This window comes from Pinus tabuliformis, chromosome Q, assembly GCF_031772625.1.
Source record: "Pinus tabuliformis cultivar Carrire ecotype Pingquan chromosome Q, CPIR1, whole genome shotgun sequence".
Lineage (NCBI taxonomy): Eukaryota > Viridiplantae > Streptophyta > Pinopsida > Pinales > Pinaceae > Pinus > Pinus tabuliformis.
The window spans coordinates 1,133,716,152-1,133,788,240 of NC_142296.1; the positions used below are offsets into that span (position 1 = coordinate 1,133,716,152).

Here is a 72,089-nt window from a genome sequence, read left to right on the forward strand (position 1 = left end):
CTCAATAAAATTGTAGATTTTTCCTTCTTATTTATTTCAAAGTAGCTTAAGGACATGGTTACCCATTTTCTTTTTTAAACAACACGTGAACACATTGTGGATTTTCCCTCGTTATTTATTTCAAAGTAGCCTAATAACATGGTTAAGCATTTTCCCGGATGCGGGTGCTTAAAAGGCATGGCAGCTCACAGGTGGTGCGTCACATGGGCATGTGTCAGCCCTTGCGTGCCACGCAGTACCCTACAGAATGTTTCAAATGGGCGCATGTAGGAACTTCAATGCGGGTATTATTACTGGTCTTGTCCTCCTTAATTGGCCTCCTGGTAACCTGTGCAATGGCGCTTCATATTCTGGGAGCCTCTGTTACATTTACGCATTCATTTGAAGTTGTTGGGCACTCCACTACAACGCTGGAGCACTCCTCGGTGATGTGGGGGATTGCACAGGGACATTCTTGCTCTGTGCCCAACTCAGGTATTGTCCCAAGCTTGAGAGTGGTTTACAAGCATTGTAAGCCAAATTCTGCGGCCCCCGTCTTGGTTAATTTCTCCTCTCCGGGTTTCTGCAAGCTGGTTCATCCTCTGAATATAGCAATGAGGAGAGAGCATCTCAGAATGAGCAGTCGACGAGGAGGCTCTCGCGGTCGGGCTACCGCTCAGAGGACTGGCCCCATTTCTCCTTCTTCCTCCATTGAAGTTACATCTGAGCAGCATCGCCTCCATGGCATAACAGCGAGACGTGGCAGAGGGCCTGGGAGCGGAAGCATAACAGAATGTGGACATGAAGCGCACCCCACAGTCAGGCATCGAATACCCTGCACACTCGCCAACTCCACTTTCATTGTATCTGTTAGCGTCGAGCACTGTGATAATCTCAGAGGTCAGGCGGAAGTAAATCAGGAAAACCCACCACCAGCTCAAGGGACAATGCCCACAATTGATCTGCAACGCCCTGCTATGGAAAGTTCCACCCCAGCTACTCAAGCAGGCCTTGTGGGTCCAAGAGACCCTGCTCAGGGGGTCCCTACTTGCTCGATGGTCCCTCTGTCTGACTCGGATGACTCCCGACAATTTGGGTGCAGGGTGGAGGAAGAGCCCTACACCACGGACGATGATTAATCCAATCAACTAGTTCGCTCTCGGCAGCCTGGAAGTGGGAGCATTACTCTATCTTCGAATCTTGTTTTCTGTATGTGTTTGGCTTTAGTCTGGATTTTAAAATCTATGTGCCGGCAATATGGATCCATATGTCTGTTAGTCCATGTTTAAGTAGTGTTCAGTGTCGATATGTTCGTTTGTCTCAGCATGTCCATGTTCAGCATCCAATTTTTGAATATGTTCAACTTTGGGTATGTATAAATTTGGGCAAACTGTCAATCTCTCGGTAGGATTGACAAGGCCATGGCCTTGTTGTAACACTGATGTAACTTTTTGACTTTTTGTACCATAATAGAAATAACCTGATTCAAAAAAAAAGAAAACAAAAAAAAACATGGTTAAGCATTTTCTTTTTTAAATCACATGAAAGACATCATGGATTTTTCCTTGGACCCATTTTGCGTACTTATACCTTAAATTCATTCGCATGCATCCCGCAAAGCATTTATTAATTACCTCACTTTGCCCATGCATTTTTGGGCAATCAGAGGTACTAATTGAAGGTAATAACTGCAAGTTTAACAAGTTCTACCAACAGTGGCTGATGCTTTTGAAGAATACGTTGGCAATCTCTAAAGAAGCAAATTCAATGTCTAGTGGGGTAAAATGCACTTGGTTAAAAGATTAGCAATACCTGCAAGTTTAACGAGTTCTACCAACAGTGGCTGATGCTTTTGAAGAATACGTTGGCAATCTCTAAAGGAGCAAATTCAATGTTTAGTGGGATAAAATGCACTTAATTAAAATATTAGCAAACACAAAAGCAGCATCCTTCCCTTCAAAGAAATGAAAACCAACAATGAAATACACGGATATTTGTTCACATTTTTTATTGCCACTAAACATTAAGGTTAAATGAGCCCTAGTCTACTACACTAGGGCTCGTTTTTTTTTTCCTACACTATCATATTGCTTTTAACAACCAACTTTTCAACTCCTGACTTAAATTTGGGGTCTGCCTTAATTTTGGGCCAACCGAAATGAGAAGAAAACAAATTGTTGTCACCAATAGTGTTGTATGTTGGATTGCACCACAGAAATTAAGCCACAAGATGGCAAAAGCCCATACAAGATTATATGATATTAAAAATTATCATGGCAAAACTCTCTAAAACCATAATAAAGGGTTCTTGTACAAGAGTTTTATACGAGAACGAATGACAATTGAATCAAAATATTATCGTTTACTCTCTAAATACACTATTTTTTTAAATTAAAGAAATGCAGTAATTTAAAATGTAGAACCAGAAATCAATATATTTATGTGAAATTACCCTAAACAATCATATCAACATGAGATGAGGGATAGCCCCTGGCCACATTATAATCCAGCCTTGTAAATAATACAGCATTGATTGATAATTCATGATTATAGTCTAGAACCATTTGCTGACATTGAATTCTTTGAGATACATGTTGTCATTGAACTGCTAGGGAAACTCTTATATGAATATCAACATGCTTAAAAATTCCATACAAAGTTGTTCTCGCACCTAACAGTGCTTCAATCTGCGTTGTTACAAAGGACCTTTCATCAGAAGAGAAAAGAAGAATGGAATCATACAAAGATACTCAGAAGTAATATCTCCTCTAATTCCATATTGGAATAGTAGAAGTCAGAAGTAACATCTCTAATTTCATATAGGAATAGTAAAAGTCACAAGTAATATATCCACTAATTTCATATTGGAATAGTAAAAGTGAATCATTTTATTGCATGATACCATATATAGTAGTGCTACTAGATGTAGCTTATCAACACCGCTTTTTATTTTTTTATTTTTTGCAGAAGAAAAAAAAGACTGAATTGGTATTAAAGATGAAATTCTAGTACATAATGACAGTGATGATAAACCTCCCATATTTAATGCCAGAGCAAGGGCTCGCATCTCTGCGGCCAGATACAATCAACAAAAAATTGGCAAAGGTTGGACATCTCATCTATAATGATTGTAGAATGCTCCCGTGCAATTGTAAGGCCTATTTTTCATCAATCTGTTAGTTGAAAGGTCCATAGTAATAGATTCTTTGTAGAGAGTATGATCAGATTGTGATAAATAATTTGCTTTTACGTTGATCATGTTGTTCTAATGACTGCAAATAAGTGATGCATTTAGGAAAAGTTCTGAAAGAAAATTTATTAGTTCACTAAATTATTTCTTCAATGGTGACAAAGGCAATCAAGTTATTTGTTAGACTGCAATCATATATGGAAACTAAGGGCAATGTTCACTGCAAATAGAAATGACTATATACATGAACCTAATTCCAGATTCACTACATAATGTCTAATTGCCCTTTTCCTTTTTTCCTACTAAACGCACAGCATGTAAGGACCATATACTGGAACCTACAAGATTCAGGACCGAGTATATACATGAACCTAATTTCAGATACATTAAATAGTGTTCAATTTCCCTTTGACCCTACCTACTAAATGCAGCTTCTAAGGACCATATGCTGGTTCTTCCATCAAACCCTGGAGTTGCACTGGATCCTACCAGACTTAGGACTATTAACATATGAAGTTGCAACATCTATTTCATCCAAGAACGTAGATCTGATGTTGCAATAGGTTAACTGAACTCAAGCATTGCTAATGACAAAAAATGGATGGGCCAGTTTAATCTTCTTTGGTCCTTCAGAGTCTCAGACACACAGCCCTAAGAGGAAATCCATTTCACATTGCAGGATTATTGACAGGTGAGAAATATTAAAATACAGACATCTAAAATATCACAAGGATATTATGCTCACCACAATTTATTTTCCTAAATCAAAGCAGCCATACAAAGAGAAAAGGGCATCGAAATTGTGCAGCTTTAATACATCATGATACTCAACACGTTGTCTAAAGATGGTGGAATATATTATTATCAATTTCCAGACAATGCAACTTTGATGATTGACAAATGCAAGTAATGTTCAAAAGCACAAGAAAAGGATAATCACATCAGAAAACTTAGATATTCAACTCTGACGTACATTGTAAACTTCACTTCCTTTTGATCTTAATATATGTACCAAAGCTTGACTCCTTAAAAGATAACCATACTTGCAATTGAAAGCATTAAACCTGGATCTCATTCACCATAATAAGTTATCCAATCATAACCAAGGGTAAAGAAAAGAGCCCCATAAACCCACGGAAGGTTTAGTCTAGAAATAGAGACAATATCTTCGAGGCTTTTGGTATATGTAATTGGACTAGATAATCAACATCCCTTCAAGCACATACCATGAAAAAGCAAGTACTTCTCAACTATATCAAAGACTACACAGCAGTACAAGATAACCAAAATTAACAAACAAGATATATCAAGAGAGAGTGCATAAAGCTCAAAACGTATCAAGAAACATTTCGGGACTAAAACCAACGAATTAATGTAAATGTATAGTCCCCTATATCCTGAAACCCCATTTACCTAAATCCTAGCATGCCATACATGGCTCATGTAATCATGTGGCATTCCTTCATTGAAGACATTCAATTAAACAAGACTTAAGGTATGGCTTTCTAAAAACTCCCTGACAACCTCAATAAACAAAAATACAATAGCTAATCTACACAAATCAGGAATGATACAAAACACAATACATAGTTGTGACCATAGGGAACAGATCAGAATAAAAAGCCCTCTTCCTTAGCATGACAGATCTAGAATCACAATAAATATGCCTCCATCCTCATTGCCTCATTTTGCGTTTTCCTGGGTGTAACGAGTCCACTTACTATCTCAGTTAGTCTTCAAATGCAGAACATCTCAAGGGTGTATTTCAAAGAGTTCATTTTCCGTGGCTTCTAGTCCCTCAAATTGATTAGCCATTACTAGATTTAACTTCCACTTGAGTTCTTAATTTTTACTTGTAAAACCTTCATTCTTAAGTGTGTTAGAATTTCTTCCTGCAGCAAAACTTCTACAGCTGTTTGGAGCATCATTGAATTGCATACATGGCTCTACCAGCTCAAAATAATTGGAAAAATAAGATCAAAAATCTACAGTTTCCAAAGTTGCATCTAACCATGCTGGGTAGCAACGAAGTCATATCACTAAAGAGTAAGAAAATTCATCTTGAGAACCTACCACATGGTAAACATATTCATTCTGAATCTGACAAAGAGCTCCCTCCTTTTGATTCCAGTGAATATATATATATGAGGTTCTTCCACGGAGTCATGTTTTCGCCTGAGGACTTTTCCAGAGTGCAGGTGCTCAACAAACTAAATGGCGAAAAGCTGTCTAAGTTTTCTGATCCCATCCACACTTTCTCGTTCTGTGGGGCTCCCAGCTTTCTTTGATCCACATGCAACTCATAGTCTCAATTGGGATAGGACCCAAGAAGTGACCAACTGAATTGTGGCTATAAAGCCTATCTACAGCCTCAGCACAATATATATTTTTGGGATTAGGTAATTCATAGTACTAATGAACATTGAAAACCTATTCAGGGAGATGAGATGGACGGAGGGAAAAGGGTACAGGAGACCAAAAGGAGTCAATGAGTCCAGAAACTTGCTATTAAGGGAAGTAATATAAAATTATAGGTTATGGAAGAAAACTGGAGTTCCCGCAGTGTGAAATCATAATTGTTACAAGGCATAAATGGCTCGATTAGCTAGCTCCCTCTTACACTCTTCCCTCTCACCTAAATAGGGAATACTTATCAGGTGGTGCCAAGGCTACTCTATAGCCACAATTTAGTTGGTCACTTCTTGGGTCCCATCCCACCTGAGACTATGAGTTGCAGGTGGATCAAAGAAAGTTGGGAGCCCCACATAACTCAAAAGTGGATGGGATCAGAAAACTTTGACAGTTTTTACCGTTTTAGTTTGTTAAGCACCTGCACTCTGCAAAAGTCCTCAGTCAAAAACATGATTGTATGGAAGAACCTGGACCATCTTCTTCCACTAGAATGAGATAATTTTATCCAATGAGTTGGCACAAGTTCAATGCCCTGTCTAGGTTGAGTTTCCAAGTCTCCCTTTGCAATTATGGTAATTTTGGGACTGTTACCCACCAAAAGTGGGTGACCCTATAGGAGAAATTTTTCTCCCATCATCTCTTCCAGCCAGCGAGCCATCAGCCACTACTTGCCAATGACTATTTGACATTCATATCTCTTGCCACCTGCATCAGTGATATGATTCCTCGCCCATTTAGCAAGCGCACATGTTGGAAGGTGGACTTCCAATCAAAAAGTACTTTATTGATTTTGAAATCGGGTGCTTATGCTTGTTTGTATTTGGGTATTTGACATGGATTATGGGGTAACCTAGAAGAAAGAGGAGTCTTGATTGTGAATGTGTTTCCTCACCTTAAATGGGGGTTTAACCTTTCATCCTAGTCTAGTGGGACCTCCCCTAATGGCCCAATGGGTATAGGAGGGGCACTACTTGGGAAACCCCAATTGAGATACCATAGTCTCAACTCTCCCTATTCCATACTTACCACTTTCCACCTTATATTATAAACCCTATATTCCACCCCCCTTCTTCAGGGTCAACTAACCATTGGTTCTCTGGGATTTGGCACCATACATCCTCATACCTGGGTAGGGCCCAAAACTTTGCCCTGGCAGCTATAAGAACAAGAAAAACCATATCATGGCCACAAGCAAAAACAAAGAAGATCAGATTCAAAATGCAAAAGATGGTTGGGACATACACATTAGCACGTTGGAAAAATCTTGGCATGAGCTCTACCTCACTCTTTATGGCCATCACTTGGTTCCTGAGCACATGTTTTCCTTCATATTATGAGAAGGAACCCCTACATGTCCCAACCCCTGATGGACAATGAGTTGCCTCATCATTAAGGGGGTAATAATTGTTATACATCATACAAAGCAAGCTCTAACCCTTTGAGTTATAAGCAATAATACAAAGAAAAATAGAAAATAAAGTAGATGGTGCACAAGAGGGGTGGAAAAACAAAGGCCGAGTTGATAACTCATGCATCTATGATTGCTCCCACTCCACATTAGGACACTCAGGATGAGGAGCCCATCGTTGTTGGTCCCTTTAACCATGGCTTTTGGCCATGAAGTCTTCTCCCCTTTGTTCCATCATTATCACATGACACCTATCAATTAAGAGTGGTCCGAGGACATGCCACTTCCCCTTGGGGGCTAGAAACACCTAATAGGGTGGTCTATTAACCACTCCTACCTAGAGATGTAACACCATTACGAGTTCAAAACCTTAATTGTGGAAGGGAAGCCTTACTTGAAATGTCAAATTGCCCATTACTTTGTAGCTTGGTCCACTTAGATGCAAAAATGATTAAATGTACCTATTGATGTCGCTGCTAGCACTAGATATTGTGTGTAATTATCAGGTGGTTCCGTACCATGCCTTAGGCAACTTAACTAGGGAAGGGCTTTCCAAAGGAGCATATTGACACCCACGGGTGAGGCATTGAGAGTCATGGAACTCCAAGCAACAGTAGAGCATCATACATGTCTGTGGGCACCTCCAGCACCCACAGCATTCTCACTTTTACGGGATGATGCACTTGGACCTGCATGCCCCCAGTCGACTTAGCACCATTAGAAGTACGGCAATTGATTCAAGGCCTAGAGGAGGATGGCCTCACACATTGAGACATGGGAAGGCTAGCACCACCTTGAAGGCCCCCAATGTTGGAGTAGAGACATGCATTTTAGCCACCTAGAGACACATGAAACCACATTTTAACCCCAAGATGTAATTTGGGGACCCGTAGAGAAAGATTGACAAAAATGTGAAGGCCAACCTGCACATCCAGAATTTAAAGGGCTTCTACACTTCACCAGGCACCCTTAGCCCTCAACACATGCCCTAAAAGGGCCTATGCATGGATGATGTCAACACATTCTTCCCCATGACTCATACGTGTGGGTAACCATTTGTGTTTTGTCATTGGCTAGTATGCCTGCTTGTTTTAGGGAGCATTAGGTTAAAATTAAATTTGTAACTCCTCATATAAGTAGAGGAGAGACCATTTGTTGTAAATGATCATCAAAACTTGGAGATTTTGACCTCTTTAAAGAATTTTGGCCTTCTTTTCTTGTGGTAGAGATGTGACCTATGAATGAACTTTGATATTTGGAGCAAATTGTTTGTCTTTTGAGCTATTGTCTTGGATCAATTAATGGAAATCTTGTATGTGAGCTTATTGTTGAATAATTATTTTGTTTATGTCTAATGTATGGATTCTGGAATATATTGAATCTAGGGTTTGCTATTATGTCCTAATTTGTTGAAAATATATTTGATAGAATCTAGATATCATTATTGCATGCATTACTCATTAAATAACATGTGAATGATAATCCTAGTGGTGAACTTTGATTCGCCCTCCCATGAAACTTTTTGATCCATTGCATTAGATAATTGCTAGGGTTTTTGAAAATTTGATGCTAGGGCATCCTTTATCCTTCCTCCTCAACAACTTTTTGGTCATTTAATCAACTCATAAACTCCATCCACGCAAGGATAAGGCACTGGCCCTCCTTTGTTGACAATCACTAAACTTTAAAACACATTTTTTCTCTCTCCTCTCCTTGCCCTAATTCAGCCCCTTTGAGGCCAAGTGGCCAAGCTAGAGCTTGGTGTGAATTCCTTAGGAAGAGGAATTTCTAGAATTGGAAAGTCTCGAAGAGTGGTTGCCACAAAATCCCTTGTTTTGGCAGGAATTCACTTCACTTTCATCCTTAAATTTCTTTTTAGCTCCAACTTAGGGGCTTGTTTGAAGGTTTCATGTGCCTTGATCTTGCTAATATACATTGTTAGAAATCCTTTCTCCTTACCTTGATCTTTGGCCATCCCAACACTCAACCTACTAATCAAGCCCTTGGTCTTGTGCCCCATCGAAAATTCGTTAAGAGTAGGGGGTTTTGGTTGTGGTGACAATGGGCCACCACCCCATTGTTCTCACTTCGTCTAGTGTTAGCCTTGTAGGGAGCCCCTCTCTAAGGCCTGCTAAATTTTGTGGCAATAAGGCCCACCTCTTGTTGACCCATTTTAGCAAGTTTAGTTCTTTGATTGTATATTTGTTTGATAAGTATCGATTATTTGTTCTTAGGCCTTCCAAGCAGGTATGAATTGACGTTGAGGTCAACAATGACCTATAAAGTCCATCACTAAAAAGTGAAGCTATCTATTTGCATAGTTGTTATTTCCTATACCATAGCCCTAACCATATAGTCATAAATTACCCTTGTATGCCCTCCAAGTTTTCTAGACTCATAGGCATTACTCAAAAGTGAACTTACCCATTTGCATAGTTGTTATTTCCAATACCAAATCCCTCACCATATGGTCATAAATTACCCGTGTATGGCCCCACAAATCCTTTGAACCCATAGACATGCTCAACCAACAAAAGATCAAACCCCCACAAGAAATAACCCAAAGGAAAATTAGGGTTGGAGCAAGATCATTAAAAACATCTGCAACATGTTCCTCTAGTATTCCTTCTTAACCACGTAAGTCAAAAGAAAGGCCTCTCCCACGGGCCACAACTAAGTCACACCAATGAGCCATGACCTCCCTTGAAGGAGGATAAAACCAAGGAGACTATGTAAAGTCCTAGTGAGATCTTCAATTGTCATCTCCATATCCTCCAACCTTTTGACACAAAATACATGTTAGGATTCGAGGGTTCTAAGGCTTGCACTCTCTTTTTCCAAAATCCCCACAAGTTACTTGCCGTCTTGGTTTTTTGCTATTCAAAGCCCCTTGCCCAAGACAAGTAAGCAAAACACTCTTTGTATGAGCCTTGAATATGTCAAATGAGTCTAGCTAGCTCAAGCAGTTTAAACTTAAAGCAATGTTACCCTCCCTACTAAGGGTCAATTCCCACAAGAAACATATTTAGATCATAAACATAAAAAAAACTCTGCAACATTATCCTTTAGTATTCCTTTTGAGCCTCGTAATGATTTGAAAAGAAAGGTTGCTCCTCAACTGAATCAAGCCAAACAACCAAGACCTCCCTTGAATGATGATAAAGCCAAGGAGATTATGTAAATACCTAAGTGAGATCTTCAACTATCATCTCCATACCCTCCAACCTTTTGGCACAAAATACTATTTAGGCCTCAAGGGGTCTAATGCTTGGATTCTCTTATTCCAACAACCCCAAGAGTTACTTACCATGTTGGATTTTTTTCCATTTAAGGCCCCATACCCAATACAAGCAAAACACTCTTTTTTTATAAGCATTGAATATGTCAATTGGATCTGGCTTGGGCAGTTGAGAGGAGTGTTATCCTCCCTACCCAAGTTCAATCCCTATAAGTGACATGTTGAGCTCTTAATGAGCATATCATTGACAAAGCTTTGAGCTTCTACAAAATCTAGTTTACCATGGGTACCATTCTCAGAGTGAGGTGTGTCCCTGGTGGGTTTCCATGGAGATGCATTTCATGGAAATTTATTTAGAACAAAAAAACAAAAATAGAGAACCTTGAATAGCAAAAATCCCAAGATGGAATGTAGATTTTGAGGTTTTTTGCAATAAGGGAATGAAAGCCTTAGACCCGTTGAATCCTTGCTAGTATTATGTGCCAAAAGGTTGGAGGATATGGTGATGACAGTAAAGACCTCACTATTCATTTTAAGTATTGGATTTTTATCAATGTTGCAAAAAGTCTGACTCGGGAATAACTTGATGGGGTCAAAAAAAACATACTTGGAGAGAAACTAGAGAAAAAACCAAAATAGCAAAATTGGAAAGCATTAATAAATACAAAATATTTCAAACTTTTTTTATTAAATTTAAATATAACTAATAGTGACATAAGATAATTTAACACCAAAATTTCCTTCTCAAGCTATTACTAGAACACTTTCCCTCCCAAACAATCAAACAACAAGTTGAAATGAGCAAAAAGAGTGACTTTCTCAGGCTTTATTGATGTTTTCTAGGGACACTGGAAAAAAAATCAATTTCATAAAAAACCTCAATTCTTACTCATTATTTATTATTTCATCATTCAGTGGGTCAAAATTCATAAAATCGTTAACACCAATTTGTACACTATAATGTGTATTAGCTTGTATAGTATAATGTGTGTGGTCTTCTTGACCCTCACAAAAAAGCACAATAAGAAGTCCAAAAAATATGAAGGTTGAAATTCTTATGTTTGCAAGAAGCTAAACTAAAATAATTTAAATTGTTAAATCCCCTAATCTCGGTTTTAAAAAACAGCCTGGTCGAAACCGAAACGGCTGAGCCAGACCGAGCCAGGGCCTGGCGAGATCGGCTCGATGGCCAAATCGGTTCGGCCAGCCGTGTTGTTACCAAGTCGGCCGAGTCAGACTCTGTGGGTGTGACCAAAAAGCACTGCTTTTTTTTTGTGTCGATTTCAGGACCCCAATGCCCATTATTTTCTTCCTTTGGGTTCTTTGGGTCCATTTCCCTCTCCCAAACCCTATAAAAGCTACCCAACCCCTCTCATTTTCTCACAACTATCTCATTGCATTTGAGTGAGAATTTGTGAGGAGTTTGTGAAGAGTTGTGGAGTTTGTTTTTGGAGCAACAGTGAGGAGTCTTGGGCAAGCATTGGAGCAGGGGTGAAGAGTTTCTTGGGCAACCATCAGAGCAGCATTAAGGAGTTGGTTTGTTGGAGCAACTTTGAGGAGGCAGTTTGTGCCTAGAGGTATTTTTTTTCACTTCTAAAATCTGTTTTTCTTTTTTTTTGTGAAAATCTTGAAATTGAAAAGAGTGTTTTTTGTAAAAGAAATGAACATTAAAGCAATGAAAAAAAAAATCATTTTCAGAATTTTTCCTTTCATTTCCAAGTCAAAAAATGGTTCCTAGAGTGAAAGATGCTACTTGGGCATATGCTGAAATGGTTGATAATCAAATGCATTGCAAATTTTTCCATAGAAAAATTGAGGGTCTTGATGGCATTAATAGGCTGAAACAACACTTGCCAAGGATTAGAGGCCAAATTACTCCATGTGAATCCCCACAAATTGGGGAGATTAGGAAGGAGTTGTTAAATAGCTTTGAGAAGTTTCAAGAAGAAAAAGTTAGGCAAAAAGAAATAGATGCTGAAATTGGAAGGAAGAGGAGTATACAAAAAATGATGGCTACCAACCCCCATTTTGACTTTGAGGGTTCTTCTTCTATCCCTTGTACTGATGCATCCAACCCCTTCCAATTTGTTCCTCCCTCTTTGGAGTCTATTCAAGAAAAGGGTAAGGGTAAAATGAAAAAGAAGGGTGATATGAATATCAAAAGTTAATTCACTGTCACACCCTCCTCTCCATCAGATGCACATGGTCCTGAAGCTAGTAGAACTTTGCAACCCACTTTAGATGCCCATTGGAAGAAAGAATTAAGGGAGGCTTCTTGTGATTACATATCTAGATGGTGGTATGATGCTAATATCCCCTTCAATGCTTCCCATTCACCATATTATGAGCCTATGTTTGATGCCATATTTGTTGCTGGAAAGGGCTTCAAAGGCCCTCCTATGCATGAGTTAAGGGGGTATCGTTTGCAGAAAGAAATTTCCTCCATTAATGAGCATTTGAAATATTTCAAAAACTCATGGGCAAAAACAGGATATACCATCATGTCAGATGGATGGACTGATCAAAGGAACTGTACCATCATAAACTTTCTTATCTTTTGCCCACAGGGAACCATATTTCTAAAATCAATTGATGCATATGATAAGGTGCATCTGATAGGGTGAAAGATGGACAATTGTTGTTTTAGCTATTGGATGAGGTTGTTAAGGAGGTGGGGGTGGCTAATGTTGTTAAAGTCATCACAGATAATGCCTCTAACTATGTTCTTGTTGGTAAACTGTTAAGAGGAAAAACACAAAACCATCTTTTGGACCCCATGTGTTGGACATTGCATAGACCTCATGCTCGAGGATATTGGAAAATTAAATTGGGTCAAGAACATTGTAGATCATGCCAAAAGCATAACAAAATTTATCTACAACCATTCATGGATTTTGAGGGGACACGCAGGGGGCAGAGATATTATTAGGCCTACCATCACTAGATTTGCAACTCATTTTTTGACATTGCAATCTATGCTTTCACAACATAGAAACTTGCAAAAGATGTTTTCCAGTGATGATTGAAATCAAAGCCAGTTGTCTCTCAAACATGAAGGCAAAGAATTGAAAAAGAAAGTTAATGAAGAGATATTTTGGAGAAAGGCAGCAGAGATTGTGAAGGTTGCTAGGCCACTGGTTAAGGTGTTGCGGTTGGTGGATGGGGAAAGATTGGCTATGGGCTTCATTTATGAGGCTATGGATTAAGCAAAAGGAGCAAATAAAGAGGGCATACAAGGATAGAGTGGCTAAGTATGGGCCCATTTGGGCAATCATTGGTGAAAGATGGAACAATCAACTCCATCGCCCTATACATGCAACTGGGTATTTTTTGAACCCACGGTATCATTATAAAGCTCTGGCAACAGGAGCTTTGAGTGGGGAGGTTAGAGATGGATTGATTGCCTGCATTGATTGCATGACCCCATTACAGTGTGATCAGCTGGAGATACAGTCACAACCTTCAACAAAGCCACAGGTACCTTTGGGAAGAACCTAGCAAAGATTGCAAGGGAAGCAAATGAGCCAGGTAAACAAAAAATTCAATTTTCAAATTCTTAATACTTATTTTGTTAAATTGTTTATAATTTGAAAGTTGGATATAATTTGTTGAAACTTGAGCTAACTCATTACACTACTATGTTTTTTGCAGCACAATGGTGGGAGGCTTTTGGTAGCCATTGTCCTCAATTGCAAAAGTTTGCAATTCGTATTTTGAGTCAAACTTGCAGTGCTACTGGGTGTGAGTGCAATTGGTTTGTCTTTGAGAGGATTCACATGAAGAAGAGAAACCGTTTGGATCAAAAACAGTTAAATGATCTGGTATATTTCCAATACAACCTCTGGCTGAAACGCAACCAATTGTTGAACAAAAGACCTAATTCAGATCCCATTGTGTTGGAAGATATTGATCCAACGTCAGATTGGGTAGTGGAGAGTCATCCAGCAGAGTTTGATTCTGATGAGGATCTTGATTTGGATTTACAGGTGGAAGCATTAGTTGAACATAATGTTCAATTGAATTCAAATCCACTTGTACTAGCCTCGGGCCTAGCCCCAAGTCCTCCAGTTGCAGGCGCTTCCTCTGCTCAGCCATGACAAAAGCGCATATCTCGTCTATCTCAGCGTGCAATTGTTGCACATCCTGCTAGTGCTACCACTACTATAGTTGCAGTTGGAGATGATGTTGAAGAGGAGCCATGGGTTTCCCCCTCTGACTCTGATTCAGAGGTTGAGCCAAATGATGTTGTCTCCTCTAGCAGTAGCCAGTAGTACTGGTCAATGGTGACTAGTGATGTTTCACAGTTTACTTTTGTTGTAGGGGCCATTTAGAGGCTCCTTGGTTATGTGTTTTTGTTTTGATCTCTATATCATCATCATGTATGTATTGGGCAGTGCACTGGATTCCATTTTGATATAATGGATATATTCATGAGCCTACTTTGATCATATGTTGTCTTCTCTCGATATTCTAAAGCTTTGTGTTTGGAAACATGAATGAAAATCTTTAAAATTATGTTTTTTTATAAAAAAAATAAATATTTAATGTATTTTTTATCCTTAAAAATTAACTTAGTAGTCCACAATAATTAATTGACTTTAAATATTGAATATTTTCAAACTTGGGAAAGAAGAAATACATCACTTAATCCATAAAGCAAGCACCTAAAGTGGGAATAAATCATCTTCTACATGCTACAACACCAGGTCTATGCAGAAGACCTTTCGAATCTACCACAAGTTTCAACATAAGTTCCAAACCAAACCATTAGCAACTTGGCCTATGGCTTATTGTTTATTTTCCCAACACAAAGAAGAAAAACGTGAGGTCATTATCTATATTACCATCGACTTCAATGATGAAATTAGAGATTGGGGTTCAGCCCCTACCCAAAATTTGTTACAAGTTGTCATTGTCTTAATGGGAAATCACTAGAGGTGGCTAACATCAATGTTCCAAGTTTCCAGAACACCAAAACCTGAGAATAGCGATATACATCTATGTCTTAAGATAACTGATCTAAGAAAAGGTCTAATGACAGATGAGTATCACTACTCAATGCAGTACCCCACTAGTGCCTGAATCCAACTACTGCGCAAAGGAATGAAGACCAACCATAGCAATATCACTATCTGATTTAGAATTACTTGAATTCTCTAGAATACTCAATGGCACGCTAACCAAACCAAGTTGCGCCTTATTAGGTTCCTCCTACTCATTTACCTATGCATTAGGTTTGCATTCATTTTGCTTTTTGCTTTTTCTTTACTTTATTTTTGCCACAAAATTACAGCCTATGATTGAAAGGGAACATGGGCGCATCTTCAAAGGTGGTGTTCCCTACTGCATTTTCCCCAAAAGTGGGCATGGGAAAACATCCCATTGGAGTACCCCAGTTCCAAAGAACAAGGAGTACCTACCGTCCACTTGGGAACATGTCCCCATGTAACACTGGTTAACATTTATGCATCCGAATTTGACATAGAAAGAACCCATGCTAGATGGCCAACAAACAGCTTAAAGTATATTCACTTCTGCAAGGACTTCACAATAATTAAGAGTCCAAAAGTAAAACAATTTCTTCCCATGCAATGGTGTGTTGGAAATGATGACGGGTACAACCTTAAGGGCCTGTAATGATTATCTAGTATATATTCATTCTGCTAAGGATATTATAACTCGAAAGACTGAAGGCTTCATTCGCCTTGAATGATCATTTGCTTCAAATATAAGGAATACAAAGTTTTTGCCTCTACAATATACTATTGACAGAGACAATACAGAAGACCTTGCCATTATAATTTCATACTTAAGTGAACAAACAGAAGAACACACATTCATGGGCATGCCGTCACATTTCAGACTTGGAAAGAAACATTTTTTGAATCCAAAAACTGCAATTATCATCCATTTAAAATGACATAAAATATTACCTTAAACAACAAATTATGAAAGTAAAACAAAAGTTTTAGATCTGGTTCCTATAGATGATGCAACAAACTTGATTCCCTCTCCTCAAATAATCCTGGCAACCATCTAGTGCCCACAGTGCGTAAAACATGTCTAACCTGAAAATCGACAGCCAAAAAGTAAAACAAAAGTTTTAGATCTGGTTCCTATAGATGATGCAACAAACTTGATTCTGTCTCCTCAAATAATCCTGGCAACCATCTAGTACCCACAGTGCGTAAAACATGTCTAACCTGAAAATCGACAGCCAAATAGGCCAGAAAACTGAAATATTCAGAGACGAATTCGAATACCAATTTGAAAACTGCGTTATCTCTTTAAAAAGAAAATAACTTAAAAAATACATGGCAAGCACCGACTTAATCTTGTTTAGCAGCATCAAAAGAAATATTACTTGCAGTTAGGTGGGCACTACATACTTCACAACGTTTCCATTTCTTAAAAGAACACACAAAACATGACGGTGGATTTATATATGACTGCAATTCAATAGGCTCCTCATATCTGGAAAACCAGAGACTAAAAACCATTGATCGATCAAAGTCAGCCACCAACCGTGCAGCTGATCTTTTTAATCCGAGCGCTTGAGCTTCTGGATTTGTTCGTTCATGCGTTCGATTCGCAAGACCATGCCTGTGACGCAGAACAGAAGCCAGTAGAGCAGGAGAGCCGAGGCAATAAGCATGAAGTTACGCTGGCTCTTCATGACGGATTTCTGATGGCGAATATGCTCGCTCGGGCTACACAGATTCCCTTCACAACTGGGCCTTGTCTCGTATTTCCAGTAGATATCCATTAGCAGAAACAGACAGAATGGCACTACAGAGAGCATCGGCTTCAATGCGTTGCGAGTAACGACTACCAGTCCCTTCCTGAGGCGATCCAGGCCGGGCATTGTGAGCAACAACAGCATGACGGCCTCTGCACCTGCCGCATATCCCAAGACTACCCATTCCAATGCCATTCTTTCCCAAATAGAGACACTGGGCACTCCTGAATGCTTAAGGCCTTCAGTGGCTGGATCTGAAGAAGATGGTCAGGACCCAATTCAGATGGGAGAAAATCGAGAAGCCCCAAATCGATATTTCCGGTGATCCGTGTCCAAAAAGATTGAAAATCCACCAGAAAATTGTTGTGAAATGCCCAGAGGGGCAAAGGAAGATTATATGGGCAGATTTAAGAGGAGTGAAAGCGTCCAAACCCTTCGAGGAAGAAAAGTATCTTTGAAAAGGAAGCACCGACTCCCCTTGAAAAGGAAGCACCGACTCCCCTCTCGTTCGTGATGAAGTTGCAACCCTCACGTTTGTGATAAAGTTGCAAATAATAATTATTTGCAAGGCTTTTAATCAAGGGAGAAGGTCTCCCTTTAATAAATTTAAGCATCAATGCTACCTGGTGGTAGGAAAAGTATCATTAAAATTATCAACAAGGTATTTAATATTATTACAAGAGTCCTAAGGTCTCTTTTTAAAACGTTATTCGGTGAGATTGGGGGTTGATTTAGCATCAATGTTCCCCTTGGTAATAGGCGGGGTATAAATAAAAAAGTTAACAAGGTAATTAATCTTATTAGTCCGTGCCTCGCAATGCATGGATTAGTTAAAGAAGGGAAGATCTTTTTGAAAAGGTTAACTTAGTGAGATGAGATCAGAAGGGGACTACTTTTGAGAGGGATTGTTTTTACAGTGGTATGTTTTGTTTATAATTTTGGGGAAATTTTATTTATTTGTATATGATTTTTTTATTAGTTTATTATAATTATAAAAATAAAATAGATATTTAAAATAGAGATGAAAAAGTTGATTTTGGTAGTATTATTTACGTTAATTATTTTTTATATAAAATAAAGATTTGATTGAGGCGAGTTTAAATTAAGTAAATATAATAAGTAGGTCAAAAATGTATTACAAATAAAGAGCACTTTTTAGGTAATAAAAATAATGAAGGATTCTTACAAGGCATGGTGTTTCTGAGTTGGGCCGCCGTTTCAGGAATGAAATTGACTATACTCGTACACGTCTTACCCGGAACAGGTAATATTGAGCCAAAAGCAATACTGAGCCGTAAGAGACTTTGGGTGCAAAAATTAGTACGTCACACCTTTAAAAAGGGCCTCAACACCCTTATGTCTTGTCCTTTAATCACTAAGGCACTGAGTCGATGTGCGGCCTGTAAGGATGAACTCTCACATAGCTCATGTGAATTGGGCTATGTGTTCTTTGGCCGAAACAGAGCTTTGTGACTTAGCCGATTCGAGGTGTGTTTACATAATTGTATAAATGTGTCTGGTGTCTGGTGTTCGCATAATTGTATAAATGTGTCTGGTGTCTGGTGTTCGTCGCCCTGCTGGTTTCAACTATATGAAGGAGTAAGGTTTTGTTCGAGGTGTGTTTACATAATTGTATAAATGTGTCTTGTGTCTGGTGTTCGCATAATTGTATAAATGTCTCTGGTGTCTGGTGTTCGCCGCCCTGCTGGTTTCAACTATATGAAGGAGTAAGGTTTTGTTGGTCAAGAGTCAGTGTTTTTTTGGTCGGGAGTTTTTGTCCATTTATATATATCATGCCTAATCTTTAGGAGGCACTGTCAGATTAGGTTGTGCTAAAGTCTACATCTCTAGAAACATCCCTCAGCCCTCCAACTAGATTTAGGAGTTTAGTGTGTTGCACTTTATAGTTTAATATAGGGGTAATGTGTAGATGTAATGTAAGAAAGTTTGTAAACATTGAATTTATATTAATATATCTAATTTATAATGCATAAATTGCTAAATATTTACATGTCACTTAAAATTAATATAGAACCCAAGAAAAATGTTATAGTGTCCATAAAAAATAATAAAAATAATAAAATTTAAATTTGTTACATTGTAATTTTTTTTATTAATAAAATTACGAACAATAGTTTAAATTAAAAAAAATCATAATATACATATTACATTATTAATGTAATATATTTAATAGAATTACCAAATAACTTAAAAAAATACATGGCAAGCACCGAATTAATCTGGTTTGGCAGCATCAAAAGAAATGCTACTTGCAGTTCGGTGGGCACTACATGCTTCACAACGTTTCCATTTCTTAAAAGAACACACAAAAGATGGCGGTGGCTTTATATATGACTGCAATTCAATAGGCTCATCATATCTGGAAAACCAGAGACTAACAACCATTGATATATCAAAGTCAGCCACCAACCGTGCAGCTGATCTTTTTAATCCGAGCGCTTGAGCTTCTGGATTTGTTCGTTCCTGCGTTCGATTCGCAAGACCATGCCTGTGACGCAGAACAGAAGCCAGTAGAGCAGGAGAGCCGAGGCAATAAGCATAAAGTTACGCTGGCTCTTCATGACGGATTTCTGATGGCGCATACGCTCGCTTTGACTACACAGATGCCCTTCACAACTGGAACTTGTCTCATATTTCCAGTAGATATCCATTAGCAGAATGGCACTACAGAGAGCATCGGCTTCAATGCGTTGCGAGTAACGACTACCAATCCCTTCCTGAGGCGATCCAGGTCGGGCATTGTGAGCAACAACAACATGATGGCCTCTGCACCTGCCGCATATCCCAAGACTACCCATTCCAATGCCATTCTTTCCCAAATAGAGACACTGGGCACTCCTGAATGCTTAAGGCCTTGAGTGGCTGGATCTGAAGAAGATCGTCAGGACCCAATTCAGATGGGAGAAAATCCAGAAGACCCAAATCGATATGTCCGGTGATCCGTGTCGAAAATGCTTGAAACTCCATCACAGAATTGTTGTGAAATGCCCGTGCAGAGTCAAGAGGAGTGGAAGCGTCCAAACCTTTCGAAGAAGAAAAGTATCTTTTGAAAAGGATGCACCGACTCCCCTCTTGTAGGAAAGGTATCATTAAAATTATCAGCAAGGTATTTAATATTATTACAAGAGTTGTAAGGTCTCTTTTAAAAGGTTATTTGGTGAGATTGGGGGTTGATTTAGCATCAATGTTCCCCTTGGTAATAGGGGAGGTATAAATAAAAAAGTTAACAAGGTCATTAATCTTATTAAAGAAGGGAAGATCTTTTTCAAAAGGCTAACTTGGTGAGATGAGATCAGAGGGGGGACTACTTTTGAGAGGGATTGTTTTTACAATGGTATGTTTTGGTTATAATTTTCGGGAAATTTTATTTATTTGTATATGGTTTTTTTATTAGTTTATTATAATTATAAAAATAAAACGAATTTAAAATAAAGATGAAAAGTTGATTTTGGTAGTATTATTTATGTTAATTATTTTAGCATATAAAACAGAGATGGATAGTTCTTATCTTTATGTGCATGCACTAGACCAAGACTATCAGCCATAAGTCTTAGTGAAGGCCATAAGGAAAGAATGAAGTCTAAAGGATTGGATAAGCATCTGAGTTGGAACTTCTTATGGATTATAGAATCCAAGAAAGAAGTTGTAGACCAATACTATTTGAGATGAGGTAGGGCATCCAAGATAAAAGTAGTCGAAGAGGACTGATATTCTTTGTGGATACAAGATTGGAAATCCAAGATAAGAATAGTCTTAAAAGGACATACTTGGTGAACATCCGGATAGGGTATGTGCCTTAGAGGTAGTGTGGCAGCTCACGTAAAGCCTCCCAACATCATGCTCTCTAATGAAGATAAGCTTGTCAAGTTAAGCCCTTCAATGACAATGTTGGTTGTGATATAGATGCTTGACAAAGATGGCTTATCAATCTGACTCTTCTTATGTGAATGCTTCAAAAATGAGATTCCTTGTACTTCATGATGGGATTATGAATACCTTCCTAGTTAAGAGGGAGTGTTGGAAATTGTAACTAGGTTCGGTCTTCATAATGACCTAATCGTAAACATGACATTGTATACTTTCTATAAAGAAAGAAAAAGAAAGAAAACAAAATATTATTTTATGTAAAGCATGGGTTTCATACTCAAGTTTGGGTCAAAAGCATGGTCTTCATGCTTATAGGTCTTCATAGGACAAAGAAGAAATTATGACATGTATTATAGTCCCATTTGGACTCCAGTCAAGGTGAAGTCGGCCTAAAGAAGGGTTATTCGACCCCTCAAGAAGGCTATAAATAAAAGGAGCTCGACGCATTTAAGACGCACATCTAAGACAAGTTCAATCTGCAATAGCGAAGGAAGAGAAAGAGTTGGAAGGACAAAGGAAGGAAGAATTGGTTTATCTATTTTTTTGTCCACATGTGTGAAGCTGCTAGGGTTTCTGTGTAGTTGCCAATTCCAGGAGGTTGAAATTGCAAGGTCAAAATTCTGAGAAGAAGTTGTAGGGCCGATATTCTATAGCAAAGTTGTCGTAGGTGAAAGTTTGGAAGTTGCCTTGGAGAAAATATTGTTGGGGAACTGACTTGGTGGTTTGGAGGGTTTTGGGCTTTGCTCTTTAGGCCTTGGAAGTCTCTTTGTGAATAGATTCTATAAGAAGATAAGCATTTTTCTAGGTTTTCCCCTTGGAGGGGTTTTGCCTTGGCTCCTATATCTTGTGTAATTTGTCTTGTTGTGATCTTCATTGTTTTGGTAATTGCTTGATGAACAAGATCTAATAATGTAATAAAAGGTCAACACATATCACAAGTAATTATCAAGTTAAGGAAAATCTCTATAATCTCTAAGTCTTTTGATTTTCCAACATTTACCAAGACAGATTCTTCTCCCAAATACTCGCCTCTTGCTAGGATCAATTCCTTTTGGCGCAGCAACCACTTCACCGCCCATGAAGTTGACCTCTAGTCCTCTCTCTTCCATGGCCAAAATTGATAGGAGATTTGTCTCCATGTCCATGATACCTCCTAAGTCCATCAACAACTTAATGCTATGACTGCCCTCTACTGCACACTTGGTATTGTCATCAAGGTCTACATATATAATGTATATCTCTAGGCTCCTTGGTCATGTTGGTGAAGATGTCTTAAGATCCAATCATGTAATGAGATGATCCATTGTCCACAAACCAAACACCTCTCATGACAATTCAAGAAAGGCATGACACTAAGGCAGATTTCTCAACTTTTTAGCCAACTCGTCCATTTGTACATTGGTTGTCATGGTTGTCTTTCCCTTTCCCTTCTTCTTGTTTAGACACTCACTAAAAAAATACTCTAACGTGTGACATGCAAAGCACCTGACTTTGCTCATGTCCTCCTTTTTACCCTATGAAGGACCACCTCCACTCTAGTTCTACTTGGCCTTCCCTTTGTCCTTTTTCACTTGCACAGCAAGAGAAAGCTCCTCTTTCTCCTCACCACTGTGTTGTCCTCTGGTTAATGGATTCTCCCATATCTCCTAATACCAACCCAAATTTATTTTCTCACAACAATTATTTATTCCCAACAATTTATTTTATTGACCAAATAAATTTTGAATTGTTGAAAAATAAAATCATTGGTATTTTAACTTCCAGAAATTTGCATGTTGTAGAAATAAAATCAAAGAGAGATCAATCACACATTACAATAGATAAACAACCACAACAATTTTCCTTCATTGATTAGTCTCAGGAAAACCAAGATTTTAACCCACAAAGAAAATACTAAAGAATATGCATTGACTAGAACCTGTAACTCAGCCCCACTAGAAGAATTTGACCCTAGGTATTTTGGCCCCCTTGGAAATTATCCTCAGAAGAAATCTGACCTAGAGAATTTCTACCCACCTCTTACTAAAAACTTGGCCCTCACAAACCAACCTCTCTTACAATTTGATATCCTTATTTCAGCAATTTAGCCCTACAATCCCCGACAATTTGGGGCCTCCTAGAAATGCTCTCGAATCCACCTGAACTCTTCCTCCTTTGTGCTAGTGTAGTTGAGCCTCTCGCTCTAGAGAAAATCACTTTCTCCCTAACCCTAATCTCTCTTCTACAATATCTAGGAGATCAACAGTTGAAATCATTCCTAAGTCACTTAAATAATTTCATTATTTATCCTTAAAAATTGACTTAGTAGTCCACAATAATTAATTGACTTTAATTATTGAATATTTTTAAACTTGGGAAAGAAGAAATACATCACTTAATCCATAAAGCAAGCACCTAAAGTGGGAATAAATCATCTTCTACATGCTACAACACCAAGTCTATGCAGAAGACCTTCCGAATCTACCACAAGTTTCAACATAAGTTCCAAACCAGACCATTAGCAACTTGGCCTATGGCTTATTGTTTATTTTCCCAACACAAAGAAGAGAAACGTGAGGTCATTATCTGTATTACCACCGACTTCAAAGATGAAATTAGAGATTGGGGTCCAGACCCTACCCAAAATTTGTTACAGGTTGTCATTGTCTTAATGGAAAATCACTAGAGGTGGCTAACATCAATGTTCCAAGTTTCCAGAACACCAAAAAGTGAGAATAGTGATATACATCTGTCTTAAGATAACTGATCTAAGAAAAGGTCTAATGACAAATGAGTATCACTACTCAATGGACCAACCATGGCAATGTCACTATCTGATTTAGAATTACTTGAATTCTCTAGAATACTCTGTGGCACGCTAACCAAACCAAGTTGCGCCTTATCAGGTTTCCTCCTACTCATTTACCTATGCATTAGGTTTGCATTCATTTTACTTTTTGCTTTTTCTTTACTTTATTTTTGCCACAAAATTACAGCCTATGATTGAAAGGGAACATGGGCGCGTCTTCAAAGGTTGTGTTCCCTACTGCATTTTCCCCAAAAGAGGGCATGGGAAAACATCCCATTGGAGTACCCCAGTTCCAAAGAACAAGGAGTACATACCGTTGGGAACATGACCCCATGTAACACTGGTTAACATTTATGCATCCGAATTTGACATAGAAAGAACCCATGCTAGATGGCCAACAAACAGCTTAAAGTATATTCACTTCTGCAAGGACTTCACAATAATTAAGAGTTAAAACAATTTCTTCCCATGCAATGGTGTGTTGGAAATGATGATGGGTACAACCTTAAGGGCCTGTAATGATTATCTAGTATATATTCGTTCTGCTAAGGATATTATAACTCGAAAGACTGAAGGCTTCATTCGCCTTGAATGATCATTTGCTTCAAATATAAGGGCTACAAAGTTTTTGCCTCTACAATATACTATCCACAGAGACAATACAGAAGACCTTGCCATTATAATTTCATACTTAAGTGAACAAACAGAAGAACACACATTCATGGGCATACCGTCACATTTCAGACTTGGAAAGAAACATTTTTTGAATCCAAAAACTGCAATTATCATCCATTTCAAATGACATAAAATATTACCTTAAACAACAAATTATGAAAGTAAAACAAAAGTTTTAGATCTGGTTCCTATAGATGATGCAACAAACTTGATTCCCTCTCCTCAAATAATCCTGGCAACCATCTAGTGCCCAAAGTGCGTAAAACATGTCTAACCTGAAAATCGACAGCCAAAAAGTAATACAAAAGTTTTAGATCTGGTTCCTATAGATGATGGAACAAACTTGATTCTGTCTCCTCAAATAATCCTGGCAACCATCTAGTGCCCACAGTGCGTAAAACATGTCTAACCTGAAAATCGACAGCCAAATAGGCCAGAAAACTGAAATATTCAGAGACGAATTCGAATACCAATTTGAAAACTGCGTTATCTCTTTAAAAAGAAAATAACTTCAAAAATACATGGCAAGCACCGACTTAATCTTGTTTAGCAGCATCAAAAGAAATACTACTTGCAGTTAGGTGGGCACTACATGCTTCACAACGTTTCCATTTCCTAAAAGAACACACAAAACATGACGGTGGCTTTATATATGACTGCAATTCAATAGGCTCCTCATATCTGGAAAACCAGAGACTAAAAACCATTGATAGATCAAAGTCAGCCACCAACCGTGCAGCTGATCTTTTTAATCCGAGCGCTTGAGCTTCTGGATTTGTTCGTTCATGCGTTCGATTCGCAAGACCATGCCTGTGACGCAGAACAGAAGCCAGTAGAGCAGGAGAGCCGAGGCAATAAGCATGAAGTTACGCTGGCTCTTCATGACGGATTTCTGATGGCGCATATGCTCGCTCGGGCTACACAGATGCCCTTCGCAACTGGGACTTGTCTCATATTTCCAGTAGATATCCATTAGCAGAAACAGACAGAATGGCACTACAGAGAGCATCGGCTTCAATGCGTTGCGAGTAACGACTACCAGTCCCTTCCTGAGGCGATCCAGGCCCGGCATTGTCAGCAACAACAGCATGATGGCCTCTGCACCTGCCGCATATCCCAAGACTACCCATTCCAATGCCATTCTTTCCCAAATAGAGACACTGGGCACTCCTGAATGCTTAAGGCCTTGAGTGGCTGGATCTGAAGAAGATCGTCAGCACCCAATTCAGATGGGAGAAAATCCAGAAGACCCAAATCGATATTTCCGGTGATCCGTGTCGAAAATGCTTGAAAATCCACCAGAGAATTGTTGTGAAATGCCCAGAGGGGCAAAGGAAGATTATATGGGCAGAGTCAAGAGGAGTGAAAGCGTCCAAACCCTTCGAAGAAGAAAAGTATCTTTGAAAAGGAAGCACCGACTCCCCTCTCGTTCGTGATAAAGTTGCAAATAATAAATATTTGCAAGGCCTTTAATCAAGGGAGAAGGTCTCCTTTTAATAAATTTAAGCATCAATGCTATCCTGGTGGTAGGAAAAGTATAATTAAAATTATCAGCAAGGTATTTAATATTATTACAAGAGTTGTAAGGTCTCTTTTTTAAAAGGTTACTTGGTGAGATTGGGGGTAGATTTAGCATCAATGTTCCCCTTGGTAATAGGGGAGGTATAAATAAAAAAGTTAATCATAATTTTCGGGAAATTGTATTTATTTGTATATGGGTTTTTTATTAGTTTATTATAATTATAAAAATAAAATGGATTTAAAATAGAGATGAAAAGTTGATTTTGGTAGTATTATTTATGTTAATTATTTTAGTATATAAAACAAAGCCTTATTGAGATGAGGTCAAATTCAGTAAATATAATAAGTCGTCAAATTAAGGAAAAAAAATGTTTAGATTAAAAATATTCATAATATACCTATTATATTAAAAAGAATTACGAAATAACCTAAAAAAAATACATTAAAAAGAATTACGAAATAACCTGAAAAAAAAAATACATGGCAAGCACAGAATGAATTTTGTTTAGCAGCATCAAAAGAAACACTGCTTAATAGAATTAAGAAATAAGCTTAATACATCGCAAGCCCCAAATACGGCTTGCAATTCGGTGGGCACTACAAACTTTACAACGTTTCCAAGAGGGGCTGGCAAGGTCCGAGTCTTTGCTCAATTTGCAAATTTGAGGATGAAACAAATTGTCATATGTTTCTTTTCTGTCAGAAAACGCAGTAGATATGGTAAGCTCTGGAAATTTTATATGGATTCCCTCATGCTTCTCACTCATCCATACAAGAGGCTTTTGTTTGGTGGCGCAGTGAAAAGGAATTCTCGAGGCCGATTTTTATCATTACGTTATGGTGCATATGGAGATGGAGGAACAACAAAATCTTTAAGGAAAGTAAGGAGCCTTTCATGGGAATCATCCAAGGCATATCTTTTCTTTTTGATTCCTTACGTGAAAAGCCTCCCAAGGAAAAAAGATTAAATCCCAACATGGATGATCTGTTTCATAACATGTTCCCGAAAGCGTTCTTTGATGGAGCGGCACAAAGCAACTCTTGTGGCTGTGGAATCCACATCATCATGGATGAAAATACTCAATTTCTTATTTCGTGGAATGGAGGAAAAGGGAAAAAAGATTAAATCCCAACATGGATGATCTATTTCATAACATGTTGCCGAAAGCGTTCTTTGATGGAGCGACACAAAGCAACTCTTGTCACTATGGAATCCACATCATCATGGATGAAAATACTCAAATTCTTATTTCGTGGAATGGAGGAAAAGGATCCGGCTGCAAAGTGGAGGCGATGGCTCTCGCGGGGCTTCTCTCTTTCTGTTTCTTCTTTAACATTCAGTGCGTCTCAATTTTTGGGGATTCCAAAGTAATGGTTGATTTTGTTCTGGGAAAAATCCATATTAGCAATCCTCACCTTGCAGGTTGGATGAACAGGATTGTTTTCCTATGGGAAAGGATGGAAGGATGTTCCATTCAGCGCATTTACAGGTTACAGAACAAGAAGGCAGACAGTTTATCAAAGGAAGGTCTGTTTACAGCTCCAGGTATATGGCACATGAAGGTAATTTCAGACAAGCAAGTGTTCTCTATCACAGAATTTTCTTTACCTGATGCATAATATCATCTTGCTGGTGTCAGGTATGTTTTGTCAATTTTGTCCTTGCTGTCCTCATTATGATTTTGTCAATCACTTTTTTGGAATTTGCACTGTTTCCTCCACGGAGGATCTTAGTTCTCCAAATGTTTGTATTTGCAAAATATCGTCTTTGAGGCCTCTATTACAGAGAATGGCTGTCTTTTTGGATGATCATCAGATTTATGTTTTTGGGGATTTCTATCCTCTTTCTCAAATTTTTCTGTAATAGATTATTAGTCCGTTTCTAGCTCATATACAGTTTCTATCCATTCTGATCATTATATTCCTTATATAATATAATCACGCTTTTTCGTTCAAAAAAAACTTCACAACGTTACCATTTCTTAAAAGAACACACAAAACATGACGGTGGCTTTATATATGACGGCGATTCAATAGGCTCCTCATATCTGGAAAACCAGAGACTAAAAACCATTGATAGATGAAAGTCAGCCACCAACCGTGCAGCTGATGTTTTTAATCCGAGCGCCTGAACTCCGGGAGTTGCTCGTTCATGCGTTCGATCGCAAGACCATGCCTGTGACGCAGAACAGAAGCCAGTAGAGCAGGAGAGCCGAGGCAATAAGCATGAATTTACACTGGCTCTTCATGACGGATTTCTGATGGCGCATATGCTCGCTCGGGCTACACAGATGCCCTTCACAACTGGGACTTGTCTCATATTTCCAGTAGATATCCATTAGCAGTAACAGACAGAATGGCACTACAGGGAGCATCTTCTTCAATACTTTGCGAGTAACGACTGCCAGTCCCTTCCTGAGGCGTCCGAGGCCAGGCATTGTGAGCAACAACAGCATGATGGCCTCTGCACCTGCCGCATATCCCAAGACTACCCATTCCAATGCCATTCTTTCCCAAATAGAGACACTGGGCACTCCTGAATGCTTAAGGCCTTGAGTGGCTGGATCTGAAAAGATCGTCAGGACCCAATTCAGATGGGGATCCGTGTCGAAAATGCTTGAAAATCCAGCAGAGAATTGTTGTGAAATGCCCAGAGGGGCAAAGGAAGATTATATGGGCAGAGTCCAGAGGAGTGAAAGCGTCCAAACTCATCGAGGAAGAAAAGTACATTTGAAAAAGAAGCACCGACTCCCCTCTCGTTCGTTCTCGCTAGTCAAGAGAGATAGGCTGCTTTGGATAAATTTAAGCGTCAATGCCACCGTAGGAAAAGTATCAGTAAAATTATCAAAGGTATTTACGCTCAAAGGTATTTAATATTATTACAAGAGTTGTAAGGTCTCTTTTTAAAAGGTTATTTGGTGAGATTGGGGGTTGATTTAGCATCAATGTTCCCTTGGTAATAGGGGAGGTATAAATAAAAAAGTTAACAAGGTCATTAATCTTGTTAAAGAAGGGAGGATCTTTTTTAAAAGGTTAACTTAGTGAGATGAGATCAGAGGGGTGACTATTTTTGAGAGGGATTGTTTTTACAGTGGTATGTTTTGGTTATAATTTTCGGGAAATTTTATTTATTTGTACATGGTTTTTTTATTAGTTTATTATAATTATAAAAATAAAATGGATTTAAAATAGAGATGAAAAGTTGATTTTGCTAGAATTATTTATGTTAATTATTTTAGTATATAAAATAAAGACTTGATTGAGGTGAGGTCAAAGTAAGTAAATATAATAAGTGGGTCAAATTAAGAAAACAAAATGTTTTTTTCAATTAGATTTAAGAGTTATATTGTGTTGCACTTTATAGCCTAGTATACCTGTAATATATGGATGCAATGTAAGAAAGTTTGTAAACATTGAATTTATATTAATATGTTTAATTTATAATGCCTAAATTGTTAAATATTTACATGTCCTTTAAAATTAATATAGAGGCCAAGGAAGATGTTGTAGTGTCCATAAAAAGTAATAAAAATAATAAAATTCAAATTTGTTACATTGTAAATTTTTTTTATTAATGAAATTACGAACAACTGTTTAGATTAAAAAAATCATAATATGCATATTACATTAAAATATATTTAATAGAATTACAAACAACTTTTTAGATTAAAAAAAAAATCATAATATACATATTACAGTGAAATATATAAGTAGCATGGGGTGGCGTGAGCGAGAGGGATTCTCATTAATCCTGAAGGAATCATTGAATATAGATATGCTTGGGAGCTTAAATGGAAATCCAATAACCAAGCGTAAGTGTATGGCTTGTTCCTCGACCTCACACTGGCTCAAAAGAATGGCATAAAAACAATACAAGTTTTAAGAGACTCTGTGATAATTATTAGGCATATGATCTATGCTTCATCAGCTAAAAACGCTACCTTGAACCAAATTATCAAGAGATCCCAGGGGTTGATCCCCTCCTTCGAATTGGTGTCTTTCTTCCATATTCTCAGAGGAAATAACCACGAAGTTGACAAACAGGCTAACCATGCATGCCAGTTGAGAGAAGAAAGGTGCATTGTGAATGAGGTCGTGAGCATGACTAACATCCCATAAGTGTGTTGATGAGATACAAATTTTGGATTGTGGAAGTTGCTCTTAGCCTTGCAAGGAACTCTCAACATATTTTGGAATTGGAAATATTGCTTTCAAATTTCTTAAGGTGGCTATTTGGCCCTTCCACCCTCCCTTTAGTCTTCCCCCTTTCCTTTCCATCCCCTCCCCTTCCCTTCGCCTCCCCTCTTCCCTATTTATCCCCTCCCCCATCCCTTCCCTCCACCATTCTCCTCTCATTTTCCCCGTTGCTCCCCTCTCCCATCCAATCTCGCCTCCCCTCCTTCTCACCTTGTTCTACATGAAAACACAATCATTATCGTGCTTAGTAGAAGGAAGGCCCAACATGTAATCCATGGAGATGGATTACCAAGGTCGACTAGGAGTAGGCAAAGAGGTGTATAGGCCTTGCTTCTTGATGGTTGGTTTGGCAATGGTGCAGGCAGTGCAGGATTTAATGTACCTCCCAACATCTTAACGAAGGTTCAGCCAATAAAAATACTTCTACAGTACTGCCACTATTTTCTCTACTCTGAAATGTCCAATGACCCGACTGTAGTGCGCCTCCCAAATCATCTTGACACACTCACTTGAAGGAACACAGATGTGTCCCAGGTGGCATAACAGTGCATCCTAGAGGTGAAAATTTTGAACTTGCTTACCTTCCAAGAGTCTTTAGTATGTTCTATCGAATTCTGGATTGCAAGATGCGGCCACCTCGAAGTCTCGTGCCCACAAGAGTCAAGCACAGTGATCAGCGCCATGACTGGTGGTCGGCTAAAGCAATCTGCAACATTATTCGTGTTTCCCTTCTTGTACTTAATGTTCAAATGGAATTGTTGCAGGTATGTGGACCATTTCTTATGGCGATCATTCTGCAACTTCCCTTGTGTCTGTATTAACTGTAGGGGTCGGTGGTCTGTGTGGATGATTGTTTCCTTCCCCATAATGTAATGCTTCCATTAACAACAGTCATGCACAATCGAATACATTTCTTTGTCGTAAGTGGGATACTTTCGAATGGTGCTTGAGTGTCTCACTGTGGTAAGCCACTGGATGCCCTGCTCAGTAAGAACTGCACCAATAGCATAGTCGGAGGTGTTTGTCTCAATCTCAAATGGTTGCTGCAAGTCTGGTAATGTGAGCACTCATGAAGAACAGCAGCGGTGCTTCAAATCGGAAAACACCTTCTGTTGGGTTTCGGACCAAAAAAACTTTACTTTCACTCTGCCCTTGGTGACTTGACTTAAAGGCCAACTGATATGAGAGAACCCCAACACGAACCTGTGGTAGAAATTAGCAAGACCCAAAAAGATGCAAAGCTCTGTTAGAGTGGTTGGGGCTGGCTAATCCCGGATGACTTGTATCTTGGTTGGGTCCACATGCACACCCTACTCATCAATGATGTACCCTAGATATTGAACCTGGGTCATGAGAAAAGTGCATTTCTCCAAATTGGCACACAGCTTGTGTTGTCTCAGGGTTTGAAGGACCTGTCAAATATGGTGGAAGTGTTCTTCCCAAATTTAGTTGAAGATTAATATGTCATCTAAATACAATACCATGAATGCATTGGTGAAGGGTCACAAGATATCATCCATCAATCTCACAAAGGTTGCGGGGGTATTCGTCAACTCGAAAGGCATGACCAACCATTCGAAATGACCCTCCTTAGATTTGAAGGCAGTCTGCCACACGTCAGAGTGTTTGATAGGCACCTAGTGATAACCAGACTTCAAGTCAATCTTGCTGAAATATTTAGCCCCTTCGAGGTAGTCCAAAAGGTCATCAATTTGTGGGATTGGGTACCTATTCTGGAGAGTGATCTTGTTCAACACCCGATAGTCAATACAGAGTCTTCATGTCCCATCCTTCTTCTATACCAATACATTCGGGCTCCCACAGGGTGATGAGATTGGCCTGATGTGCCCTTTCTGCAATAACTCTTAAATCTGCCTCTTGATCTCATCATGCTCCACAATAAAGCGTTGATAGATTGGTCCATTGGGTAGCGGCGCGCCCGGGGTCAGATCGATGGAATGCTTAACCTGACAATGCAGAGGTACCCCTGTAGGTGAGGCAAAAATGTCCCTGTACTCCTCCACAACCTTGTCTATCTATTGTTGTTATGCGGTATCTGGAAGTCATGGCTACATCCTTCTTCTTGCCCTAAGGGCGAATCATAAGGAAAACAAATTTCTTGGTCTAGGAAATGATCTTACTGCATTACTTTGTTGTGATCAAAGAGATGGCAGTAGGCGGGGCTACCTTTGGTATCCTCTACAACTTATTGCCCAGATTAATGCGAGGTCTAGACTCATATACAACATGTTGCTTCAACAAGTATGTTTATCCTAATAATACATCACAAATTTTAAGAGGAGCAACATCAGACAATTCCTCATCCGTGAAGGGCTTGATGATGTAGGGAATGCGGCACTGCTGGTTGACGCAGAGATCTCATCCTTGGTGAAGCCACCCGATGGTGTACAGTTGTGGATGTGTTGTTGTTAGTAGGCCCAACCTCTTCATGACCTCTGCTGAAATGAGGTTCTTTTGGCTCCCACTATCAACAATGAATTGTAGTGGAGAACCTTTCACCCACATCTGTGAGTGGAAGAGGCATCCCCCCTCCTCTGGATCTTCAAGCTCATTCTTCTAGATCTTGGTGGTGGCCACGACAACATTGAGCTCTGCATCAATGATCTGCTTCCCTTTGTCATTCCCCTTGTCAGGTTCTAACTCAGAATCAGAACATGCATCTGATTCAGAAGCCTTTAGCTCGGCCACCAGTGACTGCTTGGCCCGACACTCACTTGTGTTGTGAGTGTGAGCTCTTTGGCCTTTTCTCTATGGTTTGGGGGCACATTTTCCTTGCTTCGCATTCGCAATTCCAAAGACTCGCTTCTTTTGTTTAAACTTTCCCTCAATCTTGATAGTGTATCGATATGTCGTGTCGAGCGAGGAGATGTCCAGGAACTCCATCTCGTCCAAGAGGTATTTGTGTAGACAGTCACGGTACTTGAGTACCAAATGCTGCTCAAAATCCTTGATACACAACTTCGCGCGGAGGGTATGGAAAACATTTGTGAACTTCGGCACATCTTGGCCCCTTCCCGATAGCGTGATCCACTTTATGTATGTATCTTCATAGCTCCCGATAAGGTAATATTGTTCCTTAATGGGTGCGGCTGAAAACAGTGAGGATTCCCTCTCATCCTTTTGTTCAAAGTAGGTTTCCCACCAGTTCTTGACATGTGGGGTGGCTTTGAGAAGTGCAAAAGTAATATTTTCCCGATTGGAAAAGTCTTGAACTAGAAAATATCCTTCCAAAAGATTCAACCATTTATCTACGGGGTCTACATCTATCTGACCCTCAAATATGGGAATATCAAAGTTAACTTGTACCTTAAAAGGAGTGGCACATCCAGAGTGGTTGTTGGATGAAGATGAGTCGCTTGTGGTAGTCGTAGAAGGACGTGGGAAAATTTATCCATCATCGCGTTCCTCTGTCGCTCGAGGGCTTCCTCGAGCAATATTTTGGAAGGATCTCCTGCCGCCTCGTCTTTCTTTTCTTCCACCATGGGAGTTCGTCAAGGTTTGTGAGGTTGGTCTTGCAAAGGTTCAACCAGATCGAGCCCTAACTCCTTATACCCTGACCTCGTTGGGGACATGCAAAGAAAAACAAAGAAAGAGCATATCACTCTGATACCACTAATCTGAACTTAAACAGGAACGCAACAAATTACACATATAACCATAAATACATAAATGTAGCAGAAATAACACTTCATTTCATTAATATCATAATACTAAAATATGCTTACAAACAGAATGGAAATAAACTAGCTTGGATGATGGTAGTTTATCTTTGAGAAGAGATGTGGCGGCTACATGCCTATGAACCGTGTTACAATCTCAAAGGCTTATTTATTATTGAGAAATAATGGAAAACCCTAAACATCCAAAAACCTAACCCTAGGAGATGATGCGCCAAAATTGTGGGCCCTGTTTAGGTAAATTGGTACATTAACTTCCCAAGGTCGTAACTTTGGCATACGATCTCTATTTGGCTATCAAAATACCTCGTTTCGTAGATCTCAAAAAGAAGGCTGAAAACAAATTGGCAAGCCATTTTAGGATAATTTAGGTCTCTCTGTTTTCCCCAAAATCATCGTTTAGGGCTTCAAAACGGCTCCAGAAGTTCAAGACCTGAAAAGCTGCCAAAAATAGTAAATTGCACTACAATTAGGAAAAACTGAAAAAAGTCAATGTTGGGGGTCCAATTGGAATAGGTGTAGATTTTCCTGTAGATTCACAACTCATGTAATTTCCTAAACACACGACAAGAATCTACTTTACTGTTTACAATGGAAACCCATAAAGATCGTTGAAAACAATAATCGACAAAAGGAAGATAATCAATGGCACATAACACAATATGTATCCGGAGAAAGCCACAACTCAAAACCCCTACTATCTATATTGCGTTAATTAGAAATCCAATATGAGAATACAATGCTTGTTCTCACAAGAACAATCCCTGCATAAGTATAATCAACTCTCAGCTCACAAGCTAGCTCAAACCAAACTCCTAGCCTATTCTGCAGCTCTCCAAGCCCCTATTTCCTTGCACCATTTATGGTCAAAGAATTTGGATGAATAAAATATGCTTTGCTCAACCTGCACAAGTATTTCCTATCCTCTACCTGAGGACATCCTTTGGCCAATACTTAGCGAAATTCCTAGCCTTCAAGCTTTTGATTCCTTGTGTAATTATTAGGATGAATAGCCTGTATTTAAAGGGAATTCATGCTTCCAAAATTGCGCAATCCATACATAGGATCAATCTTTGATGCATGCATGATATTTACACTCTAGTAAATAATACCACTGATAGTACATTATCCCTGCACTCTAGTATCAACTGGGTCTTTCTCAGAATCAACATGCATGAGTTTCTCATGAGGGAATCTTCAGTTAACTGGAGTAGCACTAGTGGATGCATTAGTGCACCAACTAATTGTTAGTCCTCTATTAGTTCCAAAAACAATTTAGAACTAATTTAATTGAACTAAACTCAATAAACTGAGTGAGATAATTTCCAAGTCACAATTAAACTCATAATGGACCCCTAAAACTTAGGGAGAACATATACATGACTTCCAAAAGACTTCCAACTCATAATTCCTAAGCTAACTAAGTTAATTAAACTTAATTAACTATTTACAAGCTGCTATGAGAATATAATTCAATTTTAGTTCTCAGTTTAATTCAAGGACAAATTAAACTGGAAGTTCTTGTTTCCATTTCTCAACACTCCCTCTCAATAAGAAAGGGATTATCAGCGACCCCGATCTTGTCTTTGTGAAACTCGAATTTATATCTTGACAATGCCTTTGTCAAAATGTCATCATCTTGCTCCTTTGTGGGAATGTACTCTAACAACATAATCTACCTCAATACACAATCTCTGAGATGATGATACCGGATATCAATATGCTTGGACCAATCATTAAAAACTGGATTTTCAGAGAGTTTGATATAACTCTAATTATCGCAGTAAATCACAGTTGGATCCATCTGTTGACCCAAAAAACCAACCAGAATCTTCCCCATCCAGATGGCCTCACATGTTGCTTGACTCGCAGCCATGTACTCTACCTCTGTCGAACTGAGTGCAACCGATCTTTGTTTCCTGTTGTACCAAGAAACTGTCGTTGACCCAATACTAAAGATACCTCTTTATGTGCTCTCCCTGTCAGATGGACTCCTTGCCCAATCGGCATCGATGAAGCCTTGAAGCTTCATTCCTTTGCCCCTGCACTTCACAACAATTCCTTGTCTCTTTCAAAGGAATCTTCCTTTGCCCCTGCACTTCACAACAATTCCTTGCCACAGCACTTCACAAAAAGTGCGATCCCTTTCACTCCTCTTCACTCTGCCTACTTTGCCCACTTCAAAACAATTCCTTGCCACTGCACTTCACAAAAAGTGCGGTCGCTTTCACTCCTCTTCACTCTGCTTATATAATCTTCCTTTGCCCCTGCACTTCACAACAATTCCTTGCCACTGCACTTCACAAAAAGTGTGGTCGCTTTCACTCCTCTGGACTGTGCCCATATAATCTTCCTCAACTCATCTTGACTCTGCCCATATAATCTTCCTTTGCCACTGCGACCACACTTGTTAATGAAAGGAAGATTATATGGGCACACACCTTTTAATGAAAGGAAGATTATAAAAATTTATAATCTTCCTTTCATTAAAAGGTGTGTGCCCATATAATCTTCCTTTCATTAATTTATAATCTTCCTTTCATTAAAAGGTGTGGTTGCGGAGTGAAAGCGACCACACTTTTTAATCTTCCTTTGCCCCTGCACTTCACAACAATTCTCTGGTGGATTCTCAAGCATTTTAAAAGTGTATATTTAAAAGTTTGGTAGCTTTCACTCCCATATAATCTTCCTTTGTCCCTGCACTTCACAACAATTCTCTGGTGGATACGGATCCCCATCTGAATTGGGTCCTTAACTTAGTGAGATGAGATCAGAGGGGTGACTACTTTTGAGAGGGATTGGTTTTACAGTGGTATGTTTTGGTTATAATTTTCAGGAACTTTTATTTATTTGTATATGGTTTTTTTATTAGTTTATTATAATTATAAAAATAAAATGGATCTAAAATTGAGATGAAAAGTTGATTTTGGTAGTATTATTTATGTTAATTTATATAAAATAAAGACTTGATTGAGGTGAGGTCAAATTAAGTAAATATAATAAGTGGGTCAAATTAAGAAAAAAAAATGTTTTTTTCAACTAGATTTAGGAGTTATATTGTGTTGCACTCTATGGTCCAGTATACCGGTGATGTATAGATGCAATGTAAGAAAGTTTGTAAACATTGAATTTATATTAATGTCTAATTTATAATGCCTAAATTGCTAAATATTTACATGTCAGTTAAAATTAATATAGAGCCCAAGGAAGATGTTGTAGTGTCCATAAAAAGTAATAAAAATAATAAAATTCAAATTTGTTACATTCTAATTTTTTTTATTAATAAAATTAGGAACAATTAAAAAAAAATCATAATATGCATATTATATTAAAATATATTTAATAGAATTACGAACAACTTTTTAGATTAAAAAAATCATAATATACATATTACAGTAAAATATATAAGTAGCATGGGGTGGCGGGAGCGGGAGGGATTCTCATTAATCCTGAAGGAATCATTGAATATAGATATGCTTGGGGGATTGGATGGAAATCCAACAACCAAGCATAAGTGTATGGCTTGTTCCTCGACCTTACACTGGCTCAAAAAAATGGCATAAAACAATACAGGTTTTAAGAGACTCTGTGATAATTATTAGGCATATGATCTATGCTTCATTCGCTAAAAATGCTACCTTGAACCAAATTATCAAGAGATCCCAAGGGTTGATCCCCTCCTTCGAATTGGTGTCTTTATTCCATATTCTTAGAGGAAATAACCACGAAGTTGATAAACAGGCTAACCATGCATGCCAGTTAAGAGAAGAAAGGTGCATTGTGAATGAGGTCGTGAGCATGACTAACATCCCATAAGTGTGTTGATGAGATACAAATTTTGGATTGTGGAAGTTGCTCTTAGCCTTGCAAGGAACTCTCAACATATTTTGGAATTGGAAATATTGCTTTCAAATTTCTTAAGGTGGCTATTTGGCCCTTCCACCCTCCCTTTAGCCTTCCCCCTTTCCTTTCCTTCCCCTCCCCTTCCCTTCGCCTCCCCTCTTCCCTATTTATCGCCTCCCCCATCCTTCCCTCCGCCATTATCCTCTCATTTTCCTCATTGCTCCCCTCTCCCATCCAATCTCGCCTCCCCTCCTTCCCGCCTTGTTCTCCATGAAAACATAGTCATTAGTTGAATTGAGGCTTCTGTGATCCATAATAGTTGAAAGAATAACTTCGGCGTAAATCACATGTAGACAGACATTTGTCGACGCGTTTCGAACCAACAAGTGTGGTTCATCGTCAGGACAAGTTGAAGAAACAGATCCAGCTTAGCATGTTAAATAGTCTGAGCAGAGACTCCAACGGCTAAATCGACCAACGGCTAATTTTGACCTTAGGACCCAGGTCAAATTATTATTCATTAATTTATTTTTAACCCTAACTTTATGATTTTAATTTATATATATATATATATATATATATATATATATATATATATATATATGAGATTATTAATAAATAAATTAATAAATTACTTTTTAAGCTAACCATTGAAATTATTCACGTCCTTAACAACCTATTATTATATATATATATATATATATATATTATATTAACAATAATTATTAAATAATGTAAATAAATAAGTAAATTATCTTCTTAAACTAACCACTAAAAGTATTTTATTTATTTTTTAATCCTAACTTTTATCTTAATAACCTAATATTATAACTTTAATATATATATATATATATATATATAATTATATAATTATATAATTATAATTATTAATAAATAAATTTTTAAAACTAACCATTAAAAATATTTTATGTATTAATATTAAAAATAATAATAATATTAAATTAATGAATAATAATTTGACCTGGGTCCTAAGGTCAAAATTAGCCGTTGGTCGATTTAGCCGTTGGAGTCTCTGCTCAGACTATTTAACATGCTATGCTGGATCTGTTTCTTCAACTTGTCCTGACGATGAACCACACTTGTTGGTTCGAAACGCGTCGACAAATGTCTGTCTACATGTGATTTACGCCGAAGTTATTCTTTCAACATAGTCATTGTCGTGCTTAGTAGAAGGAAGGCCCAACATGTAATCCATGGAGATGGATTACCAAGGTCGACTAGGAGTAGGAAAAGAGGTGTATAGGCCTTGCTTCTTGATGGTTGGTTTGGCAATGGTGCAGGCAGTGCAGGATTTAATGTACCTCCCAACATCTTAATGAAGGTTCGGCCAATAAAAATACTTCTACAATACTGCCACTGTTTTCTCTACTTTGAAATGTCCAGCGACCCGACTGTAGTGCGCCTCCCAAATCATCTTGACACACTCACTTGAAGGAACATAGATGTGTCCCAGGTGGCATGACATTGCATCCTAGAGGTGAAAATTTTGAACTTGCTTACCTTCCAGGAGTCTTTGGTATGTTCTACCGAATTATGGATTGCAATATGCGGCCAGCCCGAAGTCTTGTGCCCATAGGAGTCAAGCACAGTGATCAGCGCCATGACTGGTGGTCGGCTAAAGCAATCTGCAACATTATTCGTGTTTCTCTTCTTGTACTTAATGTTCAAATGGAATTGTTGCATGTATGTGGACCATTTCTTATGGCAATCATTCTGCAACTTCCCTTGTGTCCTTATTAACTGCAGGGGTCAGTGTTCTGTGTGGATGACTGTTTCCTTCCCCATAATGTAATGCTTCCATTAACAACAATCATGCACAATGCAATACATTTCTTTGTCGTAAGTGGGATACTTTCGAATGGTGTTTGAGTGTCTCACAGTGGTAAGCAACTGGATGCCCTTGCTGAGTAAGAACTGCACCAATAGCATAGTCAGAGGTGTTTGTCTCAATCTCAAATGGTTGCTGCAAGTCTGGTAATGTGAGCACTCCTGAAGAACAACGACAGTGCTTCAAATCAGAAAACACCTTCTGTTGGGTTTCGGACCAAAAAATCTTTGCTTTCGCTCCATCCTTGGTGACTTGACTTAAAGGCCAAGTGATACGAGAGAACCCCAACACGAACCTGTGGTAGAAATTGGCAAGACCCAAAAAGATGCGGAGCTCTGTTAGAGTGGTTGGGGCTAGCTAATCCCGAATGACTAGTATCTTGGTTGGGTCCACATGCACACCCTACTCATCAATGATGTACCCCAGATATTGAACCTGGGTCATGAGAAAAGTGCATTTCTCCAAATTGGCACACAGCTTGTGTTGTTGCAGGGTTTGAAGGACCTATCGAATATGGTGGAAGTGTTCTTCCCAACTTTAGTTGAAGAACAATCTGTCATCTAAATACAACACCATGAATGCATTGGTGAAGGGTCACAAGATATCATCCATCAATCTCACGAAGGTTGTGGGGGTATTCGTCAACTCGAAAGGCATGACCAACCTTTCGAAATGACCCTCCTTAGATTTGAAGGCAGTTTGCCACACATCGGAGAGTTTGATAGGCACCTAGTGATAACCAGACTTCAAGTCAATCTTGCTTAAATATTTAGCCCCCTTGAGCTAGTCCAGAAGGTCATCAATCTGTGGGATTGGGTACCTATTCTGGACAGTGATCTTGTTCAACACCCGATAGTCAATACAGAGTCTTCAGGTCCTGTCCTTCTTCTATACCAATACAATCGGGCTCCCACAGGGTGATGAGATTGGCCTGATGTGCCCTTTCTGCAACAACTCTTGAATCTACCTCTTGATCTCATCATTCTCCATAACAAAGTGTTGATAGATTGGTCCATTGGGTAGTGGCACGCCCGGGGTCAGATCGATGGAGTGCTTAACCTAACAGTGCAGAGGTACCCTTATAGGTGAGGTGAAAATGTCCCTGTACTCCTCCACAACCTTGTCCATCTATTGTTGTTATGCGGAGGAGCCCTATCTGGAAGTCGTCGCTGCATCCTTCTTCTTGCCCTGAGGGCGAATCATAAGGAAAACAAATTTCTTGGTCTAGGAAATGATCTTACTGCATTGCTTTGTTGTGATCAAAGAGATGGCAGTAGGCGGAGCTACCTCTGGTATCCTCTACAACTTATTGCCTAGAGTAATGCGAGGTCTAAACTCATATACAACATGTTGCTTCAACAAGTATGGTTATCCTAATAATACATCACAAATTTTAAGAGGAGCAACATCACACAATACCTCATCCGTGAAGGGCTTGATGATGTAGGGAATGCGACACTACTGGCTGACGCAGAGATCTCGTCCTTGGTGAAGCCACCCGATGGTGTACGGTTGCGGATGTGTTGTTGTTAGTAGGCCCAACTGCTTCATGACCTCTGCTGAAATGGGATTATTTTGGCTCCCGCTATCAACAATGAACTGTAGTGGAGAACCTTTCACCCACATCTGTGAGTGGAAGAGGCGTCCCCCCTCCTCTGGATCTTCAAGCTCATTCTTCTAGATCTTGGTGGTGGCCATGGCGGCACTGGGCTCTGCATCAATAATCTGCTTCGCTTTGTCATTCCCCTTGTCGGGTTCTAACTCGGAGTCGGAACATGCATCTGATTCGGAAGCCTTCAGCTCGGCCACCAGTGACTGCTTGGCCCGACACTCACTTGTGTTGTGAGTGTGAGCTCTTTGGCCTTTGCTCTATGGTTTGGGGGCACATTTTCCTTGCTTCGCATTCGCAAATCCAAAGTCTCGCTTCTTCTGTTTAAACTTTCCCTCAATCTTGATAGTGTATCGATATGTCGTGTCGAGCGAGGAGATGTCCATGAACTCCATCTTGTCCAAGATGTATTTATGTAGACAGTTGCAGTATTTGAGTACCAAATGCTGCTCAAAATCCTTGATACACAGCTTTGTGTGGAGGGTATGGAAAACATTTGTGAACTTCGGCACATCTTGTCCCCTTCCCTATCATAGCGTGATCCACTTTATATATGTATCTTCATAGCTCCCAATAAGGTAATATTTTTCCTTGATGGTGTCTCGAAAAGAATCCCAAGTGGGTGCGGCTAAAAACAGTGAGGATTCCCTCTCGTCCTTTTGTTCAAAGTAGGTTTCCCACTAGTTCTTGACGTGTGGGGCAACTTTGAGAAGTGAAAAAGTAATATTTTCCCGATTGGAAAAGTCTTGAACTGGAAAATATCCTTCCAACAGATTCAACCATTTATCTATGGGGTCTACATCTATCTGACCCTCAAATATAGGAATATCAAAGTTAACTTGTACCTTAAAAGGAGTGGCACATCCAGAGTGGTTGCTGGATGAAGATGAGTCGCTTGTGGTAGTCGTAGAAGGACGTGGGCACATTTATCCATCATCGCGTTCCTCTGTCGCTCGAGGGCTTCCTCGAGCAATATTTTGGAAGGATCTCATGTCGCCTCATCTTTCTTTTCTTCTGCCATCGGAGTTCATCAGGGTTTGTGAGGTTGGTCTTGCAAAGGTTCAACCAGATCGAGCCCTAGCTCCTTATACCCTAACCTTGTTAGGGACATGCACAGAAAAGCAGAGAAAGAGCATATCGCTCTGATACCACTAATATGAACTTAAACAGGAATGCAACAAATTACACATATAACCATAAATACATAAATGTAGCAGAAATAACACTTCATTTCATTAATATCATAATACTGAAATATTCTTACAAATAGAATGGAAATAAACTAGCTCGGACGATGGTAGTTTATCTTTGAGAAGAGATGTGGCGACTACATGCCTATGAACAATGTTACAATCTCAAAGGTTTATTTATTATTGAGAAATAATGGAAAACCTTAAACATCCAAAAACCTAACCCTAGGAGATGAAGCGCCAAAACTGTGGGCCCTATTTGGGTAAACTGGTACATCAACTTCCCGAGGTCGTAACTTTGGCATATGATCTCTGTTTGCCTATCAAAATACCTCGTTTCACAGATCTCGAAGAGAAGGCTGAAAACAAATTGGCAAGCCGTTTTAAGATAATTTAGGTCTCTCTGTTTTCCCCAAAATCATCGTTTAGGGCTTCAAAATGGCTCCGGAAGTTCAAGACTCGAAAAGCTGCCAAAAATAGTAAATTGCACTACAATTAGGGAAACCAAAAAACTGAAAAAGACAGTGTTGGGGGTCCAATTGGAATAGGTGTAGATTTTCTTGTAGATTCACAACTCATGTAATTTCCTAAAACACATGACAAGAATCTACTTTACTCTTTACAACGGAAACCCATAAAGATCGTTGAAAATAGTGATCGACAAAAGGAAGATAATCAATGCACATAACACAATATGTATCTGGGGAAAGCCACAACTCAAAACCCCTGCTATCTATATTGCATTAATCAGAAATCCAACATTAGAATACAATGCTTGTTCTCACAAGAACAATCCCTACATAAGTATAATCAACTCTTAGCTCACAAGCTAGCTCAAGCCAAACTCTTGGCCTATTCTGCAACTCTCCAACCCCTATTTCCTTGCGCCATTTCTGGTCAAATAATTTGGATGAATACAATATGCTTTTCTCAACCTGCACAAGTATTTCCTATCCTCTGCCTGATGACTTCCTTTGGCCAATACTTAGCGAAATTCCTAGCCTTCAGGCTTTTGATTCCTTATGTAATTATTAGGATGAATAGCCCGTATTTAAAGGGAATTCATGCTTCCAAAATTGCGCAATCCATACATAGGATCAATCTCTGATGCATGCATGATATTTACACTTTAGTAAATAATACCACTGATAGTACATTGTCCCTGCACTCTAGTCTCAATTGGGTCTTTCTTAAAATCAACATGCATGAGTTTCTCATGAGGGAATCTTCAGTTAACTAGAGTAGCACTAGTGGATGCATTAGTGCACCAACTGATTGTTAGTCCTCTATTAGTTCCAAAAACAATTTAGAAGTAATTTAACTGAACTAAACTCAGTAAATTGAGTGAGATAATTTCCAAGTCACAATTAAACTCATCATGGACCCCTAAAACTTAGGGAGAACATATACATGACTTCCAAAAGACTTCCAACTCAAAATTCTTAGGTTAACTAAGTTAATTAAACTTAATTAACTATTTACAAGTTGCTATGAGAATATAATTCAATTTTAGTTCTCAGTTTAATTCAAGGACAAGTTAAACTGGAATTTCTTGTTTCCATTTTTCAACACTCCCTCTCAATAAGAAAGGGATTATCAGCTACCCTGATCTTGTCTTTGTGAAACTCGAATTGACATCTTGACAATGCCTTTGTCAAAATGTCATCATCTTACTCCTCTATTGGAATGTACTCTAACAACATAATCTGCCTCAATACACAATCTCTGAGATGATGAGATCGGATATCAATATGCTTGGACCAATCATTAAAAACTGGATTTTCAGAGAGTTTGATACAACTAAGATTATCGCAGTAAATCACAGTTGGATCCATCTGCTGACCCAAAAAACCAACCAGAATCTTCCCCATCCAGATGGCCTCACATGTTGCCTGACTCGCAACCATGTACTCTACCTCTGTCGAACTGAGTGCAACCGATCTTTGTTTCCTGTTGTACCAAGAAACTGTTGCTGACCCAATACTGAAGATCCCTCTTTATGTGCTCTCCCTGTCAGATGGACTCCTTGCCCAATCTGCATCGATGAAGCCTTGAAGCTTCATTCCCTCTGTCTGTCTGTACCATAATCCATACTGAGAAGTGCCCCTAAGGTATCTCAACACATGCTTTGTCGCCTTCCAATACAACTTGGTATGCCTAACCATCGCTTAATTAAGCTGGTTAGTTGCATAGCACATATACGGTCATGTGTTCACCAAGTACATGAGTGAACCCACAAGCTACCTATAAATAGCAACTTCCATTACTTCCCCTGAAGCAGCATCGTCCTTCCTCCAGTTACTTGCTAGAGGAGTCTCCATGGGTTTGCTGCTCTCCATGCGGAATCTCTTGAGTATCTCATTGGCATACTTTCCCTGAGACACAAACAACTCCCCATCTCCCTGCCATACCTCCATGCCAAGAAAGTAATGCATGAGCCCCATGTCCTTCATCTCAAACTCTCTTGCAAGGTCCTCCTTGCAAGATTCTATCAGCTAATCATCACCGGTCAATATGAGATCATCAATATAAAGTACAATGATCAACAATTTACCTTCCACCACTATGTGGTACAGGTTCACATCCGCTTCATTCTTCGTGAAGCCCAACTCAACGAAGTAGCTATCTATCGTGGTGTACCAAGCACGGGGTGCTTTCTTCAGCCCATACAATGCTCCCTTGAGTTGGCTGAGTCAGCACACATGCGACTCACGATCAAAGGTTTCAAAACCATCAGGTTTCTCTATGTACACCTCTTTCTCAATCATGCCATTAAGGAAGGTTGTCTTTACATCCAACTGATGTATCTTCCAACCCATATGTGCTGATAGTGCCAAGAAACAATTTAGAATTAATTTAACTGAACTTAACTCAATAAACTGAGTGAGATAATTTCCAAGTCACAATTAAACTCATCATGGACCCCTAAAACTTAGGGAGAACATATACATGAATTCCAAAAGACTTCCAGCTCAGAATTCCTAAGTTAAGTAAGTTAATTAAACTTAATTAACTATTTACAAGTTGCTATGAGAATAGAATTCAATTTTAATTCTTAGTTTAATTCAAGGACAAATTAAACTAGAATTTCTTGTTCCATTTCTCAACACTTCCTCTCAACAAGAAATGGATTATCAGCTATCCTGATCCTGTTTCGGTGAAACTCGAATTTACATTTTAACAATGCCTTTGTCAAAATGTCATCATCTTTCTCCTTCATGGGATACTCTTCTTGCAGGCCGCGATAATGGCCATCTTAGAGAATCTTTCTATGACCACGAAAACAAATTCATTGTCGTGCATAGTAGAAGGAAAATTTGACATGTAATCCCTAGAGATGGATTCCCAAGGTCTACTAGGAGTAGGCAGAGGAGTATATATGTCTTGCTTCTTGATGGTTGGTTTGGCAATGGTGCAGGTAGTACATGATTACCTTCCAACATGCCGACGAAGGTTCGACCAATAAAAATGCTTATGTAGTACTGCCACTATTTTCTCTATTATGAAATGTCTAGCGACTTGGCTGTAGTGCGCCTCCGAAATCATCTAGTCACACTCGATTGAAGGAACAAAAATGTGTCCCAAGTGGCATAACAATGCATCATGGAGGTGAAAATTTTGAACTTGCTTACCTTCCAGGAATGTCAGGTATGTGCTATTGAATCCTGGATCACTCTCGTAAAGATGCGACCACTTCGAAGTCTCGTGCCCACAAGAGTTAAGCACAGTGATCAGCGCCATGACCGGTGGTCATTTGAGGCAGTCTGCAACATTATTGATGCTGCCCTTCTTGTACTTTATGTTCAAATGGAATTGTTGCAGTTATGAGGACCATTTGTGATGGTTATCATTCTGTAACATTCCTTGTGTCAGTATGAACTACAGGGGTCGGTGGTCTGTGTCGATGATCATTTCCTTCCCCATAATGTAATGCTTCCATTGACGATATGCCTCCACAATGAAATACATTTCTTTTTCATAAGTGGGATAATTTTGGACGGTGTCTGAAAGTGTCTTGTTGTGGTAAGCCACTGGATGCCCCTAATGAGTAAGAATCGCACCAATAGCATGGTCGGAGGCGTCTGTCTCAATCTTAAATGGTTGTTGCAGGTTTGGTAATGTGAGCACTGGTGCAGAGTAGAGACACGTCTTTAACTCAGAAAACGCCTTATGTTGGGTTTCGAACCAAAAAAACTTTTCTTTCACTCTGCCCTTGGTGACTTGACTTAAAGGGCAATTGATATGAGATAACCCCAACACGAACTTGTGGTAAAAATTGGCAAGACCCAAAAGGTTGCAGAGCTTTGTTAGAGTGGTCGGGGTTGGCCAATCTCAAATGACTTGTATCTTGGCTGGGTCCACATGCAAACCCTGCTCATCAATGATGTACCCCAAATATTGAACCTAGGTCATGCCACATGTGCATTTCTACAAATTGGCACACAAATTGTGTGTTTTTGTAGGGTTTGAAGGACCTATCAAATATGATAGAGGTGCTCTTCCCAACTTTGGCTGAAGATTAAGATGTCATCTAAATACACCAACATGAATGCATTGGTGAAGGGTCGCAAGATGTCGTCCATCAATCTCATGAAGGTTGCGGGGGCATTCGTCAACCGAAAGGCATGACCAACCATTCAAAAAGGCCCTCCTTGGATTTGAAGGCAACCTTCCACACATTGGAGGGTTCGATAGGCACCTAGTGATAACCATAATTCAAGTCAATCTTGCTGAAATATTTGGCCCCCTTAAGCTGGTCTAGAAGGTCATCAATCTGTGGGATTGGGTACCTATTCTGTATAGTGATCTTGTTCAGCGCCCAATAGTCAATACAGAGTCTCCAGGTCCTGTCCTTCTTCTGTACCAATACAATCAAGCTCCCATAGGGTGATGAGCTTGGCCTGATGTGCCCTTTCTACAACAACTCTTGAATCTGCATCTTGATCTCATCGTTCTCCAGAATAGAGCATCGATAGATCGGTCCATTGGGTAGCGGTGCGCCCGAGGTCAGATCGATGGAGTGCTTGACCTGGCAGTGTAGAGGCACCCCTCTAGGTGAGGTGAAAATGTCCCTGTACTTCTCCCAAACCTTTCCCATCTGCTACTGTTGTGAGAAGGAGCCTTGTCTAGAAGTCGTGGCCACAAACTTCTTCTTGCCCTAAGGGTGAATCATAAGGAAAACAAATTTCCTGGTCTGGGAAATGATTTTACTGCATTTCTTTGCAGTGATCAAAGAGATGGCAGTAGGCGGGGCTACCTTCGGTATCCTGTACAACTTATTTCCCAAGGTACTAATCACATAGTGAGGTTTAGACTCATATAAAACATGTTGCTTGCACAAGTATTGTTGTCGTAATAATACATCACAAACTTCAAGAGGAGCAACATCACATAATACCTCATCCGTGAAGGGCTTGATGTTGTAGGGAAGGTGGCACTCCTGGCTCACGCAGAGATCTTGTCCTTGGTGAAGCCACCCTATGGTGTACGACTGCGGATGTGTTGTTGTCAGTAGGCAAAACCGCTTCATAGCATCTTCTGAAATGAGGTTATTTTGGCTCCTGCTGTCAACAAAGAACCTTTCAACCACATATGTGAGTGGAAGAGGCATCCCCCCTCCTCTGGATCTTCAGGCACATTATTCTAGATCTTGGTGATGACCACGATGGCACTGGGCCTCGCATCAATGATCTACTTCCCTTTGTCATTCCCCTTATCGCATTCTGACTCAGAGTCGGAACATGCGTCAAATTCAGAAGCCTTCACCTTGGCCATCAATGAATTCTTGCCCAACACTCACTTGTGTTGTGAGTGGAGCTCTTATGGAACTCACACCATTTTCCCGTATCCTTCTTTGTCTTCATGGTGTTGTTCTTTACCAGCGGCTTCGGTGGGTTTTCTTGGGTCACCCCACCTTGGCTTTGGACTTTGTTATGTGGTTTGGGGCACCTTTTCCTTCCTTTGGATTCATAGATCCAAAGTCTCGCTACTTTTGTTTAAACTTTTGCTCAGTCGTGACAACGTATCGATATGTCATGCTGAGTGAGAAGATGTCCAGGAACTCCATCTCATCCTGCATGTCCTTGTGTAGACAACCACGGTACTTGAGTACCAAATGCTGCTCAGAATACTTGATACCCAACTTCGTGCGAAGGGTATGGAAAACATTTGTGAACTTCGGCACATCTTAGTCCCTTCCTTGCCATAGCGTGGTCCAATTTATGTATTTATCTTCATAGCTCCCGACAGGGTAATATTTTTCCTTGATGGTGTTTCAGAAGAATCCCAAGTGGGTGTGTCTGAAAACAATGAGGATTCCCTCTCATCCTTTTGTTCACAGTAGGATTTCCACCAGACCTTGACGTGAGGGGCGACTTTGAGAAGTGCAAAAGTAATATTTTCTCGATTGGAAAAGTCATGAACTAGAAAATATTCTTCCAGTAGATTCAACCATTTATCTATGACGTTTGCATCTATCTGGCCCTCAAATATGGGAATATTGAAGTTAGCTTGTACCTTAAAAGGAGTGGTGCCTCCAGAGTGGCTACGAGATGAAGATGCGTCGCCTGTGGGTATTCGTCGAAGGATCCGGGAAAAGTTATCCATCATCGCATTCCTCTATCCCTAGAGGGCTTCCTCAAGCAATATTTTGAAAGGATCTTCGCCATGAGAGGTCGTCAGGGTTTGCGAGGTTGGTCTTGCAAAGGTTCAACTAGATCGAGCCCTAACTCCTTATAACTTGACGTCATTGGGGACATGCAATGAAAAATAGAGAAAGAGCGTACCGCTCTGATACCACTGATGCAAACTTAAGCATGAATGCAACAGATTACACATATAACCATAAATGCAGTAGAAATAACACTTCATTTCATTAATTTCAGAATACTGAAATATGCTTACAAACATAATGGAAATAAACTAGCTCGAGCGATGGTATCTTATTTCTTAGAAGAGATGTGGTGGCTACATGCCTTTGAACTATGTTACAATGAGGCTCAAAGGCTTATTTATTATTAAGAAACAATGAAAAACCCTAAACATCTAAAAACCTAACCCTAAGAGATGAAGCGCCAAAATTGTGGGCCCCATTAGGTAAATTGGTACATCAACTTCCTAGGGTCATAACTTTGGCATACAATCTCCATTGGGCTACCATAATACCTCATTTTTAATATCTCGAAGACGAAGCCAAAAACAAACTGGAAAACCATTTTTTGAAGTTATGTGTCTCTCTATTTTCCCTAAAAATGTCGTTTAGGGCCTCAAAACGGCTCCGGAAGTTGAGGACCCAAAAACTGCCAAAAATAGTAAATTGTGCTACAATTAAGGAAACCAAAAAACTGAAAGAGGCAGTGTTGGGGTCCAAGTGGAATGAGCAGGTGGCCACCAATATCCACCTGGATCATTGCTCCCCCCTTAGGAAGCAGTGGTCCCCATTGCATTGAGTACCTGCACAAGATAGCGAAACTTCTGCTGAACTTGGCCCCTGGTGATCTTCTACTGGCGAGTTTTCTTTATCTGTGTGTCCATGATCCGATCAATTGTAGCATGTTTCGTGCAGTGTAGGTTTAGTTCATTTGGTGTGAGTTATTCTGCAACGTCGGATGTGTTCAACAATGGTGGAAAGTATGGTCGAAGGTGGTCTACATTGAACACTACCTGCAAACCAAGGAACAATGGAATGCTAAGATCGAAGGCATTGTCCCCTACAACCTTCGTGATGGTGTATGACTGATATCGGAGCGGGAAAAGCTTGCGGTGGGGTCTAGTGAGGCGCTCCTTCTGCAAATGTAGCCAAACATTGTCGCCCACCTAGAACTTGTGCGACACCTAATGTTGATCACGATGCTGCTTGTACTTAGCATTGGCTCTGTCCAATATATCATGGACCTGCTAGAAAATGTGTTGAATGCGCTCAATAAAGTTGTTAGCCCTGTCGACTTTGGATTGGACATGAGTCGAAAATGCCTCAGTGGCTGCAAATGGTATGGCGACATTAATGGGACATAATGGCCAAAATACCAAACCTACATGAAAAGGGTTGTGGAGAGCTCTGTTGTGGTTGTGTTGGGCATAGGGTTGACTTTCATCCCATGTGCGTGGATTCTTTGAGTTATACATGCGCAAAATGTGTACGATCATCCTATTGATGAATTTTGTTTGGCCATCAGTTTGGGGATGGAAAGTCATGGACTTAGTGTGTTTGGTATCCAGCATCGACCAAAGACCTGACCAAAATGCACTTAGGAATTTGTTGTCCCATTCAGAGAAAATGGACTGTGGGATGCCAAAGTGTACCCACACTTTCTCAAAGAAGAGCTTAGCAATGGCCTCTGTTGTGATACTCTTCTTGCAGGCCATGATAATGGCCATCTTAGAGAATCTGTGGACTACCATGAAAACACAATCATTATCGTTCTTAGTAGAAGGATGGATCGACATGTAATCCATGGAGATGGATTCCCAAGGTCGAATAGGAGTAGGCAAAGGAGTATATAGGCCTTGCTTCTTGATGGTTGGTTTGGCAATGGTGTAGGCAGTGTAGGATTTAATGTACCTCCCAACATCCTCACGAAGGTTCGACCAATAAAAATACTTCTGCAATATTGCCACTGTTTTCTCTACTCTGAAATGTCCAGCGAACCGACTATAGTGCGCCTCCCAAATCATCTTGACATGCTCACTTGAAGGAACACAAATGTGTCCCAGGTGGCATAACAGTGCATCCTGGAGGTGAAAATTTTGAACTTGGTTACCTTCTAGGAGTGTCTGGTATGTGTTGTTGAATTCTAGATCGCTCTCATAAAGATGTGTCCACACCGAAGTCTCATGCCCATAGGAGTCGAGCACAATGATCAACGCCATGACTAGTGGTCGACTGAGGCAGTTTGCAACATTATTGGTGCTGCCCTTCTTGTACTTAATTTTCAAATGGAATTGTTGCAGTTATGTGGACCATTTCTCATGGCGATCGTTCTGCAACTTCCCTTGTGTCTGTATGAACTGCAGGGGTTGGTGGTCTTTGTGGATGGCTGTTTCCTTCCCCATAATGCAATGCTTCTCTTGACGAGGCCTGCATAGTGCAATACATTTATTTGACGTAAGTGGGGTATTTTTGGACGGTGTCTGAAAGTGTCTCACTGTGGTAAGGCATTGGATGTCCCTGTTGAGTAATAACTGCACCAATAGCATAGTCGAAGGTGTCTGTCTCAATCTCAAATGGCTGGTGTAGGTCTGGTAATGTGAGCACTCGTACAGAGCAGAGGTGAGGCTTCAACTCAGAAAATGTCATATTTTGGGTTTTGGACCAAAAAAACTTTGCTTTTGCTCCACCCTTTGCTGACTTGACTTAAAGGCCAAGTGATATGAGAGAACCCCAACATGAACCTGCGGTAGAAATTGGCAAGACCCAGAAAGATGCGGAGCTCTGTTAGAGTGGTTGGGTTGGCCAATCCCGAATGACTTGTATCATGGCTGGGTCCACATGCACACCCTGCTAATCAATGATGTACCCCAGATATTGAACCTAGGTCATGACAAAATTTAATTTCTCCAAATTGGCACACATCTTTTGTTGTCACAAGGTTTGAAGGACCTCTTGAATATGGCGGAGGTTCTCTTCCCAACTCTGGCTAAAGATCAAGATATCATCTAAATACATCACCACAAATGCATTGGTGAAGGGTTGCAAGATGTCATCCATCAATCTCATGAAGGTTGTTGGGGCATTCGTCAACCCAAAAGGCATGACCAACCATTCCAAAAGGCCCTCCTTGGATTTGAAGGTAATTTTCCACACATCAGAGGGTTTGATAAGCACCCAGTGATAATGGCCCCCTCTTTGGACTTCAAGTCAATCTTACTGAAATATTTTGCCCCCTTGAGCTGGTCTAGAAGGTCATCAATTTATGCGATTGGGTACCTATTATGGATAGTGATCTTGTTCAACGCCCAATAGTCAATATAGAGTCTCCAGGTCCTATCCTTCTTCTGTACCAATACAATCGGGCTCCCACAGGGTGATGAGATTGACCTGATGTGCCCTTTATGCAACAACTCTTGAATTTGCCCTTTATGAAACAACTCTTGAATTTTCCTCTTGATCTCATCGTTCTCCAGAACAGAGTGTCGATAGATCAGTCAATTGGATAGTGGCACGCCCGGGGTCAGATTCCTGTATTCCTCCACAACCTTGTCCATCTGTTGTTGTTGTGCAGAAGAGCCCTGTTTGGAAGTCATGGCCACAACCTTCTTCTTTCTCTAAGGGCGAATCATAAGGAAGACAAATTTCCTGGTTTGGGAAATGATCTTACTGCATTGCTTTGCAGTGATCAAAGAGATGGCAGTAGGTGGGGCTCCCTCTTGTATCTTGTACAACTTATTTCCCAAAGTAATAATCACAGAGTGAGGTCTAGACTCATATACAACATGTTGTTTCCACAAGTATGGTTGTCCTAATAATACATCACAAACTTGAAGAGTATCAACATCACACAATTCTCACCCGTGAAGGGGTTGATGTTGTAGGGAAGGCGACACTGCTCGCTGACGCGAAGATCTCGTCCTTGGTGAAGCCACTTGATGGTGTACGACTACAAATGTGTTGTCGTTAGTAGGCCTAACTGCTTGATGACCTCTACTGAGATGGGGTTCTTTTGGCTCCCTCTGTCAACAATGAACTGCAGTGGAGAACCTTTCACCCACAACTATGAGTGGAAGAGGCATTCCCCCTCCTTTGGATCTTTAGGCTTATTCTTCTACCTCTTGGTGGTGGCCACAGTGGCACTGGGCTCTGCATCAATGATCTGCTTCCCTTTGTCATTCCCCTTGTCGGGTTATGTCTTAGAGTCAGAACATGCATCTTATTCTGAAGCCTTCAACTCGGCCACCAGTGACTGTTTGGACCAACACTCACTTGTGTTGTGAGTGGAGCTCTTATGGAACTCACACCATTTTCCTGTGTCCTTCTTTGTCTTCGTGGTGTTGTTCTTTGCTTGCAGCTTCGTTGGGTTGTCCTGGGTCGCCCCTCCTTGGCTTTGGCCTTTGCTTTGTGGTTTGGGGGCCCCTTTTCCTTGCTTCAGATTTGCAGATCCAAAGTCTCACTTCTTCTATTTAAACTTTTGCTCAATCTTGACTACGTATTGGTATGCCGTGCCGAGCAAGGATATATCCAGGAACTCCATCTCATCTTGGATGTACTTGTGTAGATAGTTGCAGTACTTGAGTACCAAATTCCGCTCAGAATCCTTGATACCCAACTTCGTGCGAAGGGCATGGAAAACATTTAAGAACTTCGGCACATCTTGGTCGCTTCCCTACTGTAGCGTGGTCCACTTTATGTATTTATCTTCATAGCTCCCAACAGGGTAATATTGTTCCTTCATGGCGTCTCAAAAAGAATCCCAAGTGGGTGCGGCTAAAAATAGTGAGGATTCCATCTCGTACTTTTGTTCACAGCAGGTTTCCCACTAGTCCTTGAAGTGTGGGGCGGATTTTTAGAAGTGCAAAAGTAGTATTTTCCCGATTGGAAAAGTCATGAATTGAAAAATATCCTTCCAACAGATTCAACCATTTATCTATGCATCTGCATCTATCTGGCCCTCAAATACGAGAATATTGAAGTTAACTTGTACCTTAAAAGGAGTCGCGCCTCTAGAGTGGCTGTTGGATGAAGATGCATCACCTGTGGGTAGCTGTCAAAGGATTTGGGCAAAGTTATCCATCATCGCGTTCCTCTGTTGCTCAAGGGCTTCCTTGAGAAATATTTTGAAAGGATCTCCTAGCCCCTCGTCTTTCTTTTCTTCTGCCATGGGAGGTCGTCGGGGTTTGCGAGGTTGGTTTTGCAAAGGTTCAACCAGATCGAGCCCTAACTCCTTATACCTCGACCTCATTAGGGACATGCAAAGAAAAACAGAGAAAGAGAAGACCGCTATGATACCACAGATCCGAACTTAGATAGGAATGAAAAAATTACACATAACCATAAATACAGAAATTTAGCAGAAATAACACTTCATTTCATTAATATTAGAATACTGAAATATGCTTACAAACAGAATGGAAATAAACTAGCTCAGGCTATGGTAGCTTATTTATGAGAAGAGATGTGGCAGTTACATGCCTTTGAACTGTGTTACAACGAGGCTCAAAGGCCTTTTTATTATTGAGAAACAATAGAAAACCATAAACATGTAAAAACCTAACCCTAGGAGATGAAGCGCCAAAACTGTGGGCCCCATTTGGGTAAATTGGTACATCAACTTCCTGGGGTCGTAACTTTGGCATATGATCTTCGTTTGGCTATCATAATACCTCGTTTCGAAGATCTCAAAGAGAAGGCAAAAATAAATTAGCAAGGCAATTTTTGATGCCTTTGGTCCCTCAGTTTTCCCTAAAAATGTGTTTAGGTCCTGAAAATGGCTCTAGAAGTTCACGACCCAAAAACTGCCAAAAATAGTAAATTGTGCTACAATTAAGGAAACCGAAAAAGTGAAGGAGATAATGTTGGGGGTCCAAGTTGAATGGGAGGGTTGCCACCAATATCCACCTGGATCAAAGGTATTCGGTTGTAAAACAACTAAGGAACTATGAGACAAGCTTCAAAAGATATATGCACGACACTTGAAGGTCAAGGAAGCAAAACTTCAAATTTATAGAGCTCAATTTGAACAATTAAGGATGAAAGAAGATGAGAACATTACAACTTAATTTCAAAGTGTAAATGAAATAAAAAATGCCTTGGAAGGTTCAGGAGAACCAATTGACAAAGGTCATTGTTCGGAAAGTCCTCATAACTCTTCTAGTAAGATTTAATCCTAAGGTTTTTGTCTTAGAAGATAGATAAGATATAAGGAACTTGAGTATGGACGAACTACATGGGATACTTACAACATATGAAATGAGGATTGAAGAGGAAAATGGCTAATTTAATATAGAAAAAACATCTATAACATCCAAGAAGATCGAGAAGGGAAAAAAAGTATCCAAACCTAGATCTAGTTGTTGCAAAGAGGAAGAAGAAGAAGAAGAACTTTCAGATGAAGAATTTGCGTACATTACGAGGAAGATTAAGAGAGGAACAGGTAAGTACAAAGGCAAAATTTCATTAGTATGTTTTGACTGTGGTGAGATTGGTCATTTTGTTGCTAAGTGCCCTCATAAGGATGAAGAATTTGTGAAACTAAAGAAGGGTCAAAGAAATTTCAACAAGCAAGGTAAGAAGAAAGAGTTTAAGAAAAACTTCCTCTCCAAGGAAGATAGTTCCTCATCTGAAGAAGAAAGTGACAGTGATGAAGAAACAAAGAAAGAGTATTATTTATGACTAAGCGTAACAGGATGGAAGCACCTGCCAGGGAAGAACATGAAGAAGAAGAAATGACTAAAATCAAATTTCGAAACGAAGTTGCCAGAGCTATAAAATATTCAAAGCAGAAAGGAAAAATGTTAATTCTTTGGAAGCTGAATTGAAGGAGGTTAAAGAACACACAAAGAACCTTGACAAAAGGAATGAAGAATAAATAATCAACCTCAGATTAAAGCTAGAATAAGCCAAAATAATTAAAGAATCACTCAGGAATGAGTTAAAAGAAAGCAAAGAGGCAAGGGAATAACTAGAAGCCGAAATAGCCTCTCTACGAAAGGAAGCAAAAAGGGGAAATGTCCAACAAAACCTTGCAAGTAGCTCTAGAGCATTGGATGATTTCATGAGTAGTCAAAGGCCAAATCAAAATGAAGGACAAAAGAAAATTAAAAATGACGCAACTCCAAGAAGTAATGAAGAGACAGTTCCTCCTCCAAGAAGGAATGAATACAAAAGACCATTTAGACAAGATAACTCATTCAAATATGCAAATTCTTTTAATGGTTATTGTTTTTCATGTGCTAACTTTGGACATATGGATAGGGATTTTCAAACTTATAACAGGTATAATTATCAAATATATTATCAATGGAATCAAAACCCTAGAAGCACGTATCCTAGAAGCAGGTTTGCAGGATCAGAAGACAGGTTTCACCACGACTTTGATAATAGGAAGTTTATGTCATATGAATGTTACAAACACCATAAATATGGGCACATAGCTCGAGATTGCAGATTCAGGATGAAGTCATCCATGCATGAAAACCCTAACATCAATTATAGGAAAGGACAACAAATGCAAGAAGATCAAGAAAATAAGAAACTTTCAGTAGTAATGCTTTCAAGCTTTGTAAAAGCAAAATATCTTGAGGTAGCAATAAGTACATTAGACAATGACAAGGTTGAGGATGATCCAACAAAAGAGATGGGCGGTACATTATTTTGAAGAATATAGCATGATGACTCCCTGAATATTGAAGAGGGGGAGTCTAAGCAGCAACAATGACACATTTGAAAATCAATCATTGACAGGTTGACATAAAGGAATATTATGGACAATTTTAGTGGTGGGCAAAGTTAATCCATATTGACAGATAGAATCAATAGTAATAGTTCGTATGAAGCATAGTATGTTAAGAAAGCATTAAGAAAAAGCATTTCGAAGATGACAAGTTGCAAGCAAAGTATGGATGATTTATTTATGGATACAAATCAGATGTGATGCAGGAAATTGGACAGGTAGCTTGATTCCAAGCAGCACCAAAAGAATCTCATGCCATTGCAGTAAGAAGGATCTTTAGATATCTCAATGGAACCGCATAATATGGAGAATGGTATCCTAAAGGAAATGAGTTAACTATTACAACATATAAAGATGTTGATTGGGTAGGAAGTGTCGATGATCATAAAAGTGCTAGCGAAGAAACTTTCTATGTTGGTGGTTGTCGTGTTTCATGATTAAGCAAGAAGCAATCATCAATATCCCTATTGACAACAAAAGTAGAACACATAGCAACAACAACTTATTGTGTATAGGTTCTCTAGATGAAACAAACATTTAAATATCTTCAAGAGAAGTTTGATGAGCCCATTCCAATCTTTTGCGATAACACCAACACCATAAAAAATGTTGTGATGCATACATATCAAATATCATTTCATCAAAGAACAAGTTACAGAGAAGAATATCAAAGAAAAAATCATTGACATCTTTACTAAACCATTACCCCTTGAAACCTTCGAGTATCTTCATAGAAAAATTGGGATTCTCCCAAGTTCCCATTAGACTATTCTTTTATCTAGTCTAGCAAATAAGGGGAGTTGAGGCAAGTTACAGGTCTGTTGTAGAGGCAGGTTGTCAGGGGTAGTTACCCTTTGCCATTGATGTCAAAGGGGGAGAGAAAGCGTTAGGAAGGTTAGAAGCATGATTTCAAGGGGAGTTATGATAACAGGGGGAATACTTGTGTTTCCATAAATGCCAAAACGAGACATTATTGATAGGTGGTTGTTAATGATGTCAACCCAAGCAACACCACTTGCTAACCTGAGCTTCAATATAAAATTTGACATGGAAATTCATGGAATCTCATGTTAGGATCCTTCTAGATAGATTCTTCTCGGTGAGATGTTTCTATTAATATGTGGTACACCCCGTGGTTCCTTCTAGTTTGAGAGGAAATTGAGTTTGAAGTTGAAGACCCAGTTTTGTGGGCTAAAACCCCAAGGGTAGTGACGTGACACCTTATTCACCTACGATTATCAATATATGACAATAATTCTCGCTAAAATATCATTGTGTATTAAGTTGAATAATTTCAAGAACCAAAGACAATAAACCAATCACTGACATCACAACCTAGGTAGGACCATATACACTAAGGCAATCATTGATTTCAAAATTTTAGTTGATTTTTTTTTGACATACATTAATAAGGATTAATAATTAATTAAATTAAGGGTATGTCACTAAAGGTTTTTTTTTTTTTTTTTTAAGTCAATGAATATTAATAAAACAATTCAAGTCAATGAATATTAATACAAATATTAGGAGGAATATTGAAGTGACCCACTTACATTATAATAAAAAGGTACATAATATTCTAAATATATTATGAATTAGCCTCCAACGTATCAACGATTAAAGGCCCTCTCTCTTTAATGTTTAACCTTAACGATTACCCTCCCTTAGACTAAATAAGAAAACATTCGCTACCATTGAATGATAAGCTTAAACAAATAATAATAATAAAAAGGTGTGTTTATCTGAAATTTATTCGAACCTTTGAGATTATTAACGCAAGTATCCAAAGAGGGTTTAATGGTGCGGCTTTAGGTTTGGTGGTGAAATCTGCTCCAGGAAGGCATGATATTTTGTGTGATTAAGTCTGCTTCAGGACAACGAATCTATTTACCTCATGAATTTATCTAAGACTGCTCCAGGAAAACGAATTGTTGCAGGGTTCCTATAGGACGTAATCTGCATTTTTTTAATGACATAGACTTCAATACAATGGTTTTAGGCCTCATAATAATTCTATCACAACGAATCCTTGACCTGGTTTTAAAATAATTGTCATTAAGGATTGAGAAAAGTTGGACAAGTGCAAAGTAATTTCCAACGCAATGAAGGTATATTGGCAGTGAACCAAGGCCCTATCTTGAGTGCGAACTGAATTCAAGAGGCATCAAAGGTTTGAGACCTCAATATTTCAACAAGTAACTTTTCATACTTGTGTGGAAAGGTAGCTCTGAATTAGGGCTCCTTTTTAGCATAATTGTAACAAGGATCTGGAGGTGTGAACAAGTTATGAAAGAAGCCAACTCTACATACATGTTTTGATAAGTACTTTTTTTGGTTCATATTATTGACATACAAATTGTTTTCAAGGTGAAGGTAAGATTAGTTAAGGGCATTAGTTAGAAAGTGATATGTTTGGGCTATTAGTTAGGACTGTATCAACTCTAGTTGAGAGCATTTATTAAGTTAAGGGTTGCATTCATTATAATAGTATTGTGTTGTGTTTAGGTTAATATCTAGAATTATGTCAAGTCACGGTCTATTACATTGATTAGGGATTGTCATAGTTAGTTCTTGATTAAGATACTTGTGTAGTTTTCTTGGGTTTGTCATTGGTCTAGGTAGTGTGTGTAATATCCTCTAGGTCTGTCATAGTTGATAGTCAGTATAGTCTTAGATTCATTGTAAAGTTGCTGGACAAGTCAAGAGACATCATAAGGCCAGTGCATAAGACACAATCTTACCTTAGGTACATATCATTATTATTTAATTTGTGAGCCTTGCATATTTATTTTTGGACTAACAAGTGTATTACAGGTAGAGGTAAGTTGCAAAAAAGGGGTAATTTTATTTTATCTTTGGGTATGGGTATCGTCTTGGGATATTTTAGTTGTAGGTGAAAAGTTTCAAGAGCTCAAGGTATTGAAGTGACAACCAACCAAGCACTTCATGAAGGCATCCTTACAACAAGCTAGGTTGCACATTCTACAAAGATATAGCAACCATCATAGTCACATCATCAACTATTGTCCTATGTGTTGAGAAGCATTGTAGATAGTCAAGAGTCAAATCATTGTATCTGGGCCATTATCCCTAATACGGGGGCCCATATTTTGTAAAAGAGTCAAGTTTCCTGAGAGTTGTAAAATGCATTGTTGGGAAGATTCAGTCCTATTGTCAATGTACATTGGGATAAGGGTATGGTCCTAGTTTTGTATGTCATTTATTGAAAATCATTATAATGTGGATCATTGTCCCTAGTACGGGAGTCCACATTTTTCGTTTTGTCTTTATTGGGTGGTAGGCTAGTGCTAGGCAGGTGGATGAAATCACCTATAGGTAGGGGCCTGTAAATACTTCAGTGTGGTAGGGTGGTGCTAGGAAGGTGGATGGAGTCACCTACAGGTAGGGGCCTGTAACTACTTCAGGGTGGTAGGGTGGTGCTAGGGTGAGTTGTGTCTCACTAGGGTGTCGGGGCATCCTTTCATATGACTGTTGATAAAACCATGACATTGGGGCTTTTTTTCGGTGGGAGTTGGAGAAGAACATTTTTCTAGAGTTCTAGGAAGTTATATCTTTCGTTTTGGTTGGTGCTAGAGATTAAAGAATGTATTAGAAAAGTGTTTGGTGGTTTTTGACCTGAGGGGGTTTTCCACCTAAAATTGTTGTGCCTACTGTCTCTATATTTGCACTATTGTTTACTGTTCATATTGAACAATAATAATAATATCTAAAGAATAACTAATGCTATGAAAATATTAATAAAGTGCTAATTGCTAAGAAATACTGATTCACCCCCCTCTCAGTATTTCCAACAAAGTCAACTCTCCAATCTCAGTCATACTTTATTCTCAATATAATCAACTCAATTTGTCACAAGCTTGTCCTTTAGATGTCTTGTCCCATATATATACTCGTCCTTCCTATAGCACAAAATATAGTCCTCTTCTGGCTTTATTATCATAGTCATTACAATGCTTCTTTAGCTTGTCAATCACCATAGAAATAGCCTTTGTAGCTTGCATATCTTTACATACTTGTAGTCTTAAGAGCTCACATCCTCTTTTTTTAGGGTGGTTCACAGACACTGAGTGACCATTACATCCACGAGAAAAACCTAGTAGATCAACCGAAAGGGATCTACCCTTTGGTCAAAGTAGCAAGGCCTAACCCTAAGGGTGTCAAGGAGATTTGACCCCGTGACCTCCTGATAGGCTAGGTATTTAGCAACAAGAATTCGACCAACTGAGCTATTCCTTGGGGCAAGAGATCACATATTTTTAGCCTTAAGAACTCACATCTTTTTCCAAATTATATGCCGTCAAAAACTTGCATGTTATGCTCCAAAGAAACTCTCTTAGCCTTGCCACAAAGAGTCACACATCTTGCCACAAAACATAAATGAATTTCTTGCCAAAATGAAGGAGGACTGGTGCCAATATATATTTGTTCCTTTATGCAAATGTCATGTCTTTTGGGCAGGCCGACTTGTCCATCTGGAGGGTTGACTTGGTCTTCTGGAGGACACAAAATAAATAAATTATTTTTCCCTATCTTTAGAAGAAGTGCAAATAGGACTTTGACTCAATTTCAAAGCTTTTACTCAAATCCTAGAAGCATGAAAAACATGCTTGACTAATGAAAACTAATAATAATAATATAAATTTTATTTTTCTTCTTTTACGTAGAATACAAATTGATACAAGTACAAAGGTAATAATGATGACCAAACCTAGTTACACTTTTCAACACTCCCTCTTAACTAGGGAAGTATTCATAATTATACAACGGGATACAAGGATACTCAAATTGAAATATTCTTATAAGAAGAGTTCAGATTGATAAGCAATCATCAAGCATCAACATTAAAACCAACATTGTCAATTTGCAAAATATTAAGGCCTTGAATGATAATCTCTAACTCTCCACAATATTAGAGCATAATGCTAGGAGGCATACATTTGGACACCACCACCACCACCTCTTAAGGCACATACCCCATCTGGATGTTCACCAGGTATGACCTTAAATGACTATTCTTATCTTGGATTCCCAATCCTCAAAGAATATCAGTCCTCTTCAACTTCTCTTGTTTTGGATACCTTTCCCTATCCTGAAAGAGTATCGATCCTCGGGACTACTCCTATCTTGGATTCCAAATCCTTAAGGAGTATCAGTCCCATATGCTTATCCAATCCTCCATTATCCTTAAAAGTGCCTTCACTAGAATTACGACTGTTAGTCGTGGCCTAGTGGGTGACACATGGAGAATACAATGTCCACCATCACTCCCTCTCAACCATGGAGGAGATCCTTACTCCCTCTCAACCAGGGAGATATAACCATAGGCTTCAACTTGTATAATTCATCAACTACTTGTTCTTTCATGGAGATTTTAGTAGTAGCCGATAGGGCTTCTAGATCTTTGCAGGGCTTCTCGACTCCTAATAGTATCACATCATATCAAACTTTGACCTTCCTGGATCTTGACAATCATCATGCAAATTCATCATCAAATGTCTCATCTATCATCTTTAAGGAGCCAAAATTCCTCACAACTGGTAGCACATGATTTCTTCCTTACATAACATAATTCCACCCTCATTCTCTTTCAAGAGATCATCAGTGTTGTTCACTCAATCCATGTGCTTCCAAATCGAATCAAACAACTACCAATACAATATCATCATACAAGTTATCTCAATTGCTATCTTTCGAGCCTCTTCACATACATTTGTAATATATCTTTTCAGGGAGCCAAACCATTAAAAAAGTTTCCAAAACACAAAAGCCTGTAGTTAAGGTGTGAGATTCTTCATGTCAAAACCTAATACTTTCTCCCTTTGAGGTCAACATTCCTTTGCATGATCTATCTTCAAATTGCAATAGAGTTCTGCTTCATGTTCTTTAGCTTTCAATCATCAATCAATGTGTTCCAAGAGTAAACCAACAAGCTTCAATATCGTATTTATCAGGGTCTTTACAGCTCTGTCTTTCCATCTGAAGTAAGTGAACTTCTTGTCCTTTAATTGAATTCCTTTATGAAAGCTTTAAAATGTTCTCTTCTTCTTCATCTTCACACTTTACCATGTTCCTCCACTTCTTCCTTCTGCAAGTCAATCTTTAGATAATTCTTTTCTTAACCTACAAAGTTTATTAGAAGAACATGAAAGAACAAAAGAAATACAATGCAAAAAGATATTAAACAAGGAGATATAGATTACTTATATTTTGAGAAGGATTAACTCCCTCTTAAACTTGGACCTGTTAACCAACCTTGTTCTCATATTAAACATTAAGGGTTAGATCTATCTTAACAATGAACATGATTATATGGGTTTTTTCTCCTAGGGTTCTTCTTGATCCAAACTACGAAAGGGTTTACAAATCCTAAATGCCAAAAGTCTTTAAGACCTCACAAATTGTAAGTTCTACAAACCCTAGATTCTTAAGGTCTTCAAGGTATGATATCAAATCCTATAAATATACAGAGAGATCAACTTCGAAACCCTAGAGACACTTTTTCATTTCTTGAATTCAAGAGATAACCTTTATAATGAAATACTTGGAGTACTATCATAACAACAATCTTTTTATAAGTCACTGTCTCTAATTTATATCTATGCATACGCTTTCACTACCTTTCAAATGATCATCACCTCGATCTATTGAACTTGACATAAATCATGAAATGCATACAAATATTATACATACTTCTATAACTTTATCTTTTTCATTGCAAGGATCCAGTGATTTGACTGTTTTCAACTGTTAAGAGTTAACTATCTTCAAAGGTGCCTCAACTTTTTCAACCACAAAAATCTCGTCAAGCTGTTCTCTTTGTCTTGATTCCTTTCAAACAAGTCGACTTCATTGATGTCACTCATTCTTGAACCAAGGATATGAATTATCGTCTACTTGTGGTAGATAAACTCAAGTATGTCATAGGAAGATGTTGCTTTGTATGCCTTAGAAATGATCCATAATATTTCTTGATACAAGTGTTAAAATTTTTTCTACTGAGTAAGGTTCTTTGTCACTTTGCAACTTTGTTTTAATCACTTTATACATAAATAGAATTTGTCTTTCTTTTAAATATCAGAAGGATGTTAATGCCACATACTTCCCTTATCTTCGTAGTCCACCTTTCGAAGAGACATACTCATTACTTCATATATAGAGATGGGCCTTATTTCTTTAACCTAGATTTGCATATAACTTCTTGTCACGAAATATAATTCCTCAGGTTTTCGCATAGGTTGCCACCAAACTCAGATTATTAATAACTCAAGACCTTGGGATGTGTTTGTATCTTGTAGACTTGTATTGTAGCTCAAATTTATAGAGATGATGAACCTTCACAACTCAGAGCTTGATCCACTGACTTGTCACAAAGGTACCATTGAATTTCGGTTTGCCAACTTGGTTTGTATCTTGATTTTTATTTTGTTGAATCTACAAGAAATTGCATCATAGGAAATGTATCACCATAGAAATTTTTGTTACAAAGATTCGTATTGCATGCCCATAGAAATTACATAGCATAACTTGAATTTTATTCTAGAGCAGAACTCATTTTTGAGCACAACCTTGAATTTTCTTTGTATTGTTAATGATATATATATAAGCCTAATAAGTTTCATTTAAACCATGAGAAAAATTAAAATTTATACTGTTCATAAGTGTCACCATAGGTTTACCTCTATTTCTTACACAATTTTTATGTAGATTGCATTGTTACTGTAGTATAAAGATTATTTATAGTGGACTGGATATAGAAACTTCAGATGTCTTGAATGTAATTGTTGTAGTGGCTGCAACACCCTCCAAAATTGTGGCATGCATCCAAATTTTGGAGCCTTCCTTGGTTTTTCCCTTGATGGTCACAAATACTCAGGCTCATCCCTTGAGCTCTTGTTGAATTTTCACATCCTCTTCGCTTGATCAATCACCGATAATCTTTTGGCATGTTGGTCGCTATGTCATGCTTGCGAGTTTGTTCTATAATTTCAAAGGATTGGCTTTTTGTGTATGAGTTGTTTTCGCCCTGTCGACATCAGTCACACTCATTGTTACACCGGACAATCGCTCTTGCGGACAAGAGCGATCTCCCTAGATCCTTGAGGAAAACTAGAAACAAACAAGACAATTGAACTAACTCTTTCCCTAAGTTGAACTTGTTCAAATTAAAAGAAGTATAGTTAATGGATGAGCCTCTTACCTATTTCACAAAATGCTTGATGAACATCCCTTGTTATGATTCGATGCGGCTTATCCATTTACTATACTTCTTATAATTCAGACAAGTTCAACTTAGGGAAAGAGTTAGTTCAACTGTCTTGCTTGTTTCTAGTTTTCATGAAGGATCTAGGGAGATCGCTCTTGTCCACAAGAGGGATTTTCTGGTGTAACAAATTGGTGACCATACTGGGGAAGTATTTGTTCTCGTCTTTTTCCTTAGTTTCTCTTTCTGATTCTTTTGATTTATCCATACCTGAGTCTTTATAAATTAATGACCTTTTAGATCTGTGTGGTTGATTTTTCAAATTTTTAATTTTTTCTCAAGTTTTTTCCCTTACGTCATTTTTGTTTGCTAACAGAGCACAATTCTGTGCCCTTTTTTCTGTAGCAACAGAGCATATGTGCTCTGTTTTCTACTATAAACCCGCGTAGGCCTTGAGAATTTTTGAAAATATAGCTGTTACTTCAACCTAGACTTGAGTTTGTTTTTCTGGAAGCGTCATTATCTTTGCTTGGACTGTGTCATGTCTCTTCTGAACTCAATTGATTGCTTTGTTAATGATTTTTTTAGAAATAGGTCTTTCTGAAAGAATTACTTAGGGTTTTGTCTGGTTGATTTACTAATTGATCAAAACAAGATAGATTGTCCTTTTGCTTATGATATTCTATTTTATGTCAAATACATCGGTTGAGCCTTAGTTGTTACTTATTTGTAGTCAAATTCATGTTGAATTGCAAATTAGGGTTTCTTAAGACCTAGTGCTTTTGTGAAGGAATTGTGGTCATTTTTGCTTGATAAAGGAAATTATTGCTTTCATCTTGGAAATTTCTCGCAATTACACTGTTATTATCATTAAATCAAAGCATTCATAGGGGAAAATGTGTTTTGTCCAACTCTCTTGATTGATTTATGTGTGCTTGAAACTTTTGAGAGATTAGAGATAAGAGTATGTTGGCTTATTTGATGTTTAGGGAAATTTGGAAATTGGTTTGTTGACTGCATTTTCATTACATTATAGTGAAATTGGTTGCTTTAGAAAATTGGAAAAGTTGTGAGTTTTTTTATTTCATTTCCAAAGAATCAAAGAAACTCTTTCTTTTCTCTAAATAGGATTTCATCGGATTGAAAGTTGTTATTTTATTTTAGAGTGCATTAAGATTTCGAGTCGTGTCATAACATCATAAGTTTCACCTTCACCATCCATTGAGTAAAGAACAACTTAATAATACGACGTTAATTAAAATTCATCTAGAATTTTACAGTTTTTAGGGCTCTTGTCACCTACAGTAGCTTAAGTGTAGCGCTTTGGAATAGGGAAGAAAGTAAACTTTCCAAAGCTACAAACGAACAATATAATCTTGAGTTAGGGAGAGAAAATACAATTATTTCCATTTTGCTTTGGGAAGTTCTTCTTGTACATGAGTTAAGCACGAGATTGTGTTGAATCTGGTGAAGTGATCGTACCCACTTCATTGGCCTAGATATAGTGATTTGAACGTATTACAACAGTACCGAAAGGTACTTGGGGTCACTTGAAAGTAAACCTCCAATAGATCATGTAGAGGAGCCTTCAAGGGGATTGAGCTTGTTACTCTGCCCTTGTGTGTACGTATGATCTGCTACTACCGCCCTAGGTAAAATTGTTGTATTTGGTAAACTTAGTGACTATAATCCTAGGGCTCTACCTAAGGTGATGACAGAGGGAAGGTCCTGCGGTACTTGGAACAGACGTTGACTAGACTCAATTGGACTTTTTGGAGGGTAATCTTTGCTCGAGATGGTTTATAGCAGAGTTACTTGCACCATACTGTCTCATTAAGCAGGTTGTCAGGGTAACTAGTTCCAAACACTCATTTCTATAAAGATTTTCACCTTGATCAGTGTGATGTTGGATTTCATCACGAACTAGCAATTGTTGATCTTTGTGAAGAGTCAGTTTGTATGGTTTGAACTCATAGATTTTTAGCGCATGTTACTTTCTGTGTTGTTTTTTACTTTTTAGAGACTTTAGGTGTAATTTAGATATTGTGTATTGATCAATTGAAATTTTTTTATTGTGGCGCAATTACCAAGACAATCACGTAGGATACTCAGGGATCCCACCGAGTATAAATTGAGTCAGTTAGAAAAGATTAAAGTAGAAAAGTCTAAATCATGAGGATCCGTAACTGCAATAGAAACTACAACTTCTACTATTATAGACTCTGATGTAAGAGGAATTGAAGTTAATCAACTGATAACATCTACTATTTTAGGCCTTGAAGTAACAAAAAATGAATTTAATCAAACTCAAAGATTAACATCACACTCAATAGGAACTGATTTACAAATTATTGAACTCATTCAAACCGAATTAGATACTGGAGACTTTTCAAATGCAAATCCTATCTCTGAACCAGATATTGACAAACCTGAGTATGATATTTTCGAGCCTGAGATTCATACATCTGCTACAGCGTATATTCCAGATCTTCCACTTTCACCGCATGTGAAACTTATTATTACTGATAGTCTCCCTCCTGGTCTCATTGCCATTGAAGAACTTGTTTCGGATGAAGAGGAAGAACCTATAGTTTCTACCAGTGAACCTACAGATATCTCAGAGCTTTTGTTTAGATCTCTTCACCCTAACCCTTGGTATTTCACACTGTTTAACATTTTAGGACAAGGGATTCCACGATACACGATTCATTATTCTACCGTACCAAGTTTTGACTGGTCTATGATGGCTTCTAGAAGTCCCTTATCAGATACATCCATGTTTTCTACTTCTTCGGAGGTGGTTTTATAAGACCCGGATATCACTCTCTTGTAGGAGCTTATTTAGGAGCTTCTTCCTCGAACTCATCTTCAAACATGTCAACTAGTGTAATTAACCCTACCAATGAAGGTTTGACCTTTCAACAATTTATTAATATGATTTCTAGTGATGTTGGTAATCCACAAACTGACCCAACAGGTGGTTATTACTTGCCGAGGGGGTGGGGAAACCGTCATATCCTTCGCCAGGAGGACAACCTTTCGGTGGTCCTTACCTATAGCTGGGGGGCAGCCCCCTACCAGGAATTACCTTAATTATGCTCAAATGCCTCAAACCGGTTTTGGTCAGCCTGTTATGCCTCTACCTACCGTTGGAATGCCTTACCCTAGATTGAATATAATTTGGAACCCTTCGTTAAATAAATAGTCAATTATAGTTTCTCCTCAAGTGCCTTTGTATCAACCTGGTCAACCTTTTGGACAACCTATACAACAAATACCTTTTCAAGGTATGCCTTTTCAAGTCCAACCAACCATCCAGGCTAATCCATTGACACCTACCCAACAACCACTTCAGCATCCTATCCCGAGTACTCCTCAAACCTTGGTACAGTCTGCCATACCAATGACTATTCAGAACCCAGGTTCAGGTTCACCTCAAACTCCCATTCCAAGAGTATCGCAAGTAATTGTCCCGCTTATATCACAAGTTATGATGCAACCCCTTGTTCAATCTTTACCTCAGGTATCTGGTGTTCAATCCATTCCTACAATTCCATCAATACCCCAAATACCTGTTGTACAACCTAACGTCCCATATATGCAAGTACTGTTTCAAGGGCCACCTTTCCAAGGTCTACCCCAGAGTAAGTTTGTTCAAGTTCCACCTTTTCAAACTCAATTTCTCCAAGGTCAACCTTTGCAAAGTCAACCCTTTCAAGGACAGTTTGTTCAAGGTCAAATAGGCCAGAGTCTCCCCTTTCAGAATCAACCATACCCAAGTCATACATTTCAATAACCTATACAACCACAATATGGGATGGCTCATCCTTGATATCCAGGCAATATATAGATTCTAACTGCTCAGGCTATCCTAGGATATCCTGGGTATCCTCCTCCCGGTACGGCACTCGTCCCTTAGGGTTATTAGTATCCATCTCAGGATCCTAACCGCTAGTTTCCCTTCATTACAACTTTGGATTTTCCTGACCTCTCTTGATTAACTAATGATCCACTTTTTTATTTACCATTTTGGCCAACCATTCCTACTAAATTGCCCAGTGATATTTCTAAGTTTGAAGGTAAGTCGGGTGAAGATCCATCCAACCATGTTAGCACCTATCATATTTAGTGCGCGTCCAACTCATTAATCAATAATTATATTAGATTACAACTTTTTCAATGAACCTTAACCGGTTCAGTATCCAAATCGTATGTAGAATTGTTGCGCACTTCCTTCGACATATTTAACGCCCTTGCTACAACTTTTTTGACCCATTTTTAGTTGCCCGTTCAATACGATAATGGAACCGAACTTTTAACTTCTTTGAAGTAGTCAATGTCAACCCATATCTTAGATCACATTCACGAATGGAGATGAAGACGTTGCCTAGTTAAAGTTTACATTCCAGACCAGATTTTGACCGAATGGTTCATAAAATCTCTTTTACTAGTAATAACTAAAGATGTGGCCAAATGAGGTGTTGTAACTGAAGAGTAGGTAATTTCTCATGCTCAATACCTTGATCTTGTTTATACTCAATCTGGTACTTTGTATGAAAATATCCTAGATTTACCCTGACCAATTGGTTCTGTAAGCCAGAAATCTAAGAACAAAAAGAAATCTTTTAAGAAAACTCAGATTTCAGCTCTATCTGATTCACCTGAAGAAGGTCCTTCTTGGGAATTAATGTCATAGAGTCATCTATCGGCAAGGGTAAGCAATCCAGAAATAAGAAAAATGGAAAAGGAAAAGCTAAACAAGACACTCGTTATAAGGATAAATCAAAGAAGAACAAACGGTTTGATGAAAGGAAGAAAACTCGGTATCCTTGCCTAATTGTGAGGAATATCATTACACCAAGGAGTGCCCACATCGTGCCGAAGTTTCCGAATTCGTCAAAAGTTCACCCACACCTGTCGTTTCGAAGGATCCTTTTCCTCCCCAAGACAGTAAAATGGTTTCTCATGACCAATCCTCCTCATCCGCATCTGCAAATATCATGATGATGTCATCCAAATTTATGGTAGCAACGAGATCCAAAGATTACACGTCAAGGAGTCCTGTTGAGTATGGAGATGACTTTAGTCCAGTTGGTCAAACTTCCACATCTACTCCTCGTTCTTCTGAACCATTACATATTCAAAAACAAAACCCTGATATGATAATTCGTCTGCCTCCTAAGGGTATGATTCAAAAGTCAGCCTCTAATCCTCATGCTAGGGTTGCTCAAAACTATAACATCGTCAAAGATTTGGTTTTGTCACCTTCGACAATGTCTACCCTTGAAATGTTTCAAACTTGTTAAGCACAAAGGAAATTATTATTTTCAGCCATAGGAGCAGTAGATCCTCATGACTCCAATTTGATTGTTTTCGATCTCGAAAATCACGTCCCGCATCTCCCGCACCAACTGGATTTTTAGATACTAGTTCATGTCAAAACTCGATGGGTTTTTCAAATAGTGATTGACGAAAGAGCATCGACATGTATTATGTCCATTTCCTGTTGGAAAACTTTGGGTTCTCCAACAACCAATCAATCTCGCACGACTTTGAAAGCCCTTCGTTGGAAGAGGTTTTCATCTGTATGGACTTTTAAATTATTTGCCAATCGAATTGGAGGGCAAAACAGTTGCCATAGATGTTGAGGTTGTTGATGCTCCACTTGACTATAACATTTTGCTTGGTCGAAGTTGGACTTATGCCACGAAGACATTAGTCTCGTCATATTTTAGGATGATTATGTTTCTTCACAAAGGAAGAATTGTGAAAGTAGACCAATTATCCTACTATACCTCATACCCTAATTCCACTGGTAGTATCCCATTTGTTGGAAAATCAACCACTCCATATGAAGAAGTTGGTGTTGGTCTTCTCAAAGACTCATCTTTGATGGGAAATTTCGTGTTCCCTCCACCCAATTTCCTTCATAATGATGCTCAGATTAACATGATTACATCAAGTACTTTCGAATCAGGAGATCCGTGGAAAGTACCTTTAGAATCAGAAATGATCTTATATGGCGATGAAATGCCTCGTAGCCCTTTTGAGTTAGCCTATGAGGCAATTCAATCCTTTTCCAACTCATCAACATCTGAAGACGATCAAATGAATACGATTATTGATGAATATTCTCATTTGTCACGCTTGGAACCAATCTCTATGCCTGATCCTTTTAACACATATTTTTTAACTAATGAAGGGATTATGGAAGTTATGACCTTGGACGAAATTCCATGGAACGATACTCATCATCGTTCAAATTTCTTGCCATCCTTTGACAAAATTGAGAATAATTTCTCGTCTATGTTTTCATCTAAGACCCTTAGTGATCCTCAATGTCCAATATCTACCCTTTCTTCCAATTCTAAACAGAATTTAGGGAACATATCGGCAACGATACCTATAGATATCTCAGTGAAACCCAGGATAACTAAAAATATTCATATAGGAGCTTCTTGTTCTTTAGAAGAAATTCAAACTTACAAAGCCCTATTTCAGGTATTCTGCGACATCTTTGCTTGGCCATACGAAGAAATTCCAGTAATCGACCCTAGCATAGTTGTACATGAAATAAAAACTTATCCGGATGCTAAGCCAATTAGATAATGATTACGTCCTATACATCCATGAAAAGCTACCGCTATCAAGACTGAGGTTGAAAAATTGTTGAAAGCAGGATTCATCTACCCCATTCCTTTAACTGATTGGGTATCAAATATTGTGCCCGTTAATAAAAAACAAGGAACTATTCGAGTATGTGTTGATTACCGAGATATTAATAAAGCTTGTCCCAAGGACAATTATCCAACTTCGTATATCGACCAAATTGTCGATGACTGTGCCGGGAATGGATTTTTTTCCTTCATGGGCGTATTTTTTAGCTATAATCAGATAAACATACTCCCTGCTGATCAATATAAAATCACATTTAGCACGAATTTTCAACGTGCAATGTCTTATGCATTGCACGATATCAAGCATTTTGTTTAGCCTTATTTAGATGGCCTACCGGCTCATTCAATGAAATGGCAGGATCAGCCCCTACACTTAAAAGAACTTTTCATTAGGTGTAGGCACTACAATATTCGCTTAAATCTGCACAAATGTGTTTTTTGTGTACAATGGTTTCATCATTTCGAAAGAAGGCATTCATGTTGATCCTCTCAAGGTAGAGGCAATTTTGAATTTGCCTGCTCCTTGTAGCCTTACTCAACTCTAGGGTTTGCAAGGGAAAGCAATCTTTTTGCGTAGATTCAT

General features: G+C 38.8%; 2 protein-coding genes and 2 pseudogenes across 3 annotated transcripts; all 4 read right to left on the minus strand.

Annotated features, from left to right (window-relative positions):
* Nucleotides 1-16,173: 16,173 nt before the first annotated feature.
* On the minus strand, nt 16,174-17,421 carry LOC149223538 (uncharacterized). Of its 2 annotated transcripts, none has more exons than XM_089385868.1 (2): nt 16,753-17,421; nt 16,174-16,295 (listed from the first exon to the last, which is right to left on the minus strand). In XM_089385868.1, the coding sequence occupies exon 1, from the start codon at nt 17,159-17,161 to the stop codon at nt 16,769-16,771; it is 393 nt and encodes a 130-aa protein (XP_089241994.1). In that variant the 5' UTR covers nt 17,162-17,421; the 3' UTR covers nt 16,174-16,295; nt 16,753-16,768. The 2 variants fall into 2 exon arrangements, with proteins under 2 accessions (XP_089241994.1, XP_089241993.1); XM_089385867.1 differs by having other exon boundaries at nt 16,174-16,430; nt 16,753-17,419.
* A 1,890-nt stretch (nt 17,422-19,311) lies between these two features.
* LOC149223539 (uncharacterized) lies at nt 19,312-19,959 on the minus strand (annotated as a pseudogene).
* Nucleotides 19,960-24,610: 4,651 nt separating this feature from the next.
* Nucleotides 24,611-25,743, minus strand: LOC149223540 (uncharacterized). The gene is made up of 2 exons (XM_089385869.1): nt 25,050-25,743; nt 24,611-24,727 (listed from the first exon to the last, which is right to left on the minus strand). Exon 1 carries the CDS (start codon nt 25,456-25,458, stop codon nt 25,066-25,068), a length of 393 nt encoding a protein of 130 aa, XP_089241995.1. The 5' UTR covers nt 25,459-25,743; the 3' UTR covers nt 24,611-24,727; nt 25,050-25,065.
* A 2,210-nt stretch (nt 25,744-27,953) lies between these two features.
* Nucleotides 27,954-28,513, minus strand: LOC149223541 (uncharacterized; annotated as a pseudogene).
* Nucleotides 28,514-72,089: the final 43,576 nt, after the last annotated feature.

What these genes read in the sequence shown, in the direction of transcription:
- LOC149223540 (XM_089385869.1), bottom strand. Translation starts at nt 25,458, where the DNA reads ATGGCATTGGAATGGGTAGTCTTGGGATATGCGGCAGGTGCAGAGGCC.
- LOC149223538 (XM_089385868.1), bottom strand. Translation starts at nt 17,161, where the DNA reads ATGGCATTGGAATGGGTAGTCTTGGGATATGCGGCAGGTGCAGAGGCC.